The sequence below is a fragment of the Sminthopsis crassicaudata genome, chromosome 2 (assembly GCF_048593235.1).
Source record: "Sminthopsis crassicaudata isolate SCR6 chromosome 2, ASM4859323v1, whole genome shotgun sequence".
Taxonomy (NCBI): domain Eukaryota; kingdom Metazoa; phylum Chordata; class Mammalia; order Dasyuromorphia; family Dasyuridae; genus Sminthopsis; species Sminthopsis crassicaudata.
Window position 1 is genome coordinate 429,576,958 of NC_133618.1, and position 72,089 is coordinate 429,649,046.

The following is a 72,089-nucleotide window of genomic DNA, read 5'->3' on the forward strand; positions in this document are numbered from 1 at the left end:
TGAGAAGTCGGGAGGGGGGAAGGGTCATGATCACCTCCTTTTTGGTGTTTTCACCTCCATTCCTGAGAAGTCAAGGGGGAGCTTGATCACCTCTTTTTTGGGGTTCTGACCTCCCTGAGAAGTCATGGATGGCATGACCACCTGTGTTCTAAAACAAAAGACAGAGGGAGATGCAAAGGGTTAAAACTGAGCAGATGCAAGGTAACCTAGCACTTGAGGCCAATTACCAATTGGACAATTCTCTATTAACATGTTTGGAGGATGATCCCACTTAACTATTCTGTGCAGGCTAGATCTGTGGATGTGGACAAAGAAGGGGAAGTGAGATCAGTGGGTGGAGTAGGAGGAGGGGATTTATTCTTTGGTGGTAAAGAGAGAGGAAGGAGGTGGAGAGATTCCTATATCTAATCCCCTGAGAGAGACCCCAAAAGAACAAGAATAAAGACTTTTGTTTATCCTGACTCCAGCTGTTTCTAAAATATAGGGTCACAACATGAAGGTGGCCTAGTTGTACCAGATCTAAAATTATATTATAAAGCAGCAGTTACAAAAAACATTTGGTATTGCCTAAGAAATAGACTAGTTGATCAGTGGAATATATTAGGTTCAAAGGAAAAAATAGCCTATAACTTCAAAAATCTAGTGTTTGACAAACCCACAAGCCCCAGCTTTTGGAATAAGAACTCACTGTTTGACAAAAATTGCTGGGAAAATTTGAAATTAGTATGGCAGAAACCAGACATTAACCCACACTTAACACTGTACACCAAGATCAGGTCAAAATGGGTTCATGACCTAGGCATAAAGAATGAGATTATAAATAAATTAGAAGAACATAGGGTAGTGTACCTCTCTGACCTGTGGAAAAGGAAGGAATTTATGACCAAAGAAGAACTAGTGGTCATTATTGATCACAAAATAGAAGAATTTGATTATATCAAATTGAAAAGTTTTTGTTCAAACAAAACTAATGCAGACAAGATTAGAAGGCAAGTAATAAACTGGGAAAACATTTTTACAGTCAAAGGTTCTGATAAAGGTCTCATTTCCAAGATATATAGAGAATTGACTCTAATATATAAGAAATCAAGCCATTCTCCAATTGATAAATGGTCAAAGGATATGAACAGACAATTTTCAGGCGGAAAAATTGAAATTATTTCTAGCCATATAAAAAGATGCTTCAAGTCATTATTATCAGAGAAATGTAAATTAAGACAACTCTGAGGTACCACTACACACCTGTCAAATTGACTAGAATGACAGGGAAAGATAATGCAGAATGTTGGAGGGGATGTGGGAAAATTGGGACACTGATACATTGCTGGTAGAATTGTGAATACATCCAGCCATTCTGGAGAGCACTTTGGAACTATGCTTAGAGTTATCAAAATGTGTATACCCTTTGATCCAGTAGCATTACTACTGGCCTTATATCCCAAAGAGATTTTAAAGAAGGGAAAGGGTCCTGTGCAAGAATGCTTGTGGCAGCCCTCTTTGTAGTGGCCAGAAACTGGAAAATGAGTGGATGCCCATCAATTGGAGAATGGCTGAATAAATTGTGGTATATGAATATTATGGAATATTATTGTTCGGTAAGAAATGACCAACAGGATGATTTCAGAAAGGCCTGGAGAGACTTACATGAACTGATGCTGAGTGAAATGAGCAGGACCAGGAGATCATTATATACTTCAACAACAATACTATATGATAACCAATTCTGATGGACAAGGCCCTCTTTAACAATGAGATGAGCCAAATCAATTCCAATAGAGCAGTAATAAACTGAAACAGCTACACCCAGTAAAAGAACTCTGGGAGTTAACTATGAACCACTACATAGAATTCCCAACCCCTCTATTTTTGTCTGCCTACATTTTTGATTTCCTTCACAGGCTAATTGTACATTGTTTCAAAGTCTGATTCTTTTTATACAACAAAATAACTGTTTGGACATGTATACATATATTGTATTTAAGTTATACTTTAACATATTTAACATGTATTGGTCAACCTTCCATCTGGGGGAAGGGGAGAGGGGAAGGAGAGGAAAAGTTGGAACAAAAGGTTTTGCAATTGTCAATGCTGAAAAATTACCTATGCATAAATTTTTTGTAAAAATTAATTAAGTAAATAAATAATATTTAAAAAGATGGAACTGAGTGGCAAAAGAATTATAGTACTTTAATTTCAAATGGAGTAACATTTTTTCCTATTCCATTTTGTCCATCCTTATGTACACTAGATTTAGCTTGCTACTTTGTCATGATACATGGCCAATTTCATGCCAGGATGCTGATTACTCAACTCTGCTTTCTCCCTAAACATTTGGGAGAAAAACATATAGTTTTTAATGTTTTTTTTTTCTCTTGGATACTCTGCCTTATATTTTTCTTTTATTTTTAATTTATGGAATAAAGCAAGCATTTCCATAACATAGTAAAACAAAAACAAAAAAAGATGATTATACATAAAGCTCTAAATCCAACACAACCAACTTATTTCTTTCACATATGCAACAAAATTATCATGTAAATTTTATCATGTAAATTTCTTTTTTTTTTTTTAATTTCTTCTCCCCCCTTCTTGCTCCACCCATTCATCACTCTACAGAGCGCTACATTAGAAAATATGGAAAGGCCTCATTAAAAGAAACACTTTCACCAAAGCAAACTAACAGTTTTTCTGTAACTTGTCTGAACGAGTTGCCATTAAACTGCTTTTTCTTATACTGAGGTAGGAAATAGATAATTTGATTTGAGTGAAGCCTTAATAGAAAATATTTACAGAAAATAAGAACAGTATGGCTTTATTTACCATGAAGATTATTTAGAGGAGAGAAGTTCATATGAAATAGATCCTACTTAAGTTGAATCAAAGTTAACAGAATCTCATGGCAAATGAAAAAGTTGACATTATTTTAGGTTTTATTTATGGAAGGAAAATGATTAAAGCAGGAGATAACAATCCACTTGCCTTCTGATATATCCATCTGCAGAATTATGTTAAATTCAGAATACCATCTCTGAAAAATAACAACTAGATCAAATAAGTTCAGTGAAAGGTATTCAAGATGGTAAATAGATGTAAGAATATTTGAAGAAGCTGAAAATGGTTAGTTTAAAAAAGAAAAGACTTATGGGGGTGAAAGGATAAGTTTAGAGCTAATAGGTACATCATATCATTTAGTCCAACTCGAACTCCTCATTTTAAAGAGAAGGAACCCAAAATAGGTTAAGTGATTTGCTGCTTTTACACAAATAATAAATAGTAGAGCCACAATTCAAACTCAGGTTCTCTTATTTCAAGTCAAGAATTATTTCCAAGGCATTACTGTCAATTGGAAATAGAATTAGATTTACTATGTTGGGTCCCAGAAGACAGAGATAATGTTAATGAGATAGAAGTTGTAAAGAGGCAGATTTTAAGTATTTCTTAAAAAATAAATTCAAATCTTAAAATCCAACTTATCAATTATAGCTGTCCCAAAATGAAAATGTTGGAAGGTAGTATGTTCCCAATGTTAGAGATCTTCAATGAGTGTCAATATAATCATAGAGGGTATCCCTGCTTAGATTAGACAAAACAATTCTAAAATTCATTCTAATTCCAAGTCTCCATGATTCCAGCTATTTGCCAATAAGAAAATGGTTAGAGAATATTTACTAATAACTATATCAAATTTATCATGGATAAATAAGCTCATTTTACAGAAAATTGAGGTAAACAAAATTAAGTGATTTGATCAGGATCACAAAGGAAGTATCTAAGGCCAGATTTGCATACAGGAAAATGTGTTATTCTGACTTCAGACTTGCAACCCCATCTTTTGTGTCATCTAGATTCCACAGGCTATTTTACAAATTCTAAATTATCTTAATTGACTAAATAATGACTTGATTGTCCAAATGATCAAATAATTCCAGTCTTAACTCATTTCTGCTCTGACTTTTCAAGCAGAGGTATACCATGGAATCTGAAATCTAAACAAGAAGATATAAATGTATAACTAGCATCAATTTCCTTAACTTTGCCTAAATCCCATTTTCTTCACTTGTAAAAAGTGCTCATTAGATTGAATTATAACACATGTCCTTCCTTCACTAAATTTGACTGTTCTAAACATCTTTAATAGTTTTGTCCAAACTAAGCCAAGTAGAGTGTAAGCATTAAAATAATCATCTAGCAGCCTGACATACATAGGTAGCTAGGTGGTATGGTAACCAGAAATCCAACTTCAGACACTTACTAGTTATGTGACCCTGAAGAAGTCACTTAAACCTGTCTGTCTCAATTTCCCAAATGTAAAGTGTAGCTAAAAATAGTACTTACCACAGCATTGTTGAAAGATTTGTGAAGTTCTTCATAGTGACAGGAACATAATAGATTGCTCAAAGTGTTTTTCCCTCATTAGTTCAACAATGTATATCTAATATTGAACAATATTAAAATTGATCACGGATAAACAATTACAGATATTTTAATTAATGTTCCCTTGCACCCATATGTGAGAATTATTCAATTTTCTATTTCATTTGGCCTGTGTCAATACTGTCCAAACTAAAACAGAACCAGAAATGTTCCAAAAATCTTTCATTTGTGCTATGACCATATTTACATCATTTACAATGCTACTGAAGAGGAGGTGTTACCATAGAAACCTAATAACACCTAGTATCATACTTCTGATTCTGACAGCTGCATAGTAAATTCCTACATACAAAAGCTGATATTTTTATTCACTTCTTTGGTCAGTTGTGCCTTCCTGATGAGCAGAGGGGTATATTTCTAGAGTTACATTTATTGGTTTCCAAGAGAGAAACTATAAGAAAAATATAGCCCCATATGACTCAACCTATTTTACCTCCCACTAGATTTTTCATTTCAATAGTATCTTTAAAAATATATACAGACATACCTTTTTTATTACACTTTGCTTTATTGCTTTTTTTTTTTTTTTTTTTTTTAGAAATTGAAGGTTTGTGGCAAATTCAGTGGCCAAGCAAGAATAATTGTGCCATTTATCCTAAGAATATGTGCTCACATTATATCTCTATGGCACATTCTCATAATATTTCAAACTTTTTCATCATTTTTATATCTGTTATGGGGATATGTGATAAGTAGTCTTTTATGCCAACCACACCCACATAAAACAAGGAACTTAATCCATAAACATTATTTGTATTCTGACTGTTCTGTGGATAGCTGTTCCCATTTTGCTCTCTCTCATTGGGCCTTTCTAGTCCTGGAGAGGACTAGAAGAGGAATTCCTCATCTAGGTAAGCCAACATTTCTAAATAATTCATAGACCTCACTGCTTTTTTTTTTCCTATGAAATGTTTGCAAGTGATTAAAAAACCCAAAACAGAAAACTAGAAAACCTTTGGGATCCATGGTCAAATAGGTAAACTCCTACCAGATGAAAGCCAAGTTCTCCCAGTCTACCTCTGGTATGAGAAGATGTTAATATCTAATATATAGATCCAACAGGGAAAACCATTGCCTGACCACTTAATAATCCAGGATGTGTTGAATTCATGGCATATTGTACATATTTACCTTAGTTCCCCTATTCAAGATCCAGAAATATGCACACAACTTCATGTTCTCAGATATCTCCCATATTAACCATATAGGCAAGTCATAAACTGCAAACAAAATTCAGAGATAATAATACTAACAACTCTTTTTCAGTGAGTGCTGAAATCTTCTATCATTGAAACATCTTATGGGATAACTCTTATAACAAAAGTCATTAAGGTGGGTTCTATGCATTTTTCTTAAAGCACCCAGAAACACACCTGTGCAGTACAAATTCTCCAGCTCTCAGACTAAGTTTCTTCCATTCTTGGGCACTGGGGAATTTTATTCAAGGCCAGGTATTCTCAGGAGCTGATTCCAAACTTGATTCAGAGAGAAACCTGGCCATGTCAAATAGCCATAAACATCTTTGCTTTCTATCAAAATTTTCATATCCTATAAGTCCCTGAAGAGGGCTGTGTCTCATTTTCAAATGAAGAAATTAAAACCATTTCTAGACATATGAAAAAGAGACCTAAATCATTATGGATCAGAAACATTCAAATTGAGAAGACTGTGAGATGCAACTACATATCTCTCAGATGGATGATGATGATAGGAAAAGTTAATAATAAATGTTGGAGGGAATATGGGAAAAAATGGGACACATACATCATTGTTGGAGTTGTGAACAGATCCAATCATTGTTTCACAAACTCAGTTTTTTAAGGAGTTATCTTTTTCTATTTTGTCAAATTTATTTTTAAAGAAGTTAAGCTTTTCCCATTTCACAAAGTCTATTTTGTAATGAATTTCCTTTATAATTATTTCTGTTTTTCCTTTTCCAAACCTCCTTGCAAAGTTCTCATTTGTTTTCCCCATTTTTGTTCTAGTTCTCTTCTAAGATCCTTTTTTAATTTCTTCTAGGAGAGCTTTGTGTGATGGGGACCAATTTATATCACTCTTTGGGGCTTCATCTAGAGACAATCTGTTTTGTTCTCTTCAGGGTTTGAAATCTGTTCTCTTTCACCATAAAAACTATCTAGAGGTGTTTTTTTTTTGTTTTGTTTTTTTGTTTATTTTCCTTTTTACTCATTTTTTAAGGTGAGATCTGCTTTTAAGGTAAGAGAGATTGTCCATGCTCCCTCTACAAGTGTCAGTGGCTGCACTGGGTCAGTGCTGACCAACTTCTGGTGCTATATGGGTGTGGTCAGGTTCCATGAAATTCTAGCATTTCAAGGCTTGCTATTTACCTTTTTGTCTTTGTGTTGGATGTTTTATAACTTCTCTGCTGATCTACTGGGTACAACCAGGGCAGAGTAGCTAACACTGCTGTAAATTCCTTCCCAGAGATTTGTGGAGTCCATACCACCCCAAGACTGTGCACTATCTACACTTTGTCTGCACTCGGCCTACTTGCACTTGGCCTCCCTCCCTCTGTCTCCAATTGAAACAGACCTTTTCTGGAGCTCTTCAAAATTGTCTTCTACTGGTAAATGTTACACTCCCAATATTTGTGGGTTCTGCCAGCACAGAACTACTTCAGAGGCTAGATTTTCTAGTTCATCTGAGGGTCATGGGAAGAGGCCAGAAAGAAACATATGTCCTCTCCACCATCTTGGCTCTGCATGCCCCCCAACCCATCCAACCATTTTGGAGAGCAATATGGAGTTATGCTCAAAGGGCTATCAAACTGTGCATACCCTTTGATCCAGCAGTGTGTCTCTGCTGAACCAGTGTTCACAAGAGATCATAAAAGGGGAAAAGAACCCACATGTACAAAAATGTTTGTAGCAGCCCTTTTTTGTAGTGGCAAGGAACTGGAAACTGAGTGGATACCCATAAGTTGGAGAATGGCTAAATAAGGTGTGGCACATGAATATTATGGAACATTACTGTTCCAGAAGAAATACTCAGCAGGGTGATTTCAGAAAGACCTGGAAAAACTTATATGAACTGATGCTAAATGAAGTGAGTAGAACCAAGAGAATGTTATACACAGCAACAACAAGATTATGAAATGATCAATTCTGATGGATGTGGCTTTTTTCAACAATGAGGTTATTCAGACTAATTCTAATAAGCTTGTGATGGAGAGGGTCATCTGCATCCAGAAAGAGGATTCCATGGATCACTACATATTATTTTCACTTTTTGTTGTTGCTTGCTTGTTTTTTTGGTTTTCTTTCTCATTTTTCTCCCTTCTTGTGCATCATGATATATGTGGAAATATGTATAGAAGAATAGCACATGTTTAATATATATTAGATTGCTTGTTGTCTAAAGGAGAGGGTGGGGGAAGGGAGAGGAGAAAATTTGGAACACAAGGTTTTGCAAGGGTGAATGTTGAAAACTGCATACATTTTGAAAATGAAAAACTAAAAATTAAAAACATAATAAAATGGGGGTCTGACTAAGATATGGATCAACTTTAATTGTTAATTAAATTAAATTGTTAATTAAAATAAGTGCTTATGTGAATTAAGGGATGCAGAAATGTCTTCAGAACCATAAAGACTTGATTATAGCCCTGTCTCTGATTTATACTAGGTGCATGACCCTCTCCAAAACACATAATCTCTCAGTGCTTGAGCCAATTCTTTAAGGTTATAAATTGTGGAGAATATATCACCTGTAATGTATGCTCATTATGAAGTTCCCCAAGCCAGTTATATCAGAGATCAAGTCTTTATGCTGTTCAGCATGAGAAGTATAAAGGGCTGAAACTATGAAAAGGTGTGCCTGAATCACACAACCAAGTACTTAAAGTTATTTACCTATTCAGTACAAGACAATGACTCTATTAGCATATGTTTGGAAAAATGGCTCTTCTCACCATGGATGCTGGCTCAATGGTCCATCATAGGCAAGGATTAGAGGGTGGGGTGAGAGAGGTAACATTTCACTTGGCTGCAGGATGGGGAGGAGAAAGGTGGAGATTCTGGAATCCTGAACCCAGAAGAGATCTTTGGCTAAACTCCTGGCAGTTTGCCTGCTTTTTCCCCTAAAAACCAAGGACTTTTACTTATCCTGACTCTGGCTGATCCTGAGGCCTCCAGAAACCTAGCTCAGACATTACACTTTGGCACTGAACATGGACTAAGGACCTAATTTCACTGAAGAAGTCACTGGGGACTTACTTTGTTAAGAGCTAAATTAATAACTCTCATTTTCTAGCTGAAATGGAGCAGATATTAGGAAAAGATTCTCCCCACCTCCAGGGAGATCTACAGGAAGCATAATCAGAAGAATAATCAGGCAGGGTTTGAAATTTGGGAGCAGATTGATTAACTCATGGATACATTAGAATGAACATCCCCTTGGTTCTTCAAGGAAGAAGAAATAGAGGAAGATAATTGGAAACTAGTAGGAGATCAACTATGTGAATATTACAATGATAAAGGTACTGATTAAATTTCTAAGGAAACATTCTACATGTAAAACTTAATCAATTGGCCTTAAAGAATCCCACAATTTATGGAAAAAAGAAAAGTTTAAAGAACAGCCAGATAAGGAAGTGTGGAGAAAGAGGAAGAGAAAGGAGAGATTAATGAAAATATAGACAGAGGGAAGGGGAATTAAGTGAACTTAAAAAATGTAATTCTCACTCTCACAGCTCAGCTTTAATTCCACCTATAGCTGAGCAGGTCCTTGACCCTCCCCTATCAACTTCACCTTCCTGGGTGAGGGAGGAGGAGGAATGGGAGGGGCAGTGATATCACCAGCACCTGCCCCCCAGCAATCACCCCCTCCTATTAGTAGATTGCAAAAGCCATTATTTAAAGACAAAGAGAAAGGACAGAATACAGCTGATTTGAGAATAGAAATGTATACTGTAACTGAACAGTTTGACTCTTCAGATCAAGAAAGTAGAAGATACATTCCTTTTGATCTAGAAATCATCAAAGACCTAAAAAAGGTTTGCACTCTTTATGGAGCTACATCATCTTACATTAAGATGTTATTACAGAATTTGGCTTATGAAATTTTAACCCCTAGTGACTAGAAATGTATAGCAAAGACATGCTTAGAACCTGGACAAAACTTTTTGTGGCTCTCTGAATATAGTGAATTCTGTGTCGGGAGCCAAGGGCTTTGGCCCAGGTGTCTCCCACCCCCCCAAGTGGGCCTGCCCAGGTGTCTCTCCCCCCTAAGTGGGCCTTACCCTCAGACAAATTGTTCTGAGAATCGGCCAACCACAGGTGGGCATTACCCTCAGACAAATAGTTTCGAGAATTGGCCGACCATAGAATATTCCAACATTGTATACTGTTCCTGTTCATTGAACCAGCCATCCCCATGTTCCTTTCCCAGGCCCAACCCCACTTCTCCATCAATCCTGCTCCTTTCCCAGGCCCAGCCCTACTTCTCTTTCTCATGCTTTTTGCTGTATAGGCTGTACCTCAAGAGCAATAAACTGAGACCTTGACAAGAATCTGCTTGGTCTCACTCTTCTTTTTTGCCTGTTTCTCTTTCAGGCTGGGTCCCCCTTGACTCCCCGAATAACTGAGTCCCGGTGGACGGGACAGGTGGTGCCCAACGCGGGGCTCGAGGTATGGACCCTTGCCGGACGGACCCCCTCCAAGAGAAGTTGTCGCAACCCCCATTGGAAGGACCACTTTCACTACTCATCAGAGTTCCAGTCCTTGGTAAGTTTTCATTCGTCTGTCTTATAAGAAATGGATACTAAGTTATTTAAAGAGCAGGTTTTTATAAAGGACCTTAAAGCATCCCTCAGAGAAAGAGGGGTTAGAGTAAAGAAAAAAGATTTAGTTAGGTAGTTTCTTTTTATAAATGAAACTTGTCCTTGGTTTCGGACCAGAACGAACCAGAGATTCATCCCCAGAAGTGGCAGAAAGTAGGCAGAGACCTAAATGATAAATTACAGAAGGAAGGGCCGAATACTGTTCCCACAACTGCCTTTTCCTACTGGGGCTTGATTCGTGATATTGTAGAATCGGCATCTAATGACCCTGACAAACAGCAGCTCTTATCAGTTGCGGAATATTGCCTCTGCCCTTTTGGCCCCACTCTGTTATCACTGAGATGACTGTCATTCAAAGAGAATCCCTTTATCATCCCCTGCTTCAGGAAGCCCTGTCATCAGGTAATCTGCTAAATTGCTCAGCTCTCCACTGAACTTTCTTCCTTGCAAAATTCACTTACAAAGACCATCCTCCTCCCAGCTTCAAGCCCAGCGGCCACTCCCCCTTCACTGCCTTATAAGAAGAGCCCTCTTAGCAAATCAAAAAACCTGAAATTGGCCTTTTTACCTCTGCTGGAACTCTGCCTAGACTTCCTCTGGGACTTATGAGGTTTTCAATTACACTTGGCTAATCATTAACGAAGCTGGAGATGTTGCTAACTCCTTGTCCACAATCTCTGCCACTATCCCATGGCTATCCCTAGGGGATTTTTAAAAATTGTCATTGACCTAAAAGACTGTTTTTTCTCCATCCCTCTTCACCCTGATGATTGCAAATGCTTTGCTTTTAGCCTTCCCATAGTTAATTGTGTGGGCCCCTCCCCGCATCTCTCTCAAATTTGCCAACTGCTTGTCTCTGCCCTCCAGACCCGGGGGTCTCTTAATCTCTCCCGAAAAGGTTCAAACCCAACCCCCGCAGCTGTTCTTAGGTTTTGAGCTATTTTCCAACAAAGTCCTTTCCCAAAAACTCCAATTGCGGACAGACTGTCTGCACACTCTCAATGATTTTCAGAAACTTCTTGGCGATATCAATTGGCTCAGACCTTACTTAAAACTCACAACAGGGGAATTAAAACCTCTCTTTGACATCTTGAGAGGAGATCCCAATCCCTCCTCCCCGGGCTCACTCACCACTGAGGCGCGAAAATCCCTGATTACAGTAGGAGTGCCATCCGCAAACAGCACATAGGATGTTATGCCCCCAATCAACCTTTTTGGCTCCTTATATTTCCTACTCCTTTTGCCCCCACAGGCTTGCTCTGGCAACAAAAGCCACTGTTTTGGGTGCATTTACCTGCATCCCCCTCCAAAATTCTACCCACATATCCTCACCTGGTTGCTATCCTCCTAGGCCTAGGCAGAGGGGATGCCCTGAAGCTCTTTGGTAGAGATACTGACCATATAGTTTTCCCCTACACTACTTCCCAAATACAATGGATTGTTCAGAATGATGATGATTGGGCCATTAGCTCCATTTCCTTTCAGGGAACCATTGACATTTACTTGCCTCTCAATATGTTGCAGCAGTAGCTTACATGAAAACTTTAAAGTATATTGCAAGGAAGAAAACTGTGATGAGCCATTATATGGGGTTTTTTTAACACCGCTTAGATCTCTAAAATTGTCTATTCACCAGAGAGCCTAATCAAATTACTCCCCCTCTTGTCTTTGCTTATATGTTGTAAACCTCATTATAAAGTTGGTTTCCAGTCACATTAATAATAATTAAGTGCTGTTTTGATGTAAAGATATTGAGTATGATTTTTATTTTAATTTGTCTTAATTTAGGATATAATCTAAGTCTTTTTTAGAAAAAAAAGTTTGTTTTTAATTACCACTATGCTAAAAGCACATGCAATTTTTTTGGAGGTCATTTATATGCTGGGGTGGGGTGGGGGAACCAGACTAGTTAACCCTAACTGTTTTTTTTTTTTTTTTTGAATTGTCAGGTAGTAAAGCTGCCAAATAGATTTGTTTACCCAAAAAAAATCAATCATCTACCTGAAAAAGTTTATCAATGCTGCATACAATTGAACAAATGAAACCTTTTAGCTTCTTAGCAGTTTTACTACTAGAACCCATATTACAATATACTTATTCTCTTTTGTGTCTTGGGGTCCTCTATGGTAGACAGATATCTTTTTTGTTCATATTAGCAGCATTATAAACTGCCTTGTCACTATACTACATTTTGTGATATAACCACTGCTTTCAGAGTAACTTTTCAGTTATTTTGAAGCAGGTTAATAACCATTTGTATTTGCACCTGTGTCTTACATATTAATTATGGCATGCTTGGCAAATGAGGGATTTTTTTTTAATTACCTGTGAAGTTTTTTGAAAGCCAGTCAAACAAAATGACTTACCAAATTGTGCTCTTACATATTGCTACTTCAAGTGTTCCTTTTAAATCAAACTTTTCAATTTTATTTTGTAGCAAATTGCTGTAAGAATGTAGCTTGCTTACCTTTTATTGTACTTGAATTTTAATCATGGTTTTAAACATTGTAATTAAACAGACCATTTCATTAGGTTCCGTAGAATTTGTCATTCCTTTGAAGAGCACAAGGAATTCCCACTTTGAGTTTTAAAATTAATATAACTTGTTTACTTGAAGTAGAAGAAATAGTTCAGTATTAATAGTACAGAGATGAGAGGTTTCAAAAAGTTTAAGTGTAGATTTGCACAGATGGTAACAGCACCTTTTAACTTGAAAAAATGGGGAAATATCATTAACATTAATCATCAGATCTAATGGACATTTGCATAGCAACTGGATAAAGTGTAGAAATTTGTGCCTTTCAGTATACAGATTCTTTGTTGGTGGTCATTTGAATAAGCCAGGCCACTTGAATTCCTGAGAGTACGTTTAATTTTTGCGGAGTTCCAAATGTATCTTTAAAAACTCTTAATGTGCAATTAATTTCTAAAATCAAATAAGTAAAATGTCTGCTGTTGAGGGAAATAGACATATAAGGAACTTTATATTGGACTGTTATATTTTTAATGTTCAATTTTTGTTATTGCTAAGTAATTAAATGTCATCCTAATGTTATATCCATGTTGTCCCTTGCATCATAGGCCGCATTGACATAGTCCTCTGAGTAATACATCATGGTCAAGTTTCCCGTTTCAAAACAAACTTTACCTCCGCACAGCTGGTTGAGCTCGCTGCTATCATTAGAGTTTTTGAATTATTAGAAGACCCTTTCAATCTATATACTGACAGTGCCTATGTGGCACACTCTGTCCCCCTTGTGGAGACAGTACCTTATATTCGCCCTTCAACCAATGATTCCCCCCTGTTTGCTGAACTTCAGCGCTTAATCCTTGCCCATACTGAACCTTTTTTTGTTGGTCATGTTCATGCCCATTCTGGCCTCCCTGGGCCATTGGCAGAGGGAAATGACAGGGTGGATCAGGCCACTCAACTTGTGGCTGCCGCCCTCTCAGTCACTCTGCTTACTGCCGCGCAGCAGGCCCATGCCTTACATCATCTTAATGCCCATACTCTCAGACTGCGATATTCCATCACTCGCGAACAGGCACGGCACATTGTCCGGCAATGCAAGGGCTGCTTAACTCTCCTGCCTGAACCTCACTTGGGAGTGAACCCCCGTGGGTTAGTCCCTGGCAAATTATGACAGATGGATGTCACCCACTACCCATCCTTTGGCAAATTAAAATATATTCATGTCTCCATAGACACTTTTAGTGGCTTCATTTTTGCATGTCTACAAACAGGGGAAGCCTCCAAACATGTGATCTGTCACGTTCTTGCCTCTTTAGCTGTTGTCCCAAAATCCAAAATTCTTAAAACTGACAATGGTCCAGGCTACACTAGCTCCACCTTTAAACAGTTCTGTGCTCAAATGGAAATTAAACACATTACTGGCATACCTTATAACCCCCAGGGTCAAGGAATTGTTGAAAGAGCTCATCAAACTTTAAAAAATACGATCTTAAAATTACAATCAGGGGAAGAAATGTTATATCCTAAAGCAGATAATTTAAAAACCCTTTTAAATCATGCAATGTTTGTGTTGAATTTTCTTACTTAGGATATTGAGGGCAAATCTGCCGCTGACCGCCTCTGGCATTCATCTACAGCCAATACTTATAAACAGGCTATGTGGAGAGACCCTTTGTCCAACAGATGGCAGGGTACCGACCCAGTCCTTATCTGGGGCAAAGGACATGCCTGCATTTATGATTCACAAGCACAAAGTGCCAGATGGCTCCCAGAGCGTCTGATAAAACTTCACAACCCACCCAGGGATGCCCCTGAGAAGATTTCTAACTGTGCTTTCTTTCAGAAAACAACATGAAGTCACCAACCCTTTCCTCCCACACCCTCTCACAGTGGAGCCTTTCGTCCAACCCTCCCTAAGGGACCCCTCTCCTCTGCCACACTCATTCTTTCCCTGGTTAATGCCTCTGTTCAAGCCATTCACAAGCTTAATACTACTCCTGTGGAAGATTGCTGTATTTGTTACTCCTCCTCCCCCCCTTTCTATGAAGGCATTGCCTATTTTGGAAATCTCATATTCACTAACAACTCATCCATTTTACCCTGGGGAATTGAGAATAAGCAGGGTCTCACCCTTAGTAAAATCTCTGGCCTGGGGCTGTGTCTTTTGGGACCCAATATGCTGCCTCCCTTACAACTAGAAGGGGTATGTAACCAGATTGTCACTATTACTACATCTCCCACGTACATGGCTGCCCCTAACAATTCATACCTCGCTTGCTCCTCGGGTCTGACCACCTTTGTGGTTACAACCTCCTTCATTCATAACAGAGACTATTGTGTGGTAGTCTCTCTCTTCCCTCACCTGAAAATTCATTACCCAGACGACTTCCTAAGATTTTGGGAACGAGGGACCGACCCATGGGTCCAGGAGAAAAGAAAACCTTTGACGGCTCTCACCCTGGCCATCCTTATAGGCCTGGGGTCAGTGGGTGCAGGAACAGGAATTGCCTTCTTAGTTACTTCCAACATGCAGTATGCTCAGCTCAGTGCAGCTATTGACAAAGATCTTCAGGAACTGCAGTCAGGCCTCAAATACCTTAAAGACTCTCTCGCCTCCCTGGCTGAAGTGGTCCTGCAGAATAGGAGAGGCTTAGACCTCCTCTTTTTGCAACAGGGTGGCCTTTGTGCTGCATTAAAAGAGGAATGTTGCTTCTATACTGATAAGCTTGGCCTAGTAGAAGATAGTCTAAAAAGGGTCAAAGAAAGCCTAGAAAAAAGAAAAAGAGAAAGAGAGCAGAATGAATCCTAGTATCAAAATTGGTTCTCTACATCTCCCTGGCTTACCACCCTACTCCCCAGTCTTTTAGGGCCCCTTGTAGGTGTTTTGCTGCTTCTCTCCTTCGGCCCCTGGGCCTTCAACAAGCTAACTACTTTCATCAAGTCACAGGTCAATTCTGCCCTGCAAAAACCCGTCGCAGTTCTTTATCATCAGCTTAGCGCTAATAGATCCTGTGATGGCTTCCCTTCTACCATTGCCCACGAGAGCCTTTGATTCTCCACCCTTGCCACGGAAATCGAGTCCCCGTGGTACCTAAGGGTGTGGCGATACCTCCGAGGGACATGGCCTTAATTGCAATAATGTGGGGTATTGCTGTGGAAGAGCCAATGATGGGAATATTGTAGTCCCATGACTCAGAAAATCATACCTTTTATGGCTGCAGTGGTACCCAATGACAGGATTATTGTGGGTCTGCTCCCAGGGGTGGGGCAGAGGCAACCCACATAGCCTAAGACAGGGGCTCTGCCTCCTTGGCCCTGAGGGCCTGGTTATCTAGGTACCGAGCATAGAGGCAGGCCACATAGCCTAAGACAGGCCTTTCACCAGCCCTGGTGTTATACAATCTTTTGCTTCTAAAGAGAAAAGGGGGAGATGTCGGGAGCCAAGGGCTTCGGCCCAGGTTTCTCTCCCCCCTAAGTAGGCCTTACCCTCAGACAAATTGTTCTGAGAATCGGCCGACCACAGGTGGGCATTACCCTCAGACAAATAGTTTTGAGAATCAGCCGACTATAGAATATTCCAACATTGTATACTGTTCCTGTTCATTGAACCAGCCATCCCCATGTTCCTTTCCCAGGCCCAACCCCACTTCTCCATCAATCGTGCTCCTTTCCCAGGCCCAGCCCTACTTCTCTTTCTCATGCTTTTTGCTGTATAGGCTGTACCCCAAGAGCAATAAACTGAGACCTTGACAAGAATCTGCTTGGTCTCACTCTTCTTTCTCGCCCGTTTCTCTTTCAGGCTGGGTCCCCCTCGACTCCCCGAATAACTGAGCCCCCCCCCCCCCCGGTGGACAGGACAATTCTGTAGGATACAAGTCCAATGAAATAGGAAAACTGGAGTTAATACTACAATCCCTGTGACCAACTAACAGGTGTAGGTTCTTATGCAGACATTTCAGCACAGATTAATTACCCCATAGCATCATATGAGAAAATTTCTGCTGCTGCTATTATCAAAGCATGGGGTTTTATCCCAGGTAAACAGGAGAGAGGAGAGACCTTCATAAAAATAGCATAAGGGCCAAATGAACCCTTTGATGATTTTATGGGACATTTGGAGACAGCTGTCACATGGACTAATGGTGAAAATACAGTAACAGACACTTTGGTAAGGCAACTTGCTAAAGAATATGCTAATGAGGTTTGCAGAAGGATTATACTGGGACTACACAAAAATGCTCCTTTAGAGGAGATCATAAGATGCTGTGCCACAGTAGGCACAAATACCTTTTATAGCCAAGCTATGATGCAGACTTCCCAAGGTCCAAACATGGGAAGACAGGGTCCCTTTTGGCAAGGGACTTCCAGAGAGATTCGTCAATGCTTTCAATGTGGTAAAGTAGGGCATCTGAAAGCTCAATGTTGGAACAGAGATAGAGTGAGAAAACAGGGTGGGAGAACAAGATCCTAAACCCCATGTCCAAAATGCAACAGAGGCTTCCATTGGACATCAGAGTATAGACTGATTCAGAGAAATGGGATGAGGGGCCCAGCCCCAGGGCCCAAAGCAAAAAAATACTTGGGGCATGATGGCAGACGATGTTACACCCAGAGAGTCTTAGAAGTTCAGTACTCAGACATGACCCATCAGCCAAGAAACAATCTAATGGGAGAAAGAAATTATATAATCAATCAGCCAGAAAGCAACCAGATGGGAGAAAGGGATTACAATTGGGGAGAATAGAATTGTATGCAGCTGGAACTACTGAGATATCCCCTGGAGAGGTGAAATCTGTTCCTCTCTAGCCTATGGATCCCTTGCCTCCAGGCATAGTAAGCTTGACCATTTCCTGAGAATACTTATAAAAGTGTCCATCGGAAATTGGGGAATGTGTAGATAATATCCCAGTCACTAATACAGGTAGACAATGTGTGACTTATCAACCAGGAGAAATAGTAGCATCAGGTTTACTGATACAGACTCCTAATAAGCAATCTGTTGATAGTTGCCCAGCTTCTGATTCCAATCAACCGAATCCAGGAATATACTGGACTGCGTCAGTTACAACTGAGCTACCTATTCTCACTGTCTATATAAATGGCATACCATTAGAAGGATTGGTAGAAATAGGTGCAGATCGTACAGTCATTAGAAATACCAAAGATTAAGGCAGACACCTACATGTCTAGCATAGGAAGATCAATAGCAGCTAAAGTTAGTGCTACTCCTTTGAGATGGACTTTTAAAGGTGAAACAGGAGTTTTTACTTCTTTTATAGTTGAAACCCCCCCCCCCCATCAATCTGTGGGGAAGAGACATTTTACAACATTAGGATTACAAATGAATACTTCGTCTTTTAGACAGGGATGCTGTTGAAGGCCTGCCAACTCTCTCACCTGTTCCTATTCAGTGGAAAACTGATACACCAGTGTGGATATAACAGTGGCTCTTTAGCCAAAGATAAAATTCAGGCCTCATTACAGGAGCAACTTGACCAAGGGCACTTACAACTTTCTCTAAATCCTTGGAATTCTCTTGTTTTTGTTGTAAGAAAGAAATCTGGAAAATGGAGGATGTTGACTGATTTAAGAAAAGTAAATAAACAGATAGAGCCTATGGGAATTCTTCAGCCTGGATTTCCATCTCCTACTCCATTGCCTAGAGAATAGTCTTTTTGGGTTATAGACATTAAGGATTGTTCTATTCTATCCCTCTAGATAAGGAGGATATGAAAAGATTTGCCTTTTCAGTGCCCAACATTAACTTAGTTGAGCCTTATAAAAGATATGAATGGACAGTTTTGCCACAGGGAATGAAAAACAGCCCTACTATGTGTCTATTTATATGTTGCTACTGCTCTTACTCCAGTAAGAAAAGCATTTCCAAAAGTAATGATATTATATTACATGGATGATATATTGGGATGTGCACCTGAGGATCAAATGTTAAAAGCATGTCTACAAAAGAAACACTAAAGAACTACAAATTGCATATAACTCCAGAAAAAAATTCAAATACATGTTCCTTTTCAATACTTAGGATATGAAGTATACCCTAAGGTGCTTACAGTACAAAAACTTTCCTTAAGAACAGAGAAGCTAAATGCCTTGACTTTCAAAAATTGTTAGGAGATATCCAATGGATGCATCCAGTGTATTCACCTTGTCCAGTAGAGAGAGACAGAGCAGACCCTTGAAATGAAGGAGAAGACCCAAGAAACATTGGGTGATTCTGTTGCTGACTGTGACTACCACTGAAAGAGCATGGCAGTTATGGTGATTGACTCATGGACATCAAAAATTGTTGAATTTCAAAACCCTCAGGAATCATTGGAATCCCTGAAACTTGAAAAGATTGTTGTAGGACTTCAAAACCCTCAGGAATCATTAGATTCTCTGAGACATGAGAATACTGTTGTAAAACTTGAAAACCCTCAGAAATTATTGAATTCTCTGAGATATAATGAAACGGATGCAGGCTTTCAAAATCTGCAGGAATAATTGGATTCCCTGAGAAATGATAAGACTGTTGCAGGACTTCAAAAACTTGCAGGGATCATTGGATTCCTTGACACATGAAATAATGGATAATAGATTGGTTTGGGACTATCTTTTGACTCCTGAGGAGGCATATGTGTGATTGACACTTACATACTCTTCTTCTAGGACTTCTGGAAATCTTTTACAATACAATGTTGATTCACATTGTTTGTTATATCACTCCTTGCATGTACAATTCATGTTTGTTACACCACACTGAACCTGCACCAGCTGTGGGGAGAATCATTGCTGCTAACCTATGCTTTATTGCTGTGTGCTTGTGTAATACCTCCCATGCATGTGTATACCTGTTTCTAATAAGACACTTCAGCCCAGAAACCTACTAGCAATATCTGGGTTGGCTCCCCACTTCCCTTTGGTGTTTTTCATCTCTCTTCCTGAGAAGTCAGGGAGGGCATGATTATCCCCGTTTTTAGTGCTTTTACTTCCCCTCCTGAGAAATCAGGGGCAGCATGATCACCTCCTTTTTGGTGTTTTTACCTCCTTTCCTGAGAAGTCAGAAAGGACATGATCACCTTCTTTTTGGAGTTCTCACCTCACTGAGAACTCAGGGATGTTGTCACCACCTATGTTCTAAAACAAAAGAAAGTGGGAGATGTAAAAGGCTGAAAGTATGAAAAAGTGTGCCTGAATCAGACAGCTGAGTACTTAAGGATACTTACCTACTCAGTATATGACTCTATTAGCAAATGTTTGAAAAAATGACTCTTCTCACCATTGATGCTGGCTCAATGTTTGGTGTAAAGATAATTATAAGCAAGGATTAGAGGGTGGGATGAGAGAGGCCAGAATTCACTTGGTAGCAGGACAAGGAGGAAAAAGGTGGAGATTCCAAACTCCAGAATCTAGAAGAGATCTTTGACTAAACTCCTGGCAGTTTGCCTGCTTCTCCTCTTAAAGACCAAAGACTTTTACTTATCCTGACTCTCTCTGATCCTGAGGCCTCCAGGGAGTTAACCTGGACATAACAGAGAATAGAAAGATTTTGTTGAATTAAATAAAACCCTTTCTTTCACTGATAATGTTAGATAATAGAGTTTTGCTATATTTAGGCTGTAACCTGACAGAGAAAGATTCATATCTAAATCTGTTTGACTGAACATTTCCCATGATTTGTGAGTGTTAGAATCTACTCAGTTTCCATTACTTTGATGAATAATTATTGTATAACCATGGCGGGGAGTGCCCCATTAGCTTTCTTGCCTTTCCAAAACTGTTTTTTTTTTTTTTTGTTTGTTTGTTTGTTTGTTTTTGTTTTTACTTTCTGACTGATGAAAACAAGGGTTTTCTTACCTCTTATGCAGGATTGACAAGTGTACTTTCATAAGATCAAAAGGGTCCTAAAAGTCTACATATAATTCAAGTCTTTGTACACAGAATAGTAACTTGAGGTCCAGAAATGTCAAAGGTCTTGTCAATAATGCCAATTTGACTATTGACCTGAATTTGAATCTAGAGATTCTGACTCCAAATCCAAAATAAAACTCAATATACTTTCCTTTCAAAGTCATTCTTCTACTAAGTCTCCCTGTTTTTAAGGATGACACTAGAATCTTTCCATTTCTACAGATTTGGTAACCAGTAGTAATTCTTACTTTTTTATTTTGTTTGTTTGAAAAGATTTTAATTATTGAAATTAGTTCAAATGTAACAGTCGAATGGTCTTCATGTGTTTTAGAAAAACATAGTACATATGCCTATTGTATTTACAGAATTTGATTCTTCTTTTTAATATTTATTATTCATAAGTATCAAAAAATATTTAATAGTGTGTTCTGGATGCTTTATTTCTCCTGGAAGGTTTTCTTTCTTTTCCTTATTCTCATTTCAAACCTTATCTTCAGATCAAAAATATGTGGTTTAAGGCATTAAAAGAACACATATATGCATATATGAAAACACCCACATGTATGTAAATTTACATATATACATGTATATATCTACTCATCAATATAGAAATATATTTGTATATTTACATAGATATATACCTGTAGATATCTAAATAATTATCTATACATATATTTATATTATATATTAGAAATATCTGTTTATGTAATACTCTTCCATTTTCTTCTCTCTGTCAATTTCTCTCTTTTCCTATTCCTCTCTCTCTCTTTCTCTCTTTTTTAAATTTTATAATTATAAAATTTTTTTGACAGTATATATGCATGAGTAATTTTTTATAACATTATCACTTGTATTCATTTTTTCAAATTTTCCCCTTTCTCCCTCTACTCCCTCCCTAAATGACATGCAATCCCATACATATTAAATGTGTTACAGTATAACCTAGATACAATATATGTGTGTAAATCCAATATTCTTGTTGCACGTTAAGTATTAGATTCCGAAGGTATAAGTAACCTGGGTAGATAGACAGTAGTGCTAACAGTTTACATTTACTTCCCAGTGTTCCTTCTCTGGGTGTAGTTGTTTCTGTCCATCATTGATCAACTGGAAGTGAGTTGGATCTTCTTTATGTTGAAGATGTCCACTTCCATCAGAATACATCTTCATACAGCATTGTTGTCGAAGTGTACAGTGATCTTCTGGTTCTGTTAATTTCACTCAGCATCAGTACATGTAAGTCTCTCCAAACCTTTCTGAATTCATCCTGCTTGTCATTTCTTACAGAGCAATAATATTCCATAACTTTCATATACCATAATTTACCCAACCATTCTCCAATTGATGGACATCCATTCATCTTCCAGTTTCTAGCCACTACAAAAAGGGCTGCCACAAACATTTTGGCACATACAGGTCCCTTTCCGCTCTTTAATATTTCTTTGGGATATAAGCCCAGTAATGGCACTGCTGGATCAAAGGCTATGCACAGTTTGATAACTTTTTGGGCACAGTTCCATATTGCTCTCCAAAATAACCAGATTCTTTCACAGTTTTCCCACATCCCCTCCAACATTCATCATTATTTGTTCCTGTCATCTTAGCCAATCTGACAGGTGTGTAGTGGTATCTCAGAGTTGTCTTAATTTGCATTTCTCTGATCAGTAGTGATTTGGAACACTCTTTCATATGAGTGGATATAATTTCAATTTCATCATCTGAGAATTGTCTGTTCATATCCTTTGACCATTTATCAATTGGAGAATGGTTTGATTTCTTATAAATTAGGGTCAGTTCTCTATATATTTTGGAAATGAGACCTTTATCAGAACCTTTAACTGTAAAATATTTTCCCAACCTGTTACTTTCCTTCTAATCTTGTTTGCATTAGTATCGTTTGTACAGAAACTTTAGTTTGATGTAATCAAAATCTTCTATTTTGTGATCGATAATGATCTCTAGTTCTCCTCTGGTCATAAATTCCTTCCTCCTCCACAGGTGTGAGAGATAGACTATTCTCTTTTCCTCTAATCTATTTATGATCTTATACTTTATGCCTAAATTATGGACCCATTTTGATCTTATCTTTGTGTATGGTGTTAAGTATGGATCCATATCTAGTTTCTGCCATACTAATTTCCAGTTTTCCCATCAGTTTTATTTCAAATAATGAATTTTTATCCCAAATGTTGGTATCTTTGGGTTTCTCAAACACTAGAATGCTATAGATGCCATAGATCGACTGGTCTATTTCTTAACCAATACCAAGTGGTTTTGGTGACTGCTGCTATATAATATAGCTTTAGATCAGGTACACCTAGACTACCTTCATCTGACATTTTTTTCATTAATTCCTTTGAAATTCTCGACCTTTTATTCTTCCATATGAATTTTGTTGTTATTTTTTCTAGGACATTAAAATAGTTTCTTAAGAGTCTGATTGGTATAGCACTAAATAAATAGATTAGTTTGGGGAGTATTGACATCTTTATTATATTCGCTCAGCCTATCCACCAGCACTGAATGTCTTTCCAATTATTTAAATCTGACTTTATTTTTGTGGTTAGTGTTTTGCAATTTTGCTCATATAATTCCTGACTTTTCTTTGGTAGATGGATTCCCAAATATTTTATACTCTCAACATTTGTTAGGAATGAAATTTCTCTTTGTATCTCTTGCTGTTGCATTTTTTTTTTTTTTTGGTAATGTATAAAAATGCTGAGGATTTATGTGGATTTATTTTGTATCCAGCAACTTTGCTAAAGTTGTGAATTATTTCTAATAACTTTTTATTAGAATTTCTGGGGTTTTCTAAGTATACCATCATATCATCTGCAAAGAGTGACAGTTTGATTTCCTCATTACCTATTCTTATTCCTTTAATCTCTTTCTCCACTCTTATTGCCGAGGCTAGCATTTCTAATAAAATATTGAATAGTAATGGTGATAGTGGGCAACCTTGTTTCACACCTGATCTTACTGGGAAAGATTCCCAGTTTATCTCCATGACATATTATGCTTACTGACTGTCATAAATATATGCTCATGATTATTCTAAGGAATAGTCCATTTATTCCTATACTCTCTAGCATTTTTAGTAGGAATGGATGTTGAATTTTATGAAATGCTTTTTCTACATCTATTGAGATGATCATATGGTTTTTTAAATTTGATTATTAATATGGTCAATTATACTAATAGTTTTCCTAATAGTAAACCAACCCTGAATTTCTGGTATAAATTCTACTTGATCATAGTGTATTATCCTGGGGATGATTTTCTGAAGTCTTTTTGCTAATATCTTATTTAAGATTTTAGCATCAATATTCATTAAGGAAATTGGTCTATAGTTTTCTTTCTCAGTTTTTGATCTACCTGGTTTAGGTATCAGTAGCATGTCTGTGTATAAAAAAAGTTTGGTAGGACTCCTTCATCCCCTATTTTTTCAAATAGTTTATATAACATTGGGGCTAATTGTTCTTTAAATGTTTGGTAGAATTCACATGTAAATCCATCTGGTCCTTGGGATTTTTTCCTCAGGAGCTGATTAATCGCTTGTTCTATTTCTTTTTTCTGAAATGGGACTATTTAAGCAATTTATCTCCTCCTCTGTTGATCTAGGAAGCCTATATTTTTGGAGGAAGTCATCCATTTTACTTAAGTTATCAAATTTATTGGCATAAAGTCGGGCAAAGTAACTCCTTATTATTTCTCTAATTTCCTCTTCATTGGTGGAAAGATCCCCCTTTTCATTTTTTAAGACTAACAATTTGATTTTCCTCTTTCCTTTTTCTAATCAGATTTACCAAAGATTTATCTAGTTTATTGGCTTTTTCATAGAACCAACTCTTGATTTTATTTATTCATTCAATAGTATATTTACTTTCAATATTATTGATTTCTCCTTTTAATTTTACTTTTTCACGTTTAGTTTTTGGTTGGGGGTTTTTAATTTGGTCTTTTTCGAGCTTTTTAAGTTGCAGGCCTAATTCATTAATCTTCTCTTTCTCTATTTTGTTCAAATAAGCTTCTAAAGATATAAAATTTCCCCTTATTACCGCTTTAGCTGCATCCCACAGATTTTGGTATGATGTCTCATTATTGTCATTATCTTGGGTGAAATTATTAATTGTTTCTATAATTTGATGTTTTTCACCCAATCATTCTTTAAGATGATATCATTCAGTTTCCAATTACTTTTTGGTCTATTTACCCCTAACTTCTTATTGAATGTAGTTTTTATTGCATTGTGATCTGAGAAGAAGGCATTTACTATTTCTACCTTCCTGCATTTAATTTTGAGATATTTATGTCCTAATATATGGTCAATTTTTGTACAGGTTCCATGAACTGCTGAGAAGAAAGTATACTCCTTTTTATCACCATTCAGTTTTCTCCAAAGGTTTATCATCCCTAGTTTTTCTAATGTTCTATTTACCTTTTTAATTTCTTTCTTATTTGTTTTGTGGGTTGATTTGTCTAAATCTGAGAGTGCAAGGTTGAGATCTCCCAGTATTACAGTTTTACTGTCTATTTCTTCTTGCAACTCTCTTAACTTTTCCCTTAGAAAGTTAGATGCTATATACCACTTGGTGCATATATGGTTAGTATTGATATGGCTTCATTGTTTATGCTACCTTTTAGCAGGATATAGTTTCCTTCCTTATCTCTTTCTTCTTTATCTTCCTTATCTCAATTTCTTCTTTTGCTTGATCTGAGATAAGGATGGCTACCCCTTCTTTTTTGGCTTTACCTGAAGCATAATAGATTCTGCTCCAACCTTTTACCTTTACTCTGTATGTATCTCCCTGCTTTAAGTGTGTTTCCTGTAAACATCATATTGTAGGGTTCTGACTTTTGATCCAGTCTGGTATCTGCCTCCATTTAATGGGAGAGTTCATCCCATTCACATTTGAAGTTAAAATTACTAATTCTGTATTTCCTTCCATCATATTATCCCCAGATTATGCTTTTTTTCCCCCTTGACGCACCTGAACCTCTTCCCCAATATTTAATTTATAGGCCCCACTTGTGACATGCAACCCTCCCTTTTTAGTATCTCTCCCCCCTCCTTTTAAGTCCCTTCTCCTTTTTTGTACCCTTCCTTTATTCCCCTTTTCCTTTTCCCTTTTCCTCTCCCCCCTTTTAATGAGGTGAGAGAGGATTCTCTGAAAAACAAATATGTCAATTATTTACTCTTTGAGCCTACTCTGATGAGAGTAAGATTCACACAATATTTCTGCCCTCTCTAAATTTCCTCAGATGTGGTAGATTTTCTATGCCTCTTCCTTGGATGTAGTTTCCCTCTTTTTATCTCTCCTTCCCCTTTTTCTGTTACTATCCCCTTCCCTTTACTACTCCCCCTTTTTTATATCAGTAAAATCAAATTATCCATGCAGACAGTTCTCAAGAGTACTTTTTACCTATTTCTGTTTCTCTTCAGTCTTGTGCATGTAGATCAAATTTTTTGTTTCAGTCTGTTTTTTTTTTTTCTTAGAAACAAATGGAATTCCCCTGTTTCATTAAATGACCATCTTCTTCCATGGAAGAAAATTCTAAACTTAGCTGGGTAGTTTATTCTGGGTTGCAATCCTTGATCTTTTGCCTTTTGGAATATCAGGTTCCAGGCCCTTTGATCTTATAATGTGGAGGCAGCCAGATCTTGAGTGACCCTTATTGTGGTACCTTGATATTTGAATTGTTTTTTTTTTTTCTAGCTGCTTGCAATATTTTTTCCTTTGTTTGGTTTTTCCTTTGTCTGCATCTTAGCCACAATGTTCTGTGTAGTTCTTGTTTTAGGGTCTTTTTCAGAAGGTGTTTGATGAATTCTTTCAATGCCTATTTTCCCTTCTGTTTCTATTATCTCTGGACAGTTCTCTTTGATGATTCCCTGTAAAATAGAAGCTAGACTCTTTTTTTGATCATAGTTTTCAAGAAGTCCAATGATCCTCAGATTATCACTCCTAGATAAATATTCCAGGTCTATAGATTTTCCCAGTAAGTATTTGACATTATTCTCCAGCTTTTCTTTTCTTTCTTTTTTTTTTTTGTTTTGTTTTGTTTTGTTTGACTGATTCTTGAATTCTCAATGACTCATTCATTTTTATTTGTTCCGTCCTGACTTTTAATCAGTTATTTTCTTCATTCACATTTTTTTACTTCTATTTGTATATGCCCAATTGAGTTTTTAAATGAATTATTTTGCTCTATTGAATTTTTTTCCATTTCCCTAATTTTTTTAGAGAGTTATTTTCTTTTTCCAATTCAGAAATCCTACTTTCTTGAGATTTTTTTTTATCTTTTCCAATTCAGAAATCCTGCTTTCTTGAGAATTTTTTATCTTTTCCAATCCATAAATCTCCTACTTTCCTGTGATTTTTTTTAACCTTTTCTAATTTACAAATTTTGTTTCCCTGAACCTCCTGTGAATTCTTTATTTTTTTCCAACTCAAATTTCAGGACATTGTTTTTCTCTATCATAGCTTCTCTTTCCTTTCCCCATTTTTCTTCAAACTCTCTTAACTTTTTAATAGTCTCTTCTAGGAGAGAGTTATATGATGGGAGGCAGATATCGTTCTCCTTTAGGCTGTTTTCTGCTGACTCTGCTGTTAACTTCCTAGGGGTTGGATACCTGCTCTTTCTCTGTGTAGAAGGTATCAATCATTCTCTTCAGCTTCTTACTCATTGTTAAAAATCTCTTTAGGTCTGCCCTTGGGGTATTAAATTTATTTATTTATTTATGTATTTATGTATTTATGTATTTGTGTATTTATTTATTTATTTATTTATTTATTTATTTATTTATTTATTTATTTATTTATTTACCAGCTTACCCCCAGACCAGATGGATGTAGCAGGTCCTGTGCCTGAGGTAAGAGAGAGCTCGGGGAGAGAGTTCCCCTCTCCCCTCCCCAGAAATGCGTCAAAGGTATTTAGCCCAGCTCTGCTGTGAGGAGTGCCCAGTGAAGGACCCCACTGTGTGTCCTAGCGACTGCCCTGAGGTTTAAGGCTGACCTGTGAAGCCACTCACCCCAGCCAATGCGTCCCGTGGGGCATGGATATCAGCAGCTGTCGCAAAAAGCCCCTGTGCTCAAATAGGAAGTGTCTGGTAGGAAACTGCAGTCCTTATTTCAAAGGTTCCTCTTCTCTGGTAATTCTGGGGCTGCTAGAGTTCCACTGCCTCAGGCTGACCCCAGCACTATGTGGATTAGATGTTTCCTCAGGCTGTGACCCCCTGTTCAGGCTCTTAACTACCCCAAGGAGAAGCCGCAGGCAGCAGAAAGGGGCTTCACAGCAGTGCCAAGATTTATTAGGTCACTTCTGGATTGGGGTGAATTAAGGATCTAGCTTTATATTTTAAAGTGGCTTGATTTGTCTTCTGAACTGCTGTTTTATAAGCAGAGAAGAGCTATCAGCCTGTGTCAGATTCCTCTATCTCAGTGGCTTCTCTCATCCCAGAGTTCTCCCCAGCCCGATCGGCACTGTGTGTTCACATCTAGCCTTGTCTGTGCTGGCCTTTTTTTTTTTCCTCCCCTCAGAACTGACCTTTTCTTCAGCTGGTAAGTTGTGCTTCTGATCCTTGGGTTTTTATCAGTCCATTGTTATTTTGGAGGCTGATTTAACTAATTGTTAATGAGGGAAGAAGGGAGCTTACAAATTTGCTTGTATCTTCTCTGCCATCTTGGCTCAGTCCCCCCCTTCTTACTTTTTAAATCTCCTAAATACCACAGTCAGTCAAATGTCACATTTTTTTCTAATTCCATGATATTTCTTAGACACTTTATCTTCACTTTACTCATACAGTCACTACACAAGACCTCATCTATCACTTGGACTACTACAAACTTTTTCTAACCAGTGTTTTTTACTCCAATTCTTCCCTCTCTAATCCATCTTCCATATAGCTGCTAAATTGATATTACAGCAACACATATCTAATCATGTCAACCTTCTACTGAAAAAGTTTCTGTGGCTCCATATTTCCCCTAATAAATAAAGTAAAAATCTGGTATCTAAAGTTTTTTTCAATCTTACTCCAATCTACCATTATCGACTTATTGTATATTATTCCTTTTCTTATATTCTTGTTATTCTCCCAAAAAAAGTTGGCCTTTGTTATCCCCCCAAAAAAAGTTAGCCTATTTGTTTTCTATAGTACAGGGTATTTCTATGTTTCTAATGCTCTTGTACATATGGAATTTCCATGTATCCATTCTTCTTTTTCACCTCTATCTTTTAGGATATTTAATTTCCTTCGTCAGGTTCTAGTACCTATAATGATGAGGTGGCTGTCCTAAGTAATCACAACTATCTCAAAATGAAGTTATGACTTTATATTTATTTGTGTGTGTCTGTGTGCGTGTGTGTGTGTGTGTGTGTGTGTGTACATGTGAGTGCATCTGTGTGTGTGTAGAGACACACACACACACACACACACACACTCACACACACATGCACACTGTATTTCCATAGTAGTATATAAGCTCCTTAAAGGCAAGAACAATGACATTTTTTTCCTCTTGAATCTTTAGTACCTGGTATAGTTTCTTCTACATTAAATACATTTTATAAATTTAAATACATTTAATAAATTTGATAGATTTTTTTGAATGTTTATCAAATTTAAATCAAATTGGCATTAAAAAAAAAAAAAAAAAAAAAACTTTTCACAGAGCACTGAGAAATTTCCATGCTAAAAAAACTACTAAATTCAGCCATGGCTTTGATACAGCCACAGGAGCAGGATGAAGATAATTTTCTATTCATTTACATTTGGATATGTGCAGATTGGCTGTACTTTGAAACTGCACATCTGGCCTACTGAATGAAGCACAAAGTAAAGAATTTTTTAAATTCCCAATTTCATAATCAGTTCATATGATCTTGACTTACTTGCTATCACAGCTTTGCACCTTACATGTATGAAAAGTATTTAATATCACATAGTCCTTTATTATATGATCCTGATAAAGAGATATATACAAATGAAGAAAATCAAGAACCTGGTTCTCCTTCCAAGAGTCAAAGAGAAATCCTATAGAATTCTACAAGGAGAAAATGACTCCTAGTTACACATTAGGGAGAGAGTTAATATAGGACTATTGTGTTCATATGCTTCTAAATTACTAGATCTGTCTAGGTTATCGTTCTTAGTACAATGCTTTGTGTGTAGTAGGAATTTGTTGAATTGAAATAAATGACCTGGACTGGAACTGAAGAACCTGGTTTACAAGCTATTAGGCTTCTCCTAGAAAGCATTCTGTTTATAATCCAGTACTACAAAAGTCATTGTTTCATAGTGGAAAGTGTACTTCAGGACTCGATTTCAACCCTTGCAGCACAATTTAATTCAATAAATGATTATTAAATACTATATGCAAAGCAGTGTTCCAGGGTTTAGACTTAATATGTTCTGTGATTTAACTTCACATAGTTTTTTTTTCCCTTTTGCAAAATGAATATAATAATATTTATCTTATCCACCTTAAAGAGTTGTTTCTAGACTCAAATGAAACAATGTAAAAAAGTAATTTGTAACTATACAGCAATTTATATGTGTAAGATAATATCTTTGTTATCATAAGGTAAGTCTGATGTAATGGCTTGTGGCTGTGTGCACTTGTAGGAGAGTGGAGTTCTTTGTTTGGGGTTTCTACTCAGAGGAGAGAGCTGAGGCAACCCCCTATCCCATGATTAAAGGTGCTTACTAGTGCATGTTTTATTATATTAAATACCTCTTATTTAAAAAAAAAAAGAACCAGCAAAGAAGACTAGGGTTCATCTTCAGAGGAGGACACTTTAGTAAAAAAAATAAACAAAAAAAAAAAACCCTTCTACCTCAAAGAGTAAGGTGAAATGGCTCCTTGTGCAGAGTGGATTTATAGAAGAACTGAAAAAGATAATTTAAAAAATCAAATGAGAGACACTGAGGGAAAATTAAAAAAAAATAAAAATAAAAACCATCCAAGAAAAACAAAATGTTTATGACAAAAAAATTAACCAACTCAAAAAGGAGGTACAGACTCTCAAAGATGAAAATAATTCTTTGAAACTAGAATGGGCAAGGGGAAGTCAGTGAAGCTATGAGAGACCAAGAAATAACAAAACAGATTATAAAGAATAAGAAAATAGAACAGAATGTAAAATATCCACCTCAAAGAGATCCTTTGTGGAAAACACACAGAAATATTATTGACAAATTTCAAAAACATTAGATCAAAGAGAATTTTTTCAAGAAACAAGGGGAAAAAAAACAATTCAAATGCATTGGAGCTACAATTAGAATTATACAAGACTTAGCAGCAGCTACCATAAAAGACCACAGGTATTGGAATCATATCTACTAACAAGCAAAAGAACTTGGCCTGCAGCCAAAAATATCATATCCAGCAAATTTATCTATAATTTTGAATGAGAAAAATGGACCTTCAATGAACCTGCAGATTTTCAGGACATTCTATCAACCAAACCCAAACTTAACAGAAAATTTAATATATAAAAACCAATATCAAAAACCAGTTTTAAGGAACTCATTATGGACAAACTGTTTGAACAAGGACAAATATGTTATGTTTTGTTACATGGGAAATCTATTTTATATGTTTAAGATTCACATAAACAATAGAGAAGCTCAAAAGATTTAAGGTAAAAATAATAATTAGGTTATATAAATGAGGTACAAAGGAAGAATGGACACAGAGACAATAGAAGGGTTAGGAAAGCTCATAATAAAGCTCAAAATCTACTCACATCAGGAATGGGTTTAATCAGGCAACACTAATATATACAATGAAGGATAGAGCACCCTCAAAAATCAATAAAGAAATAAGGGAGGAAAAAATGGGAGGATGGGAAAGGAAATGATGAGGGAAGAAGACAAGGGAGGGATCCTTAGGTAGGGAGAGGTTAAGTAATAGCAAGGCAAGTTACAGAGCAGAATTTAATTAAAGAGTTAGCAGGGCTAGGAAAGACATGTGTATGGGGGGGTATGAGTGAATGTATGTATATATTTACATACAGATACATAAATATATATTTTCTTAATTGCAGCTTGCTTGGGGATGGTGGGGATGTTATTATATATTTTGAATCCTCCTCAATACTCTGCTGGGGACATGGCAACATTCTCTTTTGTTTTGCTTTGTTTTGTATTCCTTTTCTGGTTTTCTTTTTTTCTTAACTCTTTTTCAAATAAAATAAAATAAAATTTAATTTAAAAAAAGTTTAAAACTCATCCTTTTAGTTTTAAAAGCTTTTAAAATTACTTCTCTAGGAGGAGCTATTTGGTGTAGTGGACAGAGCACCAGCCCTCATGTCAGGAGGACCTGAGTTCAAATCTGGATTCAGAACTTATTTCCTGGCTGTGTTACCCTGGGCAAGTCACTTAACTTCAGAAAAAAAATATTACTTATATACTTGTACTCTGAGTTCTTACTGAATATTATATTTCTTGAACTCTTAATTGTTCATTTCTTGCCTCTACCTTTACACCATTACTAACTTTCTAATCCATTGCCTTTGGCTAGGTATTGTCCCACCCCCTAGTCTTCAAAACTATCTTAGACTTTTCCCATTTTGAAGAATTTTAGTCTTGGCCATCTCTCTACACTAGAGTATTCTCAGGGCATATAGGACTGGCTACAGTTGATTACTTTTCTTGAGACCCAGTGTAGCTACCCACCTTGATTTCTTACATCAGTTTTTATTTTAGTTCTCCTTTCCTCTGGAATAGCTGAATCAACACCTTCTTGTTTGCAGGATTAAGAGAACAAAGAAAGGATATTTATGCTATTGTCCTTAAAAACTTGACATTCCTGAACCAAGAAGCCACAACTAGGAAGAAAACATCATGTTTCCTCCCAGCCTCTTCCTTCTCTTCACATAGCAGGGAAGAATCATTGCTTAATTTTGTATGCTGGAATTGGGGAAGGAAATGAAAATGGAAGGTAGGAATGTTGGCAAAATCTCAGCCTCAGATAGGAAGCCAAAAATGTGGTCCCTGCTGGAAATGCAAAGACTAATATGAAGTGAGTACCTTAAAGATTCATGCTCTAGTGTTAATTCAGAGGGATTTTGCCTAGTCTGGGTTTCCCTCATTTTTGTGCTATGGATTGAGCTATAATTGTTCCATATGATGCTTGTTTTCTCTATTTTTTGAGGGGTGAAATGAAGATCTACATTTAATATGTACTGAGGAAAGTGTCTATTCTATCTTGTTGTTGGGCCTGTGACCAGATGAATGTTTTATTTTTTAAAAGATTTGTTCCTTGTCCCACTCTGCCAATAGAGTGTTATTTACATTGGATAATATTGGGGATGAAGAGGTGGAGGTGAAGGAGGGGAAGATTGATCAAACTGAGATTTATATAATCCAAATTATCCTTTCATTTAAATGTAATCTGTGGGATTCCCAGATTATATTATTATTATTGTTATTATTATTATTATTATTATTATTATTTTTATTTTTATTTTACCCAAGCATTCTGATATTCTATTGCTTTAAATGTGTCATAGAAAAACATTTTGCGGAAGCCTCTGGCTATGAGCAATTTTTCTAACATTAAATAAAAAATAAGGCGTGGAAGAGAAGAAAATGTGGGAGGTATGGGAAGGAAGGTTTCCCCTCCCTTTTCTCTGTTAATAGCTCAGGAAGTTTGTGGGTTAAGCTTATCTTGAAAATAGAAAAAATATTGTTTTATAACGGAAAGAGCTCGAACTGGGAATCAGAAGAAAGAGTTCTGCTGCTATCTGTTTGTTCAATTTTGACTAAGTAACTTGCCCTCTCTGGGCTTCAGATTTTTATAAAATAAAATAAAATAAAAAGAATTGGATTGGCTGATCTTTAAGGTCTCTTTCAGCTCTAAATTGTATGACTCCAAATCTTTAGGGTGCAGCAGGTCCCTCAGAAATGAATGAGCACTTGGAGATTTCATCGGTTGAGGTGGAATAGATATTAACAAAAACAACATTGTGCTAACTTGTCCTTCTATTGACTATTTGTTTCAGATTCCGAATGTCTTCTCCATTAAAGTGTGCATTTTTTCATATATTCTTAGAGAAGATTTTATATCCTGTGTGTTTTTGTTTTTCTTTTGTGCACTCAAACATAAGCTGTTAAAAAGCTCTATCCCCAACTCATTCTATGTAAAATCTTCCTCTATCTTAAAAATCAATCTGATTGCCACAATACTAGTATAGTAGTTCATTCTCTTATAGTTCATCTTAATTTTGAAAATACTTCCAATGCAATAGAAACATGGTGATTTCATCAGTTCCTGGTTGTCATTGTAATTTCTGTAGATAATTCTCAAATCTAACTATATATCCCTAACCTTTCTGCTTATATCCAGTCTTGCTTTTCCAACTGCCTATTGGACATTAAAAACTGAATATCTTATAGACATTTTAAATCCAACACATCAAAAACTGACCTCATCATCTTTCCCAAAAAAACTTTCCCTCTTCCTAATTTCCCTTTAACTATGAAGTATACAATAAGCCTCCCATTCACCTACATTTCCAATCTAGGTGACATAATTAACTCCTCACTTTCACCTTCTATATCAAATCAATTTCCAAGTCCTATCAATTGTACCTTCACAATATATCTTATGTATATCTTTCCTTTCCTATGACAGTGTTATCATTTAATCATTGCATCACACCTGAATTATTGCAGTAATCACTTGATTAATCCTGGCTTGAATCTGTTCCCATTTGAGTCCATACTGTACTTCCCTATCAAACTGGTTTACATACAATTTATTTAATAATATCATATCATAATGTCATATCACTTATTCAAACAACCTTTGTGTCTTCCAATTGTCCCTAGGATCAAATCTAAAATCTTCTGTTTGGTATTTTAAGGTTTCTGTAACCTAGGATTTCCTTTGTTTGCAGTCTTATTCTTTGCATCCCTCATATAGCCTGAATTCCAATGACACTGACCTTTCTGTTTCACTCTCTCTCTTAATTCTGGGTTTTTTCACTGATTGTTCCCCATGCCTGAAAATATCTCCCTCTTGTCTCCATAGCCTAACTTCCCTGATTTTCTTTTTGTATCAGTTAAATTATACATTTTACAAGTAGTCTTTTCTGATTTTCCCTCTTAATGTTACTGCCTTCCCTCTATTCTTTATCTCCAGTTTATCTTGTATGTCATGAAAGAACACTGCCCAGATATATTAGAAACAGAGATTCCAAGTAAAAACAAAACGAATCCACTAATGTATCACCTAAAAGAAAACACAAAATGAAAACTCCTAAGAACTTTCAGATCAAAGAAAAAGCACTGCAAGCATCCAAAAATAAAAGGTTCTAGTACCACAATCAGGACCACAAAACATTTAGAAGCTGCATCTATAAAAGAACAATGAACTTAGACTACAATATTCTAAAAGGCAAATGGTAAAGGTTTAAATCAAGACTAAATTATCCAGAAAAAAAAATTATCCCATGGGGTTGGGAGATGGGAGAAGAGGAGTTTCTTTTAATGAAATAAAGAACTTCCCACTTTCCTTTTGAAAAAGCCGAAGCTGACCAGAATTTCAAGCTATAAAGACTAGAGTAAAGAGAAACATAAAAAGATAAATAGAAGCAAGTATTCAGAAGTGGCTTCATAAATGCTAATAACAATAGAGAACATAAAAGGAATAAAGTAAAATGGAGGACTTTGGAGTGTTTTTATTTGTTATTTTGTGATGGTCTTTTAAAACAAAAAGAAATGGAAAGGGGAAAGAATACATCAGGGCAAAATTAATAGGAAGAGATAAATGTCACATAAATGGACACAAATAGAAGTTTTTACAAAAAAAAGGAAGCAGTATGGTGGATTGGCATCATTTGAAACTCACTTTGAATTGATGCAGAATGCATGAATAGGAACAGGAAACCAGTTTATACTATAATAACAACATGGTAAAAACAACTTAGAAAAATTTAAGAACTTGGTCAACATAATGACCAGCCATTATTCCAGAGGTCCTATGATTTACAGAACTATCCAACCCCTAATAGAGAAGAAATAAAAATATAGAGAGTGAAATGTGTGTTTGGAGATATTACCAATGTGGGAGTTTGTTTTGATTTGTTGCAGTGGTTTTCTTTATCTATTTCTTTTTCGAATTAAGAAAAGAGGTGGGAGGAAAGAAAGTAGCTACTTATTAATTTAAAAAATAAATTTGATTTAAAAAAAAAACAACTAAATATACCTGGGCAGCTAGATGATACAGTGGTTAGAGCACTAATCTTGGAATCAAGAGGTGCTGAGTTCAAATTCCATCTCAGACACTTAACATTTCCCAGCTGTGTGACCCTGAGTAAGTCACTTAACCCTAATTGCCTTACAAAAAAAGGATATATATATATTTATATATGTACATATATGTATATGTACATATATATATGCATACATATATATACACATACACTATCTACATATATATATATCTTTATATCTATGTATAGATATAAAGATAACTGTAAAATTTAGAGCTAATGAAATTTAGAACTAAGGAATAAGCACAGACTCTAAATTCAAAAGGCCTGGGTTCAAATCTCTTCTCTGTAAATACCTCTTTGACCTTATACATGCCATTTAATATTCCTGGACCTAAAATGAAAATGAAAAAAATGAACTAAATGCCTTTTGAAACCCCTTTCAGGTGTAAATCTATGATATAAAGATTTTTACAAAGATTCTGGGGTCTTTCTAGTTTATTATTCTTTTCTCAATTGAAATCTGTTTTATTTGGTTCATCTGTAGTGCTTTAAGGCTGTGTTGTTCCTCTTTTTGTTGAGGTGGGGAGCAGCGTTTGGTTTATTTTTTCTCAAGTGAAAATTCTGAATCTGCAAATCTTCCTTCAGGAGCTAGGAGAAAGAATTAGTTAGGCAGAGCCAGAGATAAGAAGTTGAGGATGTGCATGGAACAGCATTAGTGAGTGGAAACATATGGTGGCAATGGCATCAAGCCAGAGTTCTCAGAGATGGAATTGGCCATTGGGATTTTTCTCACTCAGATTTTTTTTATGCCACATCTGCCCACAGAGCATAGGGGAAGGAAGGCAGCAAATGTAGAGTTTTTCAGAACTATGCTTTAAAATGCCTTGAGAAGAAAACCTATTTTCCTTGTCATGGTCAATAACTACCTCCTTTAAATATTCTGTCATAATTCTGTGGTATGTTTTGTCAAATATCCCTATGGAGCATGGGACCTGGGATTTACAATTAGAAGTGACAGAGATCCTCCAATTCAGCTACTTTGTTTTATAAGAAAAGAAACTGAGCAATATCAAGATCATAATTATATGTATCTGAAATTGCATTTTGAAAGCATATCTCAATACAATAAATAATATGACAGGGTCATGTCTACATGCCACTTTACACTTAAAAACATTTTCTTCACAATTGATTATATAACCAATATTTTCCTCATTTGTTGTGAGAAAACAGGATCAGAGAGGTCATAAGTTGGTTAGAATCACACAAGTTACAAGCTTGGGAGACATGATTTGAAACTATATCTTGCATTATTTCTACCTGTCTTATACTGTCTCTCTGCTATCTATGTCTGTGATAGGAGCCAGGATGTGTAATAGAGTTCCCTTGATACATAGGTAAAGTCACTGCCTTCAGAAGTACTATTATGATAAGTTAAAATAAAGGACAGCAACACTTTCTTCTAGTCATTCTTTAATGTCCTTTTCAAAGAGAACTCTTTGCCAGGTACTATGCTAAGTGCTAGGAATAAAAAGAAAGGCAAATGAGTCTTACTTTCAAGGAGTTCAAAATCTAATAGAGGAGACAACATGTGAACAAATATATACAAACAAGGTGTATACATGATAAATTGGAGACAGCAGAAATAAGAGAAACAGAGATAGTTGTCTCATAGAAGTGGGATTTTAACTTAGAATTGTAGGAGGCTAGGGAATCTGGGAGTCAGAGATAAGAAAAGAAGTGATTCCTGGCCTGGTATAGTGTCACTAAGGAATGCATGAAATTGGGATGTAGAGTGTGTGAGAAATATGAAGAAAGCCAAGATTGCTGGATCTCAGAATATATAAGAGCATGGTAAGGTGTGAAAATACTAGAAAGGTAAGATAAAGATTAGTTTATTAAGGACTTTGAAAGCCAGGGGATTCTAAATTTGATTCTGACAGCTAGGAAATTCAAAGAATGGGGATGAACAAGGTTGGAGAAGTGAATGTTCAGAACACTTCGAAAACTGATTGGAGGTTGAATTGGGGAAGAGTCTTTAGGCAAAAAGACCAATGATAAAGCTATTGAAATAGTTCAGATTTGAGGTGATGAGGGCCTACATAAAAATGATTGTGGGAAATAGGGTGACTAGGATGGTGGTGTGTCTGACAGTAAATTTAAGAAGAGGAGGGAGTTTGGCCAGAAAAATGTTGTATTCAATTTTGGATATGTTGAGTTTACAGTGTCAAGGAGACATATCATTTGAGATGTTCAATGGGGAGTTATAGGCTTGAGTCTGAAAATTAGAAGAGAAGTTACATATAACTAAACAGATCTGAGAATCTGTAGCCTAGAGATGATATTTAAATCCATGGGAATTTATAAGATCACGAAGTGTAAAAGAAAATTCAGGACAGGGTCTTGGAAGATACTCATGGTTAGGAGGCTTGATTTGAATGAAGATCAATCAAAGGAGACTGAGACGATAGGTCTGTCAGAAAGGATAAGAACAAGGAGAGGGTAATAGAAATCTAATATCAAGGAGAAAAAAGTGAATGACATTATTAAGCCTGTGGAAAGGTCCAAAAGAATGAGAGATGAAAAAAGGCCATTTTAGATTTGAAATTTAAGAAATCATTGATATTTTTGAAGAAAGCTATTTCTTTGGTTTGTAGTAAACTGTAGAGAATGAACAAGGGGAAAGGAAATTGAGACATTGATGGTAAACAGCTATCTTAAGGAGTTTAGTGACAAAATGGAGGAGAAATATGAGATAATAACCAATGGAATTTGATGGACCAAATGAGGGATTTTTGAGAATAAGGGAAACATAAGTTCATATAGGTAGTAACGAAATAGCCAAGAGACAGAGATATCCTGGTTAATTAGTGAGTAGTAATGATAGAATTATGTCCAACTCTTTGTGACTAAATTTTGGACATTCTTGGCAAACATAATGAATTGATTTGTCATTTCCTTCAGTAGTTCATTTTATAAATGGGAAAACTGAGGCAAATAAGATTTAAGTGATTTACCTAGGATTATACAACTAGAAAGACTACGAGGTTAGATTTGAACTCACAAAAAAATGAGTTTTTCTGACTCCAGATCTGGCACTCTATCTGCCATAATTGTTAACATTTGTTGGATTATGGGAAACAATGGGGTTCCAGAAAAATATCTACTTCTGCATCATTGATGACACTAAAACCTTCAACTATGTGAATAACAACAAAGTGTGGCAAGGCCTCAAAGAGATGGGAATACCAAATCACCTTATTTGTCTCCTGAGGAATTTCTCTATGGACCAAGAAATGATAGAACCAAATATGAAACAAATGATTGATTTAAGAATGGAAAAGTTGTATGACAAATCTCTATATTGTCACCTTGTTTAACTTATATGCAGAGTACATCATGCAAAATGCTAGGCTGGATGAATCAAAAGATGGAATTAAAGTTGCTTGGAGAAGTATCAACAATCTTAGATATACAGATAATACCACTTGGATAGCAGAAGGTAAAGAAGAGAATTAAGAAGCTTTTAGATGAGAATGAAAAAAGAGACTAGAAAATCTGGTTCGAAGTTTACCATAAAAAATATCTAAGATCTTACCAATTGATCTCATCACTTTTTGGCAAAAAGATTGAAAAGAAAGGGAAGTATGTCATATTCTTGGGTTATTCCAACTATATGCTGCCTTTGCTACTACCACATGCTTGCTGAAAGAAGCTGGAAAAAAAAACAACATGAAATCTTGATGACTGCATCTACTACAAGTCACATTACATAATTTTACCTGAGGTCTTAAAGTGGGAAAACAATTTTTATACCTCCTTAATCTACTCTTTATTCCTTTTATCAAAAAGATTCTTCCTAAATTTTTAAACCTCCTCAAATCCAAATGACTACTGCAGATATTGATTACATTCATGTAACTTAAAAATGCTTGCTTCTTGAAAGGAAAACTATGGCCAATTTGGACAGCATACTAAAAAGCAGAGAGATCACCTTGGTAACAAAAGTCTGTATAATCAAATCTATGGTTTTTCTGATAGGAATATATGGCTGTGAGAGTTGAACAACAATGAAAACTGGGTGCCACAGAATCTATGCTTCCAAACTGATGCTGAAGAAAATATTTGAGATTCCTTGGGCAGCAATCAGATCAAATCAGTAAAACAAAGAAATTAATTAACTATTCACTGGAAGATCAAATATTTAACTGAATCTTAAATACTTTGAGTACATAATGAGAAGGCAGAACTCATGATGTTGAGAATGATTAAGAGCAAAACAAGAGGATATCAGAAGATAGATAATGTCATCAAAACAATGAATATGAACTTGAACAGACTTCTAGAGATAATGGCAGATAGAAGGGCCTAGGGTGAACAGACTTCTAGAGATAATGGCAGATAGAAGGGCCTAGGGTGCTATTGTCTATAAAGTCATTAAAGTTAGATATACAATAAAAGCAAACAAGTTATTTTAACAGCAGTTATTTTAGAAAGGGCAACCTACTGGAGAAGGTAGAATAGGATTTCACTTGTACAGGCAGAGAAGTTTGCCTTGGGAAGGAGGAAGGCTATTTCATATGAGATAGGGATAAAGGAGGATATACTGGGATCTGAAGAGTGTGAAATGAGGAGGAAGGAATAAAAGAAATTCTTTAGTAAATTGCCTCAAATATTTCTGTAAAATATGAAGTATCACCTATCAATCTTCCATACCCATGTTTATGAACTCTGAATTATGTCACCTGATCATTACACTTCTTCCTCTCTCTTTCATAATGAAACTTTGATTATTTCCCTCATCTTGACCTCCCATCTTCCTCACTCCAAACTCCCTAACTTCCCACTCCAAATCTATTCACCCCTGCTATTTTATTCTCTTTAATGTCTTCTCTGTACATTTGTTCCTTTACTACTTCTTCCATCTTTTGTCACTCAAATATGTCTCTTTCCTAATGACACAGATTCTCTGGCTACCTTTCAAGTACTACTTGTACTTTCAGTTATATCCCAGATTCAATTAGTTTTTCTAAAGTCCTGGACCCATTTAACTCATGGCTAATCATAGCTATTTTTTCTATGGTCTCAGTTTTTTGTGAGTGAATAAATGTTATAGTTGTTTCTAAAAGTTGTGCTTCTTACCCCTTACCAAAGAAGGCTTTTATATTTAAAGGATGAAAGAATCATAAAATTTTGTAGCAATGATGTTATTCAAACTTTTCCTTTTTAGTTTCAAGCTATATTCCTTATTGATATCCCTTAATGGATAAAGAGACTCCAAAATATGTACCCTAGGCTTGACTCCCTTTCCCCTAAATGTTATTTCCACAATGAACAGATTTGATGAGTGGCAAATAAACCCATTTATTAGAGTTGATAGCAAAACAGAAATTAAGGAAAGTTTATATAGAAAAATATATACCAAACAATAAACAAAAAAATGAGATTGGGAGATATATAACACAGCTCTATCAAGATAGCGAGGAAGACAGAGAAAGAGACAGAGAGAGAGACAGAGAGAGAGAGGGAAAGAGAGAGACAGAGAGAGAAGAGAGAGAGAGAGAGAGAGAGAGAGAGAGAGAGAGAGAGAGAGAGAGAGAGAGAGAGAGAGAGTCTCAAATATCATTTGAAGGCATATGGTCTAAAGTCTTTTGTGTAGTAAGCTACAAAGAGGTGCATAATTGAAGCTACTTGGTCCTCTATATGTCAGCTTTTTCCTAGAGTTTTTCTTTTCCTTCAGGGACTTAAAACGAAAGTCAGAAGATTATGTTCTCAGTTTTCTCAAATTCTCAGCAAGCTGATTTCTCATATGGGTTTAGAACATTAAATAATCAATCTCCATCATGAGAATAGACTTATACAAATGGCCATTAAACTATGGATTACACTGATCTCAAGTGATTCCCACAATAGCCTATTGAGATAGATATTATAATCATACCCATCTTTCTAAATGAGGAAATGTAGACATTATTACATTAAGTAAAATACTAACTTTACACAACTAGTAAATGTTTAAAGCAGAACTGGAACCAATACCTTCCTGATTCTAAGTCCAATTACTTAATATCACTGAAGCTACATTGCCTCATTTGTAATAATGGGAATAATAACATCTATCTTAGTAGATTGCAATGAGTCTTAAATGAGATAATGCAAACAAAATGCTTTATAAACTTTAAAGCAGTAGACAAATGTGAAATCATCATTATCATCAGCAACAGCAGCAGCATCCTTAGCATCATCTTGTCCAATCCTTTCATTTTACAGATGTGGAAACTGAGGTCCAGAGTGAGCGCAGAGAAGGAGCAAGTGAGAGCTGAAAATTGAGCCCAATCTTTTGATTCCAAAAACTGTATTTGCTTTTTTTTTCTACCTCATCTCTCTGCATCTCTGCCTCCCAAGAACAGATGGCTGCAATGAATCTACTACAAACCTATTTGAAAGACTCAGCAAATTTTGGTTTTTTACTGCATGCATTTTTTTTCAAAAAGAGCACTTCCTTTTTTTCAAACCATACTGGGTATAGCCATTTCCTCATGAAGTCTCTGGTCCCCATCAAAAATCTAACCAACACAACAATGAAAAAAGGAGCTCACTAGAGGGGAAATCCCAGGGAGAATAGTTGGCCAAGGAGACCATCTGCTATTCTTAAATACCAGGTGCTCTGCCAACACATTCTCCTAATTAGTCACAAATTTAAAGGGTACAAAATGAGTTGGGGGAGTTGGAGAAAATTATGGCCCTGTTGATTTTAAAAAATTGGAACTGTTCTCAGATGTGTAGTGGTAAAAGTGAAAATGACAGAATCAGAAAAAGCATATACATGCTTCTTTGGGGAAAAAAAAATTAAAGAGAATGAATGTACCAAGAATTCTGATAAAAACGTGGAGGGAGTTATTGAGACTTGCATGTTCCTTGGCTTTTCTTTCTGTTTTTTTTTTGTTGTTGTTGTTGTTTTTGTTTTTTTTTTTTAAGTATAAAGATGATATTCTGAGCTCTTCTAAGAGTCAAAGGATCAGTGGAGGAAGGGCAGTTCTCTTGTATAATCTCTGCCTGAGATAGAGATGTTATCTATTTATGTCTTCTTTTCCTTGTAAGGTATTGAAATATAGCTGTTATCTTCCCCTTCCTGGACATCCCAATGGCATTATTGGAGCTAGCTGAGTAATGGAAGAAGGAAAACAGGCCAAAATGAGATGGAGAGAGAGAGAGAGAGAAAAGAAGGGGGGGGAGGGAGAGAGAGGGAGAGACAAGAGGAAAGAGGGGGGAAGGGAGAAAGAGAGGAGGGAGGGAGGGAGAGGAAAAAGGAGGAAGGCAGAAAGGGGGAGGGGAAGGATGGAGGAAAGGAGAGGGAGAGGAAAAGGGAGAAGGAGAGAGAGGATGAGGAGAGCATTTGGAAGAGTTGACGTGGAATTAATCAGACTGTATTAAGTGGAGATGAAATATAAAATAATCAAGCATTTTCTTTGTAAACAGCACTTTAATTGGTAGTGAATGAATAAATAAAGATTGAGAATCATGAGATGTGAGTTCTTCCATTGTTGTTTTTATTTCCCTGATAGAGTCAGAGTGTATGGAACTGAAGTTTTTTTTTTTCTTCTGAGAAATGAATTGTGTTGAGGAAATGGTTTGTGCAATTCATAATTTCAAAAAGCTTCTTCAAAATAGCTTTCTTCAAGACTTTAATCTCTACATATAAGAAAAAAATCAATCAATATTTTAGGTCTCCTAGGCAATTTTATTCCTGGTTTCTGTCTCTTCATGAGAAGGCAGGGGTAAAGCACTGTGCTAAGTACTGGGAGTGTACACACAAAAATGAATTCATCCCTTTGTTCAGAGAACTTGCCTTCTACTTGGATAATACAAGAAAAACATAGAAAAGAAAATAATAAGTATCTTAAAACAATATAATTTGGAGGGAACAGAATTGAGAGTGGGGGAATTATTAAAGACCACTGGTAGAAGGTGGTACATGAATAAAACTAACTAAAGCCAGAAAAAGACCTAGGCCTTTCTAGATGTAGAGCTGAAAAGAAGACATTTAGACATAACAGATAGCCTATACAAGGTATGTGTATGGAAGAAAGTAGCTAGACATGTTTGAATCTTGTAGAGTGTTTGAAGAAGAATAGTATGAACTAGTATGAGATATGGTATGAATGGTAAAAATAAACTGGAGTCAGATTGTAAGGGACTGTAAATTCCAAATAGTGGAGTTTGTATTGATCATAAATGTGTAAAGAGTGAAATCTGAAATAATTAGGGAAACAAAAGTTTGTGTTTCTGAGCATATTGATTTGTTAAGCTATACATGCCAATTGCATAACACATAAGAATCAGACCTGTTCAGCTTGGCACTGAACCCTGAACATAGAAGGAGACAGATTTTATGCATTAAAAGAAAACAGTTGATAGGATATAAACCAGAGTACAAAATTAGATAATCTGATTTCTAATTGAGGAAAGATTATAGGCTTTCCAAGTTGGAAGGTGGAGAGTAAATAGGTATAATTCTTTGAAACAGGAAAAGAGGTGTCTCACTTCTCAAGTGATTGTATAATTAAAAGAACAAGGAAACAGAAACTTATTGACAAGTACAATATTGACTAGACTATAAGACAAATGGTTGCTTGAAATGTAAAATTGTAAGATAACTCCTTGCATTAGTCTTTGGATTTGATTTAGATTCTGTTCGACATAACCCAAGTTTTAAAATAAAGTTCCCTAAACAACAGGTATCTGTAATCCAGCTTCCAATCGACACAGGACTAAGTTCAAACAATAAAATAAAGTTTTCTTGTAGTTTCCACAATTGCATGAAGTTTTCTGATGAAACAGAAGTTGAATTAGATCATAATTGAAGAGAAAGGGAACTGAGCTAGATCCAAAACTGACTCTGAACAAGATGAAGTCAATGTGATCCAACTGGGATTCACTCAATTTCCACAAATCCCTCAAAATCTTCCTGAACAAGGGTGAGTGGTTACATGTTCTAATCCACATTTTCAGAACATCAATTTGGTGGCTGTGTAGAGGATGAATTTGTGTAGGATGGGGATTAGATTTAGGGAAATCACTTGGGAAATTATTAAATAATAGTCCTGGCAGAAGATAAGTAGTGATTCTGTGGGTGGAGAGAATGAAGTAAGTGAAAATATATTCTAGAGATACAACTAGATAAATCTGACAACTGATTACCCAGCTCAGAAACCTGGGAGATTAGGACAATGGTACTCTCAAAAAAAAAAAAAAAGTAGGAAAATAAAGAGCGATGGTAGGATTAGGAAGACAATGAGAACTACTTTAGAAAATGTGAATTTGAGGTGTATAAGGTACATCCAGCTGGCAATGGAGCTGGAAATTGGTGATATAGAAGTTTGCTTTGTAAGCCATCTATATAGAAATAATAATGGAACCTAGGGAAACTTAATGAAATATATAGAAAGAAAATGGAAGAGGGTTTAAGTGTAAAGAGTGAAATCTGAAATAATTAGGGAAACAAATTAGTACCAAACAATGCCATTAAAACCTACAGAGGAGAGAAGATCTAGGTAGTGGTCAGTTGCAAGAGATTAGGCAGTAGAGAGCTGCAGAAAGGGTAAGAAGATGATGACTTAAAAAATTAAAATATTGTGATAACTTCTGAGAAAACAAACAAACAACAACAACAACAAAAAAAAAAAAAAAAAACACAGTAGAGTGGTTGGGTGAGAAACCAGGTTACAGGAAATAGAAAAGTGAGCCTGAGGCAAGGAAGTAAAGAAACAAGTAAAGAAAAAAAATGCCTTTTTTTCTAGGCATTTGGTTGTAAAAAGGAAGAAAGATATATAAGATAATTTGAGACAGTGGCAAGGCAGAAAGATTTTTAAGTATGAAAGAGAGCTGCCTTCTTTGTAAGTAGGAGGGAAGAAGCTAGAGGACAAAGTTGCAAGTGGGAGGCTTACTAGATATCAGGCTCTCCTGCTAGATGCTACCGAATTAACTCTCCGAGTGTGCCACATCCTTAATCCTGCCACCCTGCTTCCTGACAGCACACATTTGGGAGACATTATTCATAATTGTAAGGAGACTAGATTCTGTCTACCCCCAGCCCACCTGATTTAAAGGACATTCATCTTGACAACCCAGATGGTGAATGGTTTATAGATGGGTCGAGCTTTCTTGAAAATGGGAAAAGAAAGGGAGATTATTCAGTGGTGATTCTCAATGACACATTGCCCAGAAGGCTGAACTTATTATCTGAACCAGAGCTTTGAAAGTGGGGAAGGGAATGAGAGTTAATATCTACACTGATTCTAAATACGCTTTTCACATTTTGCATGCTCATGGGGCTATATGGAAAGAGAGGGGTCTTTTGACAGCAAAGAATTCTCCCATTAAACATGGAGGAGAGATTCTACAGCTATTGCAAGCTGTCCATGAATCCAGAGAGGTTTCAGTCATATTTTGTAAAGGACACCCAAAAGGGAGATTCACTTCAGGCCAAAGGGAATAGGTTTTCAGATTCAGCTGCTAAAATTGCTGCCTGTTTACCCCCTGACCACGGAACCTTTAATTCCCCAGCTCCCTGATTCTTATACCCCTTTCTATAGTTCAAAGGGAAAAAAAAAACCCTTGCAGAAAAAGGAGGCACATCTTTTCTCTTTCTGGCTGGTTTCAAATATCCTCAAACCAACTCTTAATCCTAGAGGCTAGTCAGTGGAAACTTATCTTTGGTTTTCATCAGGCCACACACCTGGGAAGAAATGCTCTTCAATCCCTGGTGAAAAATATTTTCACTGGTCACAAGTTGGGAAAAACAATCAGGTAGGTCTGTCAAGCCTGTCCAATTTGTGCCCAAGTAAATCCTGATGAAGCTGTTAGACCTCCCTCTCTTCTTAAGCTTGTTCAGAGAAGGGGCACATACCCAGGGGAAGATTAGCAAATAGATTTTATGCATATGCCCCCCTTATAGAGGTTTAAAATTGCTTCTGGTCTTTGTTGACATCTTTACTAATTTTAGATAGAAGTTTTTCACTGCAAGACTGAGAAGGCATTAAAGGCATTAAGGCACTTGCTAAGCCTGCTTAGTTCCTTGCAGAGAGGCAAATAAGTCCAGCTTTTACTTTTCAGGTATTTCAGAGTACTCTTGTGAGCACTCTGGGAAAAGAAGGGTGAAATTGTCTGCATCCTTCTTTTCCTCACTCTCACTCTACCTAACTTTTCCCATTCTAAGGATGAGAACTTTGCCCCCAGCATTTTCTGTTCTACTTTTCTTGATTGTCATTCTATGGCCCCTGTCAGTAGTTAACTCCTTAGCCTTTCAGCTAGGAAGCAAAGTGGGCAATGAGAGCATTTCAGGATTGTTGGGCCAGCCATTAGCATTCTTAAGGCAGCCCACAGATGCTACCTGATGCATTTTTTGGAAAAGGCCCCATTCCCAAATATCACCATCTCCACCCTGGATGATGCCCCACTTTTAATATGCTCCTGAGATTTATTTCCTCTAGGCTCCAAGCTAGGAACTTTTAATTACTTCTTCAGCTTGAAGATCATGGAATTCTCTACATCTCCTGGCCTGAGCTGCTACAGTCTTCAGATCTCACACTTCCCCTCCTGACCTGAATTCCCAGTGAAAGTAGGGAGAGCTCTATGACCCATGTCAGCTTGAAGCAGATACAGAAGATGAGACATTAATCCTGTTACCCCAAATTAATTTGGGGGGATTGTTTGAGGGGGTGAAGTGATATAAACTGAGATCTTTTGGGGAAAAATGATGTAACTTTGGGAGGGGCTGGATGAAACTGTGTCTCCTTTGGAGAGATTCTCAAACCCTAGGAAAAGCATACTTTTACCAGACAACACCCTCACCAAATTAAGTGGTCCCAGACAAGCCTTTCCCAAGTCAAGTGGTGTCATTCAATTGGAGATCTCAGCCTGAGGCAGTCAATAATTCTATTGAGTGGCTCAAACTGCTCCCCAGACCAAGATTTATCCATTATAATCAGGGGTCTATTAACTCACCTTTGCCAAATTTTTTGCCTGCTATGAAGCTTCCTTCTTAGGGGAACAATAAAAATCCCTTTTGCTATGCAGATTTTGGGGTTTTTAATTCTTTCACATAGGACCTGTGTCTCCCCAGAGGGGATTTTCCACTCCCAATTCTCACACTTCATCATTTAGTTCCCTGATCTTATCATTTGAACCTCATCAGTGCGAGTTATGAACAGATTTATAGGGGAAAATAAACCTCAGGAGTTTGATATAATTTGGATTTCTAACTGGATACATAAAGGTGGTGCTATCCCAGACCTCCACAGAAGGTTGGACTATAAGGTTGAATTGATCCTTATCAAAGCCCTTCCCTGCTTACTTCAGAGAGTAATTATATCACTACTTCAGGCTCTCTCTGCCTACTCCACCTAGTGACCCAAGACCTCATCAAAAGTATAACTCTTCAGTAATAAACTGAACCAGCTACACCCAGCAAAAGAACTCTGGGAGATGACTATGAACCACTACATAGAATTCCCAATCCCTCTATTTTTGTCTGCCTGCATTTTTTATTTCCTTCACAGGCTAATTATACACGATTTCAAAGTTCTATTCTTTTTGAACAGCAAAACAACTGTGTGGACATGTATACATATATTGTATTTAATTTATGCTTTAACATATTTAACATGTATTGGTCAACCTGCCATCTGGGGGGGAGGGGAAAATTAGAACAAAAGGTTTGACAATTGTCAATGCTGTAAAATTACCCATGCATATATCTGGTAAATAAAAACTATAATTAAAAAAAAAAAGTATAGCTCTTGACAGGAGAGGAAATTGAACTGAGAACTCAAGAAATTTGAGGGAATTAACAAAATGGGCATCAGGATCTCTAAGCATGAAGTCAGGATTACAGTACTTAGGGAGATGGAAAATAAAGAGTCATACTGCATGAAACAGGAGTGAGAATGTCCCAGCAGCCAATAACTAAGAAGAAGCCAGTATCTGGAAAGAGTGATAGAGACAGATGGAGTGAACCTTAGAAGAGAAAATGATTTAGAAAAATGACAGCAGAAAGAGGATCTGAAAGTGACAGTGAAGATCAAGTATAATCTACACCTACCCTTGCTCCTTGTCCAAAAATTTGGGTAGAATGGGGAAGGAGAAAGTACAAAGAGAGTATTGGATGACCAGGGATAGTGCCTCTTCAAGAGCCAAGTCACCATCAGCACAAGATGAAAGGAGTGTGAAAGAGAGCTCTTCCAGCTAGAAACTCCTATGATCATAGAAAAGAATTCATATTGCCCCTCTGAGAGCAGAAACCAGAGAGCAAGCAAAATAATTATGTTAATTATGCAAAGTCATTGGAGCAGAAAGGAATACACAAATATTCCAAAATGCCTCACTAAGGGCTGAAGCCTCCAAAAAAAGGTAGGAAAATCACAAACCAATAGTTGGTCCTCTCTCTCTCTCTCTCTCTCTCTCTCTCTCTCTCTCTCTCTCTCTCTCTCTCTCTCTCTCTCTCTCTCTCTCTTTATTAAAGCTTTTTATTTTTAAAACATATGCATGGATAATTTTTCAACATTGACCCTTGCAAAACCTTGTGTTCTAAAATTTCCCCTTTCCCCCACCCCTTCTCATAGATACCAAGCAATCCTATATATGTTATATATGTTTAAATATATGTTAAATCCAATATATGAAAACATTTACATAATTTTCATGCTGCACAAGAAAAATCAGATCAAAAAGAAAAAAAAAGGAGTAAGAAAAAAATGCAAGTGAACAACAACAAAAAAGAGTGAAAATGAAATGTTGAGATCCATACTCATTTCCCATAATCCTCTCTCAGGGTGTAGATGCACTTTTCATCACAAGATCATGGAAAATGGCCTCAATCATCTCATTGTTGGAAAGAGTCAGGTATATATGATTTTCTGGTTCAACTCATTTCATTTAATATCAGTTCATGTAAATTTCTCCAGATCTCTCTAAAATCATCCTGCTTATCATTTCTTATAGAAAAATAGTTCTTCGTAACATTTCTATACCATAACTTACTCAGTCATTTCCCAACTGATGGGCATTAACTCAGTTTCCAGTTTCTTGCCACTATGAAAAGGACTGCCACGAACATTTTTGCATCTGTGGGTCCCTTTCCTTCTTTTAAGATCTCTTTGGGATATAGGCCCAGTAGGAACTTTGAAACAAAGGGTATGCACAATTTGATAATTTTTTTTGAGATTAGTGCCAATTTGCTCTCCAGAATGGCTGGATCCATTCACAGTTCCATCAGCAATGAAATAACTGATTTCTCTTCAGGAGTTCTAGCTATAAGGTATATAATGTTAAAAAACCTTTAAGAGACATATTTTTACTAATAAGGTTAACATGTTATTGATAAAATATGACAGTGATAATATTCACTTTTCATCAGTGTATATAAGTCCTGCCAGGGCTTTCTAAAACAATCTTGCTCATCATTTCTTATAACACAATAATCCATCTATCCATCACAATCATATAGCTCAACTTACTCATCATTCCCTAATTGATGGACATATCTCAGTTTCCAATTATTTGCTACTACAAAAAAAGAGCTGCTATAAATATTTTTGTAAATGTAAGTTCTTTCCTTTCCCTTTGAGCTCTTTAGGATCACTGAATCAGAGATCATGCACAGTCTTATAACCATTTGGGCATAGTTCCAAATTATTTTACATAATTATTGAATCAGTTCACAACTCCACCAATAGTATATTAGCATTCCAATTTCTCAACATCCTCTTCAACATTTATAATTTTCCTTTTCTGTCCTATTAGTCAATCTGCTAGGTATAAGTTGGCATCTCAGAATTGTTTTGATTTGCATTTGTCTAACCAACAGTGCCAAACATGGAGTCAGGAAGACTTCCTGACCTCGATTTAAAAAAGTGTATGACACTGCTCAAGTCATTTAACCCTATTTGCCTCATCAGTAAAATGAGATGGAGAAGAAAATGGCAAACCATTTCAGTATCTTTGCCAAGAAAACCTCAAATAGGTAAAAAAGAGTTGAATGTGACTAAAAGAACAGAACAACAAAATCAATAGTGATTTAAAGTGGCTTATATACATACATATGCATAGGAGTATATATAGTTTTGATTTTTTCTCTTCTAAAAGTTACTTGTTCATATCTTTTGACCAATTATCAACTAAAGAATGATTTGCATTCTTATAAATTTATTAATTTCTCTACATATCTGATAAATGAAGTAAAAATTTACCCATTTTCCTTATTTCTAATTTTGGCTATTTCATTTGTGCAAAAACTTTTAAATTTGGTGGAACCAAATTATTCTTGTAATGTAGTATTAAAGAATGGTTTGGAAGTAGGATTTGAACTCAGATCTTTCTAACTATATCAACCATGACATGTTGTCTCTCTAAAACAACTGTAATTTTGTCAATTACATACATTTTACTATTATCATATAGGTATTATCTAATTTTTTCAGTTCTTCTTGTAATATGTGTTCTCTCTCAACTTACCATTTTAGAAATACATAATGAATTTCAGTTACCAGAAAGTTTATAATCACTTACTAGTGAAATTTGTTGATTTTATAAATCACTCCTGACAGACATGAAAATCTTTCCACCCACCCCTATCCTTTCGTTTGATTGTTTTTTATTTTTTCAAATGTCTGCCAGGCTCCTTGTATTGAGTGATCTGCCTGGCAATGAGGAAAACCATTCATGAAGCTTCTTTCAGTAAGGTCCTTCAAGAATTGTTCTAAGACTAAGCTATTAGCTACCTCTGAATTTAGAAGTTTATAAAGTTTCCAAACTGTAGCTGTACTTCATAAATGGTTTTTCCTTAATAGTATGGGGGTTCCTAGTTTAAAATAATCAGCAAGAGTTGATTAAGCCTCTTCTGCTATTAGTGCCAGGCACTATTCTAAGAACTGGGGGATAGGGATTCAAAAGTAAAAAGAATCCTTACCCTCAATACCCCTACATTCTAATAAAGAAATAGCCCATGGCAAGGAAAGGTAACCAGGGTGGCCTGATGATTGGAACTTTACTGAAACAATTTATCCGGATATGTCATTATGAATCATAACCAACCAGCCTCAGGGCAAAAGTTTTTTCAGGGTAACTAGGCAGTGGGTAAGTAGGAAATGGAAATATTGATATATAGTTATGTAGCGAATAAATCCAAGATAATTAAATACAAAGTTGTTCTTCATCTTCTGTTTTCAAAAGGATTAATGACAACATGACATTGGGGTACAATAATAGTGATGTCTTGACTTTAATTGGATTGAAGTGAGATAGAGTTGCACAGTCTCACTCTGTCTTCCAGGATCATCAAAGTCTAGTGGCAGAAAAAAAAAAGTTAAGATGACAGGCTATGGCCTAAGATAAAGCTGATGTTCTTAGCATCTTCCATATCTGATTAAGCTCCAAGTACTTCACAAAGCGTACTTCAACTTCTTTCCGAGTTATTGGAACAAAAAATTCTCATCCTTCCATTCCACCAGGGAAAATCTTTACATGCTTTAGGTAGATGTCCCCTTCCTCATCGATGGGTCTGAAGTCTGTGTATTATCCCTCTATCTGATTTAGGTTTACTGGGTACACATGAGACAGTTTCTTAAAGCCACAGGAGGGAATTGAGTGCTAAGTGGACCCCTAAGGTAAATAAGGAGAACTCATTCCGAAAAGGATTCAGCAAGTCATCATGCTAGAGGTGCTACTTTTTCCTGAACACCTCATGTATCCCTGAATACAATGTAATTAGGAAAGAAATGCTACCATATAGAAGGATCAGGAAAGACTTTATTCAGAAGGTGATACTTTAGCTGAATCTTGAAGGAAGTAGGAGGATTCTATGAGATATTGGTGAGGAATGAGTGATGCAAAGGCATATCAACAGTGGATGGAGTACTGATCAGAGTGTGGAAAAAGAAGTAATGTTTAATGGGACTGAAAAATGATAAATGGGGGCCAGGTTATGAAGGACTCATAAAGCCAAAGAGAAGCACTATGGGCCAGAACTTGAAACAAGGTGCTAAGTCATTGGAATTTATAGAGACAATAGTTATCTAATTTGGCATGGTGCTTAACAGTTCTCTAGTTCAGTACATGTACTTAGTACTTACTATAATTACACAAGATTCACACCTTTTATAAGAGACCATATAACCTTGGACAAACTCAACCAGGAGGAGAACTAGGGAAGACCATAGAAGTGGTGGCAGTCCTCCTGCCTCTCCCACAGAAACCAAGACACATTCAGAAGGACCTCAAGAAGATGGAGGAAGCAGAGAAGACAAAGGACTGGCGGCAGGGGTTTAAACTCTCAGAACCAAGGAGAGAGCTAGGCCTCTAAGAAAGCTAACTGGGTCCCAGGAAAGGAGATAAGACTTGGAAAGAGACAGTAGGGGGTGGAGCCTAGATGGCAGAGAAGATACACTCGAATTTGTAAGCTCCCTTCTTCCCTCATTACCAATTAGTTAAATCAGCCTCAAAAATAACCCTAGACTGATAGAAACCACAAGGATTAGAAGCACAACATACCAGCTGAAGAGAATCTGGAGTCTCTACAGAAAAGGTCAGCACAGACAGTTAGGTGCTAGCACACTGTGTTGATTGGGCTGGGGAGAACTCTGGGATCAGAGAATCCACTGAGAGAGAGGAATCTGACAAAGGCTGTTAGCTTTTCTCTGCTTATAAAACAGCAGTTTAGAAGAGAAATCAAGCCACTTTAAAATATAAATCTAGATCCTAGAACGGCCCCAATCTGGAAGTGACCTAACAGATCTCTACACAGCTGTGAAGCCGCCTTCTGCTGTCCGGGGCTTCACCTTGGGGTAGTTAAGAGCCTGAACAGAGGGGACACAGCCTGAGGCAGCATCGAATCCACATAGGGCCAGGCTTGGCCTGAGGCTGGGGAACTCTAGCAGCCTTGGAATTCCCAGAGAATTGGAACTCCCAGAGAATTGGAACTCCCAGAGAAGCAGAACCTTTGAAGTAGGGACCGCAATTTCTGGGCAGACACTTCTAGTTTGAGCACAGGGGCTTTTCACCTCAGCTGCTGACATCCACGCCCCACAGGACACATTGGCTGGGCTTTGTGTCGCTTTTACTGTTCAGTCTTAAACCTCAGGGAAGTCACTAGGACACACAGAGGGGTCCTTCACTGGGCAACCCTCACAGTGCAGCCATATCACCTCTGATGCATTTTTGGAGAGGGAGGAGGGGAACTCTCTCCCAGAGCTCTCTCTTAGCTCAGGCACAGGAGCCGCTGCATCCATCTGGTCTGGGGGGAAGCTGGTAAAAAAATAAAATTCTTACTCCAAGGGGAGACCCAAAAAGATTTTTAACAATGAGTAAAAAGCTGAAGAGAATGATTGATTCCTTCTACACAGAGAAAGAGCAGGTATCCAAGCCTGAGGAAGTTAACAGCAGAGAGTCAGCAGATAACACTCTAAAGGGGAACGATTCCTGCCTCCCATCACGTAACTCTCTCCTAGAAGAGACTATTAAAAAGTTAAGAGAGTTTGAAGAAAAATGGGGAAAGGAAAGAGAAGCTATGATAGAGAATAACAATGTCCTGAAATTTGAGTTGGAAAAAATAAAGACTTCACAGGAGATGCAGGGAAACAAAATTTGTGAATTAGAAAAGGTTAAAAAATCACAGGAAAGTAGGATTTCTGAATTGGAAAAAGAAAATAACTCTAAAAAAATTAGGGAAATGGAAAAAATCAATAGAGCAAAATAATTCATTTAAAAACTCAATTGGGCATATACAAAAAGAACAAACAATGTGAATGAAGAAAATAACTCATTAAAAATCAGGACGGAACAAATACAAATGAATGATTCATCGAGAACCCAAGAATCAGTCAAACAAAACAAACAAAAAAAAAAAATGAAAAGCTGGAGAATAATGTCAAATACTTACTGCGGAAATCTATAGACCTGGAAAATAGACCTAGGAGAGATAATCTGAGGATCATTGGACTTCCTGAAAACTATGATCAAAAAAAGAGCCTAGATTCTATTTTACAGGAAATCATCAAACAGAACTGTCCAGAGATAATATAAATAGAAGTGAAATAGGCGTTGAAAGAATTCATTGAACACCTTCTGTAAAAGACCCTAAAAAAAGAACTCCACGAAACATTGTGGCTAAGTTGCAGAACTACCAAACAAAGGAAAAAATACTGCAAGCAGCTAGAAAAAAGCAATTCAAATATCAAGGTACCCACAATAAGGGTCACTCAAGATCTGGCTGCCTCCACAATAAAAGATCAAAGGGCCTGGAACCTGATATTCCAAAAGGCAAAAGATCAAGGATTGCAACCAAGAATAAACTACCCAGCTAAGTTTAGCATTTTCTTCCATGGAAGAAGATGGTCATTTAATGAAACAGAGGAATTCCATTTGTTTCTAATAAAAAAACAGACTTAAACAAAAAAAATCGATCTACATCCACAAGACAGAAGAAAAACAGAAAAAGGTAAAAAAAAAAAAAAAAAACTTTTGAGAACTCTATCTCTATTGTGGATATATAGAAAGTCTGAATGGATAATTTGATTTTACTGATATAAAAAAGGGGGAGTAGTAAAAGGAAGGGGGTAGTATCAGAAAAAGGGGAAGGGGTGATAAAAAGAGAAACTACATCCTAGGAAGAGGCATAGAAAATATATCACATCTGAGGGAATTTAGAGATGGAGAAAAACATTGTGTGAATCTTATTCTCATCAGAATAGGCTCAAAGAGTAAATAATTGATGTATTTGTTTTTCAGAGAATTCTCTCTCACCTCATTAAAAAGGGGGGGAGAGGAAAAGGGAAAAGGAAAAGGGGAATAAGGGAAGGGTACTGGAAAAGGGAAGGGATTTGGAAGGAGGGGGAGGGATACTAAAAAGGGAGGGCTGCACGTCACAAGTGGGGTCTATAAATTAAATATTGGGGAAGGTGTTCAGGGGGGGTCAAGGGAAAAACGCATAATCTGGGGATAATATGATGGCAGGAAATACAGAATCAGTAATTTTAACTGTAAATATGAATGGGATAAACTCTCCCATCAAATGGAGACAGATAGCAGACTGGATCAAAAGTCAGAACCCTACAATAAGTTGTTTACAGGAAACACACTTAAAGAAAGGAGATACATACAGAGTAAAAGTAAAAGGTTGGAGCAGAATCTATTATGCTTCAGGTAAAGCCAAAAAAGAAGGGGTAGACATCCTTATCTCAGATCAAGCAAAAGAAGAAATTGATCTAATTAAAAGAGATAAGGAAGGAAACTATATCCTGCTAAAAGGTAGCATAAACAATGAAGCCATATCAATACTAAACATATATGTACCAAGTAGTACAGCATCTAACTTTCTAAAGGAAAAGTTAAGAGACTTACAAGAAGAAATAGACAGTAAAACTGTAATACTGGGAGATCTCAACCTTGCACTCTCAGATTTAGACAAATCAACCCACAAAACAAATAAGAAAGAAATTAAAAAGGTAAATAGAACATTAGAAAAACTAGGTATGATAGACTTTTGGAGAAAACTGAATGATAGAAAGGAATATACTTTCTTCTCAGCAGTTCATGGAACCTGTACAAAAATTGACCATACATTAGGACATAAAGATCTCAAAATTAAATGCAGGAAGGCAGAAATAATAAATGCCTTCTTTTCAGATAACAATGCAATAAAAACTACATACAATAAGAAGTTAGGGGTGAATGGAACAAAAAGTAATTGAAAACTAAATAGTATCATCTTAAAGACAGGGTGAAACAGCAAATTATAAAAACAATTAATAATTTCACTCAAGATAATGACAGTGATGAGATATCATACCAAAATCTGTGGGATGCAGCTAAAGCGGTAATAAGGGGAAATTTTATACCTTTAGAGGCTTATTGGAACAAAATAAAGAGAAGATTAATGAATTGGGCCTGCAACTTAAAAAGCTAGAAAAACACCAAATTAAAAATCCCCAACTAAAAATCAAACTTGAAATACTAAAATTAAAAGGAGAAATCAATAATATTGGAAGTAAAAAAAAACTATTGTATTAATAAATAAAACCAAGAGTTGGTTCTATGAAAAAGCCAATAAAATAGATAAACCTTTGGTAAATCTGATCAGAAAAAAAAAAAAGAAGTTAGTCTTACAAATGAAAAGGGGGATCTTTCCACCAATGAAGAGGAAATTAGAGAAATAATGAGTTACTTTGCCCAACTTTATGCCAATAAATTTGATAACTTAAGTGAAATGGATGACTTCCTCCAAAAATAGAGGCTTCCTAGATTAACAGAGGAGGAGATAAATTGCTTAAATAGTCCCATTTTAGAAAAAGAAATAGAACAAGCTATTAATCAACTCCCCAGGAAAAAATCCCCAGGACCAGATGGATTTACATGTGAATTCTACCAAACATTTAAAGAACAACTAGCCCCAATGTTATATAAACTATTTGAAAAAATAAGGGATGAAGGAATCCTGCCAAACTCCTTTTATGACGCAGACATGGTACTGATACCTAAACCAGGTAGATCAAAAACTGAGAAAGAAAACTATAGACCAATTTCCTTAATGAATATTGATGCTAAAATCTTAAATAAGATATTAGCAAAAAGACTTCAGAAAATCATCCCCAGGATAATACACTATGATCAAGTAGGATTCATACCAGGAATGCAGGGCTGGTTTAATATTAGGAAAACTATTAGTATAATTGACCATATTAATAATCAAATTAATAAAAAACATATGATCATCTCAATAGATGCAGAAAAAGCATTTGATAAAATCAAACATGCATTCCTACTAAAAACTCTTGAGAGTATAGGAATAAATGGACTATTCCTTAGAATAATCAGGAGCATATATTTTCGACCATCAGTAAGCATAATATGCAATGGAGATAAACTGGAACCTTTCCCAGTAAGATCAGGAGTGAAACAAGGTTGCCCACTATCACCATTACTATTCAATATTGTATTAGAAATATTAGCCTCGGCAATAAGAGTCAAGAAAGAGAGTAAAGGAACAAGAGTAGATAATGAGGAAATCAAACTGTCACTCTATGCAGATGATATGATGGTATATTTAGAAAATCCAAGAGATTCTAATAAAAAGTTATTAGAAATAATTCACAACTTTACCTAAGTTGCTGGATACAAAATAAATCCACATAAATCCTCAGCATTTTTATACATCACCAACAAAATGCAACAGCAAGAGATACAAAGAGAAATTCCATTCCAAACAAATGTTGAGAGTATAAAATATTTGGGAATCCATCTACCAAAGAATAGTCAGGAATTATATGAGCAAAATTACAAAACACTTGCCACAAAAATAACGTCAGATTTAAATAATTGGATAGACATCCAGTGCTCGTGGATAGGCCGAGCAAATATAATAAAGATGACAATACTCCCCAAACTAATCTATTTATTTAGTGCTATACCAATCAGACTCCCAAGAAACTATTTTAGTGACCTAGAAAAAATAACAACAAAGTTCATATGGAAGAATAAAAGGTTGAGAATTTCAAGGGAATTAATGAAAAAAAAAAGTCAGATGAAGGTGGTCTAGGTATACCTGATCTAAAAGTATATTATATAGCAGCAGTTACCAAAACCATTTGGTATTGGCTAAGAAATAGACCAGTCGATCAATGGAACATATTACTTACAAAGGACAAAAAAGGGTACAACTATAGCAATCTAGTGTTTGATAAACCCAAAGATAACAATATTAAGGATAAAAATGCATTATTTGAAAAAACTCTGTTGGGAAAACTGGAAATTAGTATGCCAGAAATTAGATATGGACCCACACTTAACACCATATATCAAGATAAGATCAAAATGGGTCCATGATTTAGGCATAAAGAATGAGGTCATAAATAGATTAGAGGAACAGAGGATAGTCTACCTCTCAGACCTGTGGAGGAGGAAGGAATTTATGACTAGAGAAGAACTAGAGATCATTATTGATCACAAAATAGAAGATTTTGATTACATCAAACTAAAAAGTTTGTGTACAAACAATAATAATTTAAACAAGATTAGAAGGGAAGTAACAAAATTGGGAAAATATTTTTACAGTTAAAGTTTCTGATAAAGGTCTCATTTCCAAAATATATAGAGAATTGATCCTAATTTATAAGAAATCAAACCATTCTCCAATTGATAAATGGTCAAAGGATATGAACAGACAATTCTCAGATAATAAAATTGAAACTATATCCACTCATATGAAAGAGTGTTCCAAATAACTACTGATCAGAGAAATGCAAATTAAGACAACTCTGAGATACCACTACACACCTGTCAGATTGGCTAAGATGACAGGAACAAATATTGATGAATGTTGGAGGGTATGTGGGAAAACTGGGACACTAATACATTGTTGGTGGAGTTGTGAAAGAATCCGGTTATTTTGGAGAGCAATATGGAACTCTGCCCAAAAAGTTATCAAACTGTGCATAGCCTTTGATCCAGCAGTGCTACTACTGGGCTTATATCCCAAAGAAATACTAAAGAGGGGAAAGGGACCTGTGTGTGCCAAAATGTTTGTAGCAGCTCTTTTTGTTGTGGCTAGAAACTGGAAGATGAATGAATGTCCTTCAATTGGACAATGGTTGGGTAAATTATGGTATATGAAGGGTATGGAATATTATTGCTCTGTAACAAATGACCAGCAGGCTGAATTCAGAAAGGCTTGGAGAGACTTGCATGAACTGATGTTGAATGAAATGAGCAGAACCAGAAGATCACTATACACTTCAACAACAATACTGTATGAAGATGTATTCTGATGGAAGTGGATATCTTCAACATAAAGAAGATCCAACTCACTTCCAGCCGATCAATGATGGACAGAAACAACTACACCCAGAGAAGGAACACTGGGAATTGAATGTAAAATATTAGCACTACTGTCTATCTACCCAGGTTACTTATACCTTCGGAATCCAATACTTAATGTGCAACAAGAAAATTGGATTTACACACATATATTATATCTAGGTTATACTGTAACACATGTAAAATGTATGAGATTGCCTGTCATCTAGGGGAGGGAGTAGAGGGAGGGAGGGGAAAATTTGGAAAAATGAAAACAAGGGATAATGTTATTTAAAAAATTACTCATGCATCTATACTATCAAAAATGTATAATTATAAAATTAATAAAATTCAAAAAATAATAATATGCTTTGATTGGTTTAAAAAAAAAAAAAAGGAAAGAGACAAGTAAAGGATTTGGACTTTAATTCCTGGCTGCACTTGTGATTACTGAACTGAAACTAAGGCTGCCTCCAGACACCCCAAGGAAACCCCAACAAGAGAACAATACATTTTAGAGAAGAATATTACAGAGAAGAGTTAATATTTTATGCTCTATAGCCACAGAAATTTAGAACAGAAAAGAAGACTCTTCAAAGACCCTTGACTTTTGCCTTTAAAGATCACTTTGTCCAAATACTTTATTTAATACGTGACGAAAATGAGATCCAGAGAAAGAAAGTGATTTTTGCCAAAATTCCTACAATTGGCCAATGACAGATCAAGGACTAACCCTAAATGAGTCTCTTCTGATCTATGCTCAATATATTCTGGACTGTATAGAATGGAAAACAATGGACTCCGTCTGAGACAAACTTCTGAAGAACACCTGTTGTCTTCAGTGCTTTTCTGTCTTCATTTCCCCTTTTGTCACTTCCTCATTTAGTTCTTTTCGATCTCTCCATTCTCAACAATAGAATCCAACTTTGAAAAACATTAAGCCCAAAGTGACTACACTAATTTGATAATCTAAAATAATTCTTATTGAACTATCTAATTGAATGAAATTTCCCTGGGTGGTACAGTGGATAGAATATGCTATCTGAAGTCAGGAAGACTTGTGTTCAAATATAGCCTTAGATAGTTAGTTGTTTATTTGTGGCACAAGTAATAAGTAACAAAACTAGGATTTGATCCCAGACACTCTTCCTCCAAATTCATCACAACAGTTGCTTCTGACTTGACACTGCAAGTGTGAAGAAATGTGTCCTAACCGCTATTGACAATATAGATAAGGAGCCAGAAATTGAAGTCAGAGGAGCTGCTTGTAAATCTCCTTTGGATGGGATGGATGAAACATAATTTTTTCCTTACTAGGCTTCAGTTTCCCTATCTACAAAATGAAGGGATTAGACTAAATGATTCTTAAGGTCCCTTTGGAATCTAAACTCAATGACCTTAAAAACATCCATCCAAATTACCTTCCTTTCCTGAGCACCCATTTCCAATCTTTTTAAAGAAGTATCAAGCCACTTGAATTATTATATATCATCTTCAAACATTTCATTTTCAATCAATGAAAGAGTTTTAAAAATCCAAGATAATTTACTTAAAGCCTTGTAATTAATTTCTTGAAAGAGTGAATAAGTTATTTTCTCTATTATAAATATCCAAATTAGCTATAAAGGACATATGAAAAAAGACACTATTTGCCACAAGAGAAAGAACTGATAAATGAAGGTATATATAGAACAATTTTACATAATATTTGCATCTATATGGATATATTTACATATACATATGTGTATTGTGAATATGTATAGACAAATATATAGTTACACATATGTTTCTATATAGAAAGCTATATATAAAAATATACATACACAAAATTTACATACCTACATGTTTATTTATATGTATGTATATATGTATATATGTGTATGCATACAAATATATATATATATATATATATATATATATATATATATATATATATATATATATATATATATATATATGTACCTATTTATGTCTCATGGTAACCATCTCTAGAGTAGTGGGGAGAAAGGAAAGAAAAAAAAGAAATTTACATGATAATTTTATTATACATATATATATATGTATATATATATACATATATATGAAATAGCAATTGTGCACAATAGATTTGCAGTTTTATGTGCGGTTATATTTATATTATACGACATTATAGCTATGCTTGTTTTATTCCATAAATTAATTTTTTTAGAGATATTGTCTAGGGCTTGTTCTCCTTATTGTAATATATGGAGTATGTAGTAGAGGCTTTTTTTTTCATTTAGAAAGGTAAATTCAAGATAGTTTCATTCATTTTATCATAAATTCTCTCTCAATATTTCTAATAACTTCTCTGAAGTTAGGAATGAAACTGTCTTTTTGTACTCTGGCTTGTTTTTCCAGATTACACATAGAATTAAGTATTGTGCTAAAAGAGCTGAGTTAGAGATCCTTCAGATTAGAGGCTTGATTTAAACGTAAACTTGTATTTAGGTTATCTATAGGAGAATACATTAGAATGAATGATATTAAGGGCAGAGTCAAAAAATATATATAGCAAGATTTGTCTACCTGAGTATGTACTATAAAATGTGCCTGAAATAGTCAATGAATTCATTTGATGATCTGCAGAAAGAGAGACCTGAGAACAAAGTTTTATTCTGTGAAAGAGCTTAATTCATCACTAGGTCATTGTAGATGAGAGTGCCACTGAAAGGAAAAAGCCAGGTAGGGCTGGTGGCTGAGAGTCACCTAAAATTCAGTCACTGAGATTGGGAGTGGGAGGGAGAAGAAGAAACCATCTGGCAACTATCTATTTTAACTAATTGCTCTTGCTAAGCAGATGATAAGCCTAATTGTTTCTTCCCACTAAAAGAATACAAGTGATACCAACACTTTTTTTTTGGAAGAAAGGAGTGTTGATATCTTTTGTTTTTACATTGAGAGAGAGAGAGAGAGAGAGAGCACATTTAGAAAAGTTTACTAATATATCAAATAACACCTGAGCTCTACCACAGGGCTCTTTTCTGAAGCTAATCTTGGTTTTTGTAGTTACATAGCATGCAACTTTGACTTGTAGAAATTGTTCTTTCCATTTACATTGTGGTGATGTGTATTCTATTTTCATGTTTCTGCTTATTTCTATCTGCAGCAATTTTTATCAGCCTTCTCATGTTCTTCTGAGTTTTTCATATTTGTTGTTTCTTATGGTTCAGTGATATCAAATAACATTTATATTTGAGATGCTTGGAGTGTTCAGGAGAACCAGCACCTCTGCAATGAGATCTTCCCAAATTCTTTTTTAGTGTTCTTGTTTACCTTTGGAGTCCAATTTCACTCAAGTTTCACCTGTGGCTCCAAGAAGCTGCAGCAGACACAGTATATATACCCTTGTAAAACCATCTCAGCAGAAGCTAAACCAGAGGATAACTAAGAAGCAGTATTAGTTAGGAGGTTATTTACCCCAAGTTTATGAGGACTTCGCTAGGTGATATGGACAGGTGAGAACAATTTGTTTCAACAGCCACAAAGGCATCTAAAGCAGGCACTAAGAAGCACTTAGAACTTAGATCTCAAAGATGTCAAGGTCATTGCTAGTCAGCCTGACTTTTGCATGCCATTGAACTCCAATGATTAGAAGAAAAACGGAGTGTAATGATTTTGTGCAATTCTACCTCACTTAAATTCAACTCACAAGCAAATCAAAATATCACTTCTGTTGTCATTGTCTCTCTTTGAAAAAGAAGGATGAACAACAATTTGGTATTTAATTACTTCCTTTCCTTCCCCACTGGCCCTTAATGGTCAATGCACTTTATTTCCAATTCCTCACAAAAGTGAGGAAATTTCCCTGGGTAAAGTGGCTTTAAATCTCAGATTTTCCACTACCCAGCTCTGTGACTTCAAGAAGGTGGCTTCCCTTCCTTGAGTCTTAGTTCCCTTATCTGTAAAATAAAGGGACTGCATTAGATGATTCATAAAATTCCTTTAACATTTTTATTCAATTATTCTATTATTTCTTCACATTGGCCATGCCTATAATCAACACAGAAATTCTGTCTTGACACAAGACAATTCCATTAGAAAATAATCAGTCTTTCTCTCAGTAGCCCAGTGGGGAATCCACAGGGTCCTAGACCAACAATTTGTTAGCATTCTTAATAAATTAGCATGCTGCAGTGAAGGTTGCACTGACTCTAGAGTTAGTGAAGTTGGAGTAAAATCTCACTTCTGACACTAAATTTCTATGTGACCCTGGGCAAATGTCAGTCTACCAGCGTCTCTGTTTCCTCATTTGTAAAAATGATGGGGCTGGGAGAGATTTAAGCTTCATGGCCTCTAAGATCCCTTCCAGCTATGGATTGTATTATCCTTTATTCTTACATTCTATGATCCATAACATTTTGTGACAAGTGCATGAGAGATGAAAAATCAAAGGCAATGTAAGGGCTGACAGAGGGAATTAGGGAAAGTTAGTGAAGGAGATGGTGTATGAGTTGGGCTTCAAAAGATAGGAAGAAATTAAATAAGGGAAGATAGGGAGAATATTTCAGATATATATAATAATGTAGGGAAAGATTCAAAGGTAGAAGAATTAAGGGCATGAACAGGGGATATCAAGTTGACCTTTTCCCATGTAATATAGGAAAAATGAAAATGAAGAATGTGAAATAAGGTTGAAAATATAGAGCAACTCCAGCATGGGAAGGACCTTATATGCCAGGGAATATGTGAGATTTAATTGGGAGGCAATAGGAAACCACTGATGATTTTTGACCAGAGGAGTATCATGATGAAACTTCTGAAATCCCAGATAACAAGAACATGGAAATTACAAATATAATTTTTGAAAGGAAACTTGAAGATTAGAGTCTAAGACCTCATCCCTTTTATAGAGGAGGAAATTATCAAGTTATCTAGGTATATGTCTTAACTGTCTTACAAGAAGGCACAGATCCCTATCTTATAGAAACTTTGAATCTTAACTAGTACCTTAAAGAAACTGGTTCTATACAAATTAGGGAAGGGAAGGGAAGGGATGGGAAGGGAAGGGAAGGGAAGGGAAGGGAAGGGAAGGGAAGGGAAGGGAAGGGAAGGGAAGAGAAGGGAAGGGAAGGGAAGGGAAGGGAAGGGAAGGGAAGGGAAGGGAAGGGAAGGGAAGGGAAGGGAAGGGAAGGGAAGGGAAGGGAAGGGAAGGGAAGGGAAGGGAAGGGAAGGGAAGGGAAGGGAATTGTTGGCTAGAAGGCAGGAATGAGTGGAGTGATGGATAGATGGATGGATATTTAAATGAATGGATGGATGGACTGATGAATGGATGGATTGGTGTCATTCTGCTCTCTGGTCTCTAAGTGACTGAATCTCAAATTAAAAGCTTAGTCCTAGATGTAGATTGAGTCATTTGTGCACACAATCAGGCCTTCTAATAATATCCCATCATACATCCATGGGATTTTGATCCAAATTTTTCTCAATACATTTAAAAATCAGTTCAAGTAGAAAACTAGGGAGAATTATAGAAAATAGAAAGTCCCTTTAGTGATTCCAGGATAAACACTTGGTACCTTCTAGAGACTTATGGGAACTGAACAACCCACTGTGGTCTGAGACACTTAGATGAATTATTTCCAGATATATGTGTATAAAGATAGTTGTAGTAGCTTTTTTGTGGTAGCAAAGAATTGGAAATTGAGTAGGTACACATCAATTGTGGAATGCTAAACAAGTTGTGGTATTATGATTCTGAAGGAATACTATTATGTTATAAAAAAATGAGGAACTATCGGTGATTTCAGAAAAATCTGGAAAGACCTTTATGAACTAATGCACCAAGGAAAAAACACTCCATCAGCCAGCAATGTACATCAAAGCTATTGTTCTTCAGCTACTTGAGGAGTATACTCCATTTCTGAGCAAAAACTCTGACTTAAGGTATAGCTTTGCCAAAGGACCATCAAATCTCTTGAAAAGTTCCAGGAAGGAGATATTAATCATTTCCAAAGAAAGTTAATTGCAATTCTGATTATGAAGTTCTTCCATACACATATTTAGCAAATACACACACACACACACACACACACACACACACACATACACACGCATGCACAAAAACACACTCCTTCACAATAGGCTGTCCATTGACTAATTATGTCCTGTAGCTCTAAGTAAAACATTTAACTTTTCTCTCTTATTATACTCTCTGTCACAATATCATAATTCCAAGTATTTGAAGAATTATCACATAAAGGGAAGGAACACTGGTTTTATAGAGCCTGATAAAAGCTAGTTGGAAGTTACAGATAGATTTTAGCATGATAATGAACTTTATAACAATGACACCTGTCCAGTAATGAGACGAATAGTATTGATTCAGTCTAAGTTAATGAACATTTAATAAGTATATAGTACATAATGGCAACTATATCAATACTGGATGAAAAAAATATCAGTGAAGATGAAGAAAGGATACCAATGTAAATATGACTTTGAATTAGCAGTTAAAAGTCCCTGTAGATAGGTTAGGGAAAGACAGACATTTTAATACAATGTTGATAGAACATTGGTCCAATCATTCTAGAAAGCAAATTGAAATTAAACTACAATGGGGACTAAAATGTCCATATCCTTTGACCCAGAGATTTGGCACTGGGAAAATATTTCAAGGAATAGAAAGATCCAAAATGGATATATCATATGTGTATATTTTATGTATGTATGTAATTGGGAAATAGCTATAAATTTTCTTGCACAAACACAGTAGGATATTAATGTATAATGTAAAGCAATGAATATAAAAAAATTCTGACTTTAGCGAATAAATATTAAGTAAAATGAAAATAATGCAGAATGATTATGAAAATGGACAAAGCAAAAACCTGAAATGAAATGATGTGTAATGACTAAGCTTAACCCCAATGAGAAGATGATAAAATGAGTATCCCTCTGTTCATTATGAAGATATGGAACATAGTTTATGCTGAAAGATTCCATTGATATGTTGATTAGTTTTATTGAACCCCTCCCCCATCATTATTCTTTGTTAAAAGTAGTAACTATCTGTAATGGGAAGGGAAAAGGAATATATTTGTAAGGAGCATGATTTTAAAAAATAAATATATATATATCACTACAATAAAGAAGTCCTATATGTTTAGTATACCTATATTTTTATTAAAGTATCTACCTATTTATGAAGTGAAGAATCTTACCTACCCATAAGCATTCTTGACTCTCAAAAGTATTTCTTCTTAAACTATCCACATTTTCTATTCAATCATCATGGAGTTCCCCAAGCTGAGTCATATGGCTATAAAATTATTAGATTCAGAACTAGGAATAACTTTTGAGATCATCTAATCTAATCACTCATTTGATAAATCAGGAAACAGACTGAGAGAAGCACTTTTCTAAAAGTCACACACAGCTAAGAAGTGAAAAAGCATGGATTTTAACTCAGGCATCCTGACTACAAATTCAGTGTTATATTGAATTATTATATCTATTCATTATATCAAATTATATCAAATCAGTGACCAATCATTTTTCATGCCACTGTGAACTAGTTAAAATAAAACATCTTGACATGAATGAATAAATAAATGAGTGAACAAAAAATAGTGTTTCCTATATACAAAACACTGGCCATGCAAATTAAAAAATAAGATAATCCCTGCTCTCAAGTGGTTACATTTTATTGAGGGAGAGAACAAGGTTTAGCTGTAAGTAAATGGAAATTTCTCAAAGTCCTTAGGTGTAGGAGCAAAGCAAATGAAAATGCATCTTCTTTAATGGCCTTTCTACTGATAAAATCATATGACTCCTATGGGAATTGTTTCATAGAATGGTTGCTGCAAGGTTTGGTCTGTAAATAAAACCCATAGTCCAGAGAGGCTGTTGTCACTCCTACCAATTTATCTGCCCATTAGCAGAGGTTGGTCAGTTGTTGGTGCCTGTCCTGTGAGAAAGGGAATGTTACAGGATAAGACTGAAAATACTCAAGTAATGCTTAATCATAAGAAAGGAAAAAAATCATTAAGAAAGTGTTTAGGAAAGCAAGACCCCATCTCCAGTGAATGCTTCCTGATTTTGCAAGGATCTAGGAATAAGGAGTTCTTTCTTTATTCTTGGGGCTGGGGGATGGAGTGTAAAATGAAATCATGTGTAGCCAATTCCTAAGGAAATAATGTTATATAGGTCAGCTCTATCTTCCTCTCTATATCATTGCAACATTTTCCTTTTTCAGCCCAGGTCTAAACAGTAAAGTCTCTCATCCAGCTTTAATAAAGTTATCTGGCTTGTGGCCACACAAAGCAGATGGCACTCCAGATTACAGCTGATTTTCTAGGGAAAGGCCAAAGGGTGGAGATCTTTGCTTTGGGAGAAAGGAAAACAAAAACAAAAACAAAACAAAACAAAACAAAACAAACAAAAAAAAAAAAACATAACAGAAGGAAGTGAAGCTCCTTTGGGCCTAAAGAATTCATGTCTTCTCAGGCAGAAATAATTCAGGGCTGCAGGAACCAAATCCTTAATATCATATTCAAATGATGCCTTTTTTGTGGCATTATTACAAAAAAATCCCCTGATGATCTCTATTGGTGATGGTAACATATCAATAAATCATAATTATCAAAATACAATTCTCCTGAGACTAACTGGGAAAGATTTTTCAAGCACAAAATTGGACAGGAATGTCATATCCAGTAGGAAGCTATGAGTGAGAATTAAAGACAGAGCAGTTTTGTAATTCTGTTTTTGCTGTTAATTACAAAAAGCAACTGAGTATTGGATAAGCCTCAGATTTCCAGAACCTTTTATGAGATCATAGAATTCAAAGATTGTACATCAGACAGTGATGGGTTTAAAATCACAAAGACTCATTTTTGTGAATTTACATTTGGCCTCAAACACTTACTGACCCTTAGGCAAGTCACTAAATTCTGTTTGCCTCAGTTCCTCATCTATGAAATGAACTAGAAAAGGAAATAGCAAACCAGTGTAAATCTTTGCCAAGAACATCTCAAATGAGGTCATGGAGCACTGGAAATGACTGAAACAAATAAGCATTAAAAAAAAAAAAACCTTAAGGGTCAGAGAATCAGAGTACCCTAGTTTTAAAGCTGGAAGATCATCTATTAGGACATTAGAACATAGACTATCAGAGCTGAAAGGAGTCTTCAAGTCATTTATATGGATATTATGAGACTAAAATGAGAAAGGAACTTTGTAAAGATTAAATTGATATATAAATACCATTTATCATCATCATCATCAATCCTCATCATTATTTGCCTTCAATAACCAAGCCTCCATTCAAATGTCTTTATTCTTTAAATCTACTGTAACTCTTGGCAAGCTCAATCAATATAGAGATATGCTAGTGAATATTTAACAATACTCCCCTAAAATAGTATGTAAACACTTAAAATTTAATTTGCATTATTAATATTTTCTTTACCTTTACATAATCAACAAAACAATAAATCAACTCTAATTGATTACCAACTTCTGAAGTATAAATATCACCCTGAAAGTTCAAAAATAAGCTCTCAGAACTGCTGTAATAACTGACCTCTGCATGTCCCTGGATGTAATTCAAACCTTCATTTTACAGAGAGGGAAACTAAGGTCAATAAGTCAAGTCAACAAGCATTATTAAGTGCCTACTATGTGCTAGTCATTGCTAAGCTCTCAAGGCACAAGGAAAGGCACAAATCAATTTCTGTCTTCAAGAAACTTGAGATTTAAATGGGAGAGACAACATATAAACAACTATGTATAAGCAAGATATATACGAGATGTGTAATTGTAGATGTACATAGTCAAAGAACTCTCTATGCACTGGTCATCTTCACAATAGCCACTTCATCTACTTTACTGCCCCCACCAGGAGCTATGTCATAAAAATGTTATTATTTTCTTCTCTTGAACTTTCATCCTGCAGTCCACTATCTTAAATGGTGACCACCTTTTCTAACTCCAGCACCATTATAAAGTCCAGCCCATATTGCAGTTCATTTCACTCCTAAATCTATGGCCATTTTCTCTACAGCTTTACCAACCATAGCACTACATGTATCCTTCCTGCCCTAATTCTACAACCATGCTCAAACTCTACTGTTTGTTATGGAAGAGATGTATCAATCTACTTCACTCTGGCCAAACTGATAAGGGAAAATCACAAGTCAGTCACCTTGACCTTAATAGTTCTGTAATCTGTTGAGCCAAATATAGGCCATCTTTGCTGGAAAGAATGCTGGATTTGGTGTCAGAAGGTCTGGGTTCAAAAGCTGATTGCTATTTAAAACCTATTTGGCCTTAGGAAAATGATTTAAATTCTTTGGGCTTCACTTTATCTATAAATTGACAGATTTGTACTGACACTTTAAATTCTAAAACTATGATCTTATTTCTCTGGACTATGCCTTACTCATAATTATCTAATTATTCATGCTTTATAATAAAATAAAACAATATATTCATGAACAATAAAATGCAATAAAATAATTTTCTGATAGCAAAGAGTTTAAATTGCATGTTTTTTTAAAGTTAAAAAGACAGTAATGTAGATAAATATCTACATCTCTATCTACCTCCAAATTCATCAAAAAAATAGAATATATTAGATCAAAAACGTATTTCACAGGTCAAAGTAATTTTGCTAAAGACCTTCAATATCAGTTCCCTATTTGTTGTTGTTTAGTTGTTCAATCTAACTCTTTGAGACCTCATTTGTGGTTTTTCTTGACAAAGATACAGGAGTAGTTTGCCATTTCCTTCACTATCTTATTTTACAGATAGGGAAGCTGAATCAAACAGGGTTAAGTGACTTGCCAGAGCCATATAACTAGTATTCAGGCTAGATTTGAATTTAGGTCTTCTTGACTCCAGTTCAGTGATCTATATATTACACCACCTACCTGTTTCTCAGTTCCCTATAAAGTGAGACTTTTTATCTCTTAGGCTACAAGAACTGAGAATGGTCTCCAAATCTCCTCACTATGTCTAATAATCTCCCTTACTCCCATTAATTTTCTCTATTGCAAGCTAAACATTATCAATTTCCTCAACTAAATTTTCTACACTATCTGAAATCAATTTAGCATTTCCCAGGCCTATACATAAGACTCCAGATGAGAAGTTACCATAATGAGGATGACATGGCTATGACCTTCTTCACTGTAGAAAATATATTTCTTTTAATACTGTTTGAATTCAAATTTCTTTTTTTTTTTTTAATAGCTGTCATGCCACACTGCTAAAACTCTCATGACTTTTACTTCCCACATGGTGTTTACAGAGAATTCATTCTATGTTTGCCATTGTCTTTTGGACATGTCATACTTGTCATAGGATCACAAGATTTAAAAGAGTGAGGAACATTTAATAACTTCTAGTACTTACCTTAATGGAATGGGAGTTTTATTATAATTTTATTAACACGAACATTATAACTCTCTTAACTATAAACTTATGATAATGTGAACAAAGCATGAGCTAGAGCTCTAAACATAGCCTTTCTTCAGAAAAAGTACAAATTAATGTTTTAAATCAGAGGTAAGATCATTTGAATAACAAACCATTTTACCTGCAATTTTATCATCATCATTGTAAAATGCCCTCCTGGCAGTTATAATTACTAGTCTGCCCTAGGCCCAACAGAGTATCTTTGACCACTGACCTTTGCAGTGTTAACTGTACCCAGTTCGCCTCCTTTGAGGTTTTCAAAGGTCTCTGGCCACAATCTCTTGAATCTATAGTTTAATAACCAGTAGCACGCTCAAGAACAGCCACGTGTAATCTTAAAAGCCTTTATTATACCTATTCACATAATGTCCTGACTTGTCAGTTCCCTAGTGAACACCTGGTCTGAAGACCCACGTGTTCTTTACCAAACTCCTTACCTCTTGGCTATCCATCAGCTTGGCTTGGCTTGGCTACCCCAGGTGAGGGAGCCAGGTTAAAGAGAGTGACTGCTGTCTGCAGTGGGCTTATAAAGGGCCTGTGAGGTCACACACAGCCAACCAGTGAGAGAGCTGTCACCTATTACAAAGCTATCTCAATATGGACAGGATCCCACCCACAGGGCAGTCCTATATCCACAGAGATTACTTCTGGGCCACTCAAATCTCCTGTTGCACTGTGGCGCTGCCCATTTAAAGGGCCATTACACATCATCATCATAATCATCAATATTTTACTATATTGTACTAAGGCCTTTTATCATTATGTTAGGTTTGCCTCCTTCCTCAAATTGACCTCTCCATTGTGACTATAACAAAAACCTACTCCAAAGAGTACAGTTTACAAGGTATACAGAATTTATTCTTACTATTCCTCTGCTTCTCAGTCAGGTACTCAGACTGAAATACAACTAATCAATAATGCCAAAAAACAGGAGCAAAGGTTATCATTAAGAAATTGATGGCATAAATA

At 36.0% G+C, this 72,089-nt stretch overlaps 1 long non-coding RNA gene across 1 annotated transcript; it reads left to right on the forward strand.

Moving 5' to 3' along the window:
- Nucleotides 1-9,785: 9,785 nt before the first annotated feature.
- Nucleotides 9,786-42,333, forward strand: LOC141557032 (uncharacterized). Its single transcript, XR_012486690.1, has 4 exons — nt 9,786-10,175; nt 21,676-21,848; nt 27,441-27,483; nt 42,108-42,333. It is a non-coding gene; the product is annotated as an uncharacterized LOC141557032 (long non-coding RNA).
- Nucleotides 42,334-72,089: the final 29,756 nt, after the last annotated feature.